The following is a 72,089-nucleotide window of genomic DNA, read 5'->3' as shown; positions in this document are numbered from 1 at the left end:
ACTGAGCCACATACTTCATTATTCCAAGAAAAAATTCAGCCTCATAAGATTGCTTATAAAAAGGGGCTCATTGTAATTTCTTAAGTATCAGCCATCCTTTTCTCCACAGTGCCACTGTGCCCTCCTGTTAAACGGATTAAAATTTAGACGCCGTCCAGTTTAAATATTAATTTGATGCGCGATAGATTTTGTAGGTAAAACGCTTATTGATGTTTGAAGATGGCATTTGGAAATGCATGAAAGCATCAAGAGCTAGAGAATACCAAATGATTTCCGAAATTAGTGAACAAATTAGAGCATGCACATCAATTAATGGGGGGAGAATATTTCAGAGAAAACAAAAAAAAACTCAGCAGGATTCAAATTCAGTTCACTTGCAATAGATTTTCACATGGGGTTGTGGTGAGAGCAGAGCAAATTGTTTTTTAGAAGAAAATTAGAAATCACACTTTGAAATCATCATGCTCTGGGGTGGTATAGCTTCTAGGCTACCTTCCATTATAAAGCTCAATATGGCTATTTTCTGCTGCTTTTGTGTTCATTACGCATGTTCACTTCACTAATCATAAGTCAGATAAGTGAACAGTGTTGAACAGTGAGGGATTTCATAATAAACATATTCTGATACATTTTAGAACATTCTGAAGAGCTGCCCTAAAGATCATTGACTTATCCCTTTTCTCATCTGTAGCTGTTAAAGTACAAATTTTCGTTATCGTTTGTTTAACATTTTATTCCCCTATCCGGATTCCTGGAACACAATATCCAGTTTTCCACACCCCCATGTCATTTCCTCTCATCTTAAAAAGAGTGGGTAACAAAGTCTAGCAAAAACGTGTTTCTTTTAAGGATGAATGTATTGCAAAAGGGGAATTAAACAAAAACCAGGCCAGGCTGTTTTCCCAAACTACACCTGGACATCTGTAACTTATTCTTTTCAAATGTCTGTATACTTTTAGTCATTCTCATGTGTAAAGAACTTGTTTCATTTACTCTAGGATTAGCATTTCATTTCAAGCTGGAGTGTTAAAAACAAAACAGTAACAACAGTATACTTCTCAATAAGAGAAGGGAGTTATCCTGGGCCTAATTCCCCCCCTCGGCCTTTTCCACGGCCTCCAGATTGTCCCCATGTATGATGGGCTTGCACTTGCCCTGCGATGGACTGGCGTCCTGTCCAGGGTGTACCCTGCCTTGTGCTCATTGCTTGCTGGGTAGGCTCCGGCTTCCTGTGACACCGTATGGTATAAAGCGGTTTGGCCAATGACATGACATGGCATTTTCTGCCTTGTTGTAATGCAGACCCATGTATTTGATCAGTGTGTAAGGACTGTGTCCATAATTATTTTAGGACCTGCAGACAACTGAAGACAGCAGTGTCCATCTACAGCGTCTGTGTGCAGCAATAAGTGTCTCCTCCTTTTTGATACATCCTTTCTGGTCCTCAGCGGAAATGTCAAGATGCTAACACGATTCTGTTATCAGGATGGCATTCCTTGCTCCTTAGGGGTCAAGAAATCAAACATTTTTCCTTTTTTTTCCCCTCAAGAGTTGTGTACTTCAGGACATGCCTGACAGGCACAAATTAACAGTCAAGGCTCAACATGGCATTTAAGTTCTCTTCAAGGCCAGCAAATATCTTTCAATTTCGAATCCACAAATCATTATCCTTTGATCTTATCCTTGGTCCGTGGAGGAACTGGGTGTTTTTGGAATAAATTTGTTCATTCACTAACAGGTTTTTTTTAATGACAGTGCTTGGTAATTCCATTTCTCCTTTGGCCTCGGCTTAGCCAGCCTTGTTTTTATAACTCCCACGCGCATAATAGTGACAATTTTGCTTCCTACTTTCTTTGAGGGGTACCTGTCCAAACTGACACCTTTCAGACCAAACACTCCCTTGTCACAGCTTAAAAGATGTGGAGACAGAGGGGACAGCCGTGTGGCTGATGTCGTTTACTTTGCCCAGAGCTTTGCCTGAGACGATCCAAAACCAGCTGTTGTTGGTGAGCTGATTAACAAAACAAAATTTGAAAAAAGGTCCACGAAAACAGTACGGGAAGTAATACTCAGGCACTTGTGTTTAAGACTTTTGTATTTAGGGTTTACAACATAGAGCACAAATCATAGGTGTATAAATACTGGATCATTGATATGGGAAGTCCTCCATCATTGTCCTGCTTATGGACTCTGCTGCTTATATAATTGCTCCCACCTAAGGCCTGCGAAAGCCAGTCTTCACAGAACACTCCACTCTTCACCACTCTGTAGTGCCTAAAATTCTCCTACTGAGCAGCATCCTCCTACTCACTCTTTTTCAGAGTAGAGTTAGTTTTTGTGAAGAAATGTTAAACAGAGCAGTCAGTGGCCTAAAATCATCAGAGTTTCCGGTTGCGTGTTGTGTTTAGATACTAAGTAAACCTGCTGGCCTTCAACAGTTTGCTGTGGAGATGTTTAAAATTAAATCTTGCTGATCGGTCGTGCTGTTGGCCAGTTTTTCTCTTTTTGTTGTTGCCAAGTAGTTTAGTTTTCGCCCCTGCCAAATGTGGATGTGCACGTTAAATTTCCTTTCAGTGGCTGACTCAACTGAACCCTAACTAAATCACCTGAGCAAACACAATTAAGAGGCTTCCTTCTCCTGTGTGCAAAGTTGTGTGTGATTGCTCCAGGAAAACATACAATTAAAAACTTTAATGGCCAATGAATGAGTGATATATCAATAAAATATCTGATTTAGCAGGAGCGTTTGCTTGTTGTCTAGTGGTGAAGCAATTAACAAGAACTAACAGTACCTTCAAGACGTATTTAAAATATTTATCAGCCTTGAGGCAATGTAGAGATGAGTATTTCGAGGAGACATGGCAATCATTGAAAACTCAAAATGCAATGAGAGAAGTACGAGGGTGAGACAAATGTTGATCCTGTTGAAAATGCTAGCACTGCTGACATATCAATAAATCCCAGGAAACGTAACAGACAACAAGAGTCTGTTGAGACACTTGAGTCAAGAGTGTGACAGGAGTCAACATTCTTTTATATTATTGTAGCGTTTGAGTATTCATTAATAAAGTAGTTCAACAGCAATGCAGAGTTTTGGCAAGTGTTCACATTGTGGTACCAGTGCAAGACTATAGATCTGTTAGAAAAATTAGCAGGTGCTCAGTATGGACAGCAGGGCTTAAGTAGATGGACTCTTTGATCTCGCACAGATATCTGAGGGGGCTGCCATCTCCGTGTACATGACTTGTGGACTTGGAGTAGGCTTACAGCCATGTACCCTGGGGTATCTTTTGCGAGGTTCTGTGGGAGTATGGGGTGTTAAACTGCTCCTGCAACCCATTCGAACTCTGGAATTACAGAGTGATAGTTGAGTCTGATTTCTCAACATTAAATCGAGCCCCTTCATAGTGGGCATCTGACTACAACAAGGGTCTCTTCTCCCGTTCCTGAAGTAGTTTTTAATGTGTACTGAGGAAGAATTTAAACCGCTTACCTTTAAAGTGTACAAGAGAATAACTATTTGTTCTCGCTAATATGCTTTTTCTGCCTAGTGAGGGTAAGAAAAATACACTTCGGGCACATCATTTGATCTGCTGATGCTATAACCTGACAATGCTAAACTTCACACTTTCTATTTGTATACATTCTTCAGACCAAATAAGAGGTGAATTTTCATTTCTTAAGAATAAAGTGGTAAATTACAGAGAAGTATTTGCATGAGAAAAACAACTCCTAATATGGGAATTTAGAATGAACTATGCTACCACAAACCTGCTGTATAAACCCATTGCCTTTGACATCATCATCAGAGGCTGCTCTCATACCTGTATGATTCTATCCTCTCCATCCGCATGAAATAAAGAGCTCTACTGAGCTACACCTAGCCTGAGTGATGAGTTTTTTTCGACAGTATAAAATGTTCCATATGATCATGTTTAGAAATGGCTTTGACTAAGCAATTGTTATGTACTTATACTGTGCACTGTAATCCATTTTTATGCAAAGGAGCAAGTAAAGGTTAATTCTATTTTCATAATCCATTTTTGAATTAGTGATAGTATGTGTTCCTAAAGCGTCCTTCTGAATGTGTGTGTATATACTTAATATTCCCAGGCAATACTAATAGAATCCTAATCTTTCTTCCTCTATTCAACACGAATCATTGCTAAAGTGCTTTCATTATATGAATTGCACTCCCTCCTCCCCATATATCTTAAAATGCAGAGAAACACTGGCATGTACAGTAACACATTTGTACAGGAGTGGAAAATGACACTTTATAAATGTGCAACAAAATTATTAGCAATGAAGTATTCTATAATAAAGCATTTATACAGGATCTGCGAACAGTTGACTTTTGTTAATATTATAACCCCACCATTAATCTTTTCTAGGTGCTTGTTGACGAGTGGTTTGCGGATTTTGACCCAAATTTAATAGAAATATACACAAGGGTTTTCAAGGGTTCTATAAAGGGATCATCTTTATATCTTGAAGGATTCACATCAATACAATTTTCACAGAAATACACAGAGACATCTTTTTAAAAATTAGGTTGTAAAAAGCTATCACAAAAAGAGAATAGGATAAGATGACAGAGTGGTCTTTTGCTCCTTACAAATACTTGCAAACACAATTGTAGAATGTAGATACAGTATATGGGATGGAATTGTAAGTATAATTAACAGCTCTATATCAACTTGAGTGTCAAGCTGATACTGAAAATGTGCCGGCAAGTTCGGATAGATTCTATCTATTGATGTAGGTAGGACTCTTTAGAGTTCTAGAATTCAAAAGATCTATTTCAGGTGTTACCTGTTTTTAATTACAGTACTTTTGTTAGTAATGGCTAAAGTGCTCTTTCATTTTAAGAAATAATTTCAGCAAGACCACTCCACTAATATATAGGTGTTTAAAACATAAATTCGACACATATTGGTCCCGCAACACATTCTGTATTAAACACCTGTCCTTTAGATAAAATTGCTTCTTCAGCTGCAGGTGACAGTGATGGCAGCCTGGTCAGTGGAAAAAAAAAAAGCTGCTGTCTACACTGACAAGCATGATCCATTTTAATAACACACTCAGCTGCATAAAAATGGAACATAAATTGCACCCCAGTCAAAGGTTGTCTGATGCACTTGTTTGATGTGGATTTACAGAGACAATAGACATTATCACTTCACACCCGATATTGGCAGAGCGGTGGGGTAATCTGTGGTCACTGTGAGCGCAGTGTGGAGCCCAGATTATTGAAACATTGTCCTAGCGTCTCACTCAGCCTTTTAATGTACATTTTTTTAGCTGTTGCTTTGTTTGTTATCTTTCGCACAGCTGGCTATCTTCAAGAGTAGTTTCATAACCAGCTATTTTTCATGAGTACGTTACCTACCTCAATCCCATAACATAACATCACTTTATTAGCCCTATACAATTTCTTGCATTAGGAATTTGTCTTTTCACAGACACACAGACAGGGAAAGAGAAGCTTGAGGTCAGAGCGCAGGGTCAGCCATTGTACAGCGCCCCTGGAGCAGCTGGGGTTAAGGGCCTTGCTGTCAAGGATGTCGGAAAGGACAAACCCAGGAATGACAGGAGAGCGAAGAGATCCTATTTGTAGCGGCAAGACGGGGGTTAGCCCGGGCTCAGCTGTTCAGGAAATGCCGTATAGAAACCTATGCCCTCAGGCAGCGGACGTGGGGCAACCTGGTGCTAGGCGGGTTTCAGGACATCCGAACGTCATTGCTGAGCGAAGGCAAATGAAAGACCCAGGAATATATAGCCCCAGAGAGAGAGAAACACTGGAAGGACAGCAAAGCACAGGAAACGAGAGACAGGACAGTGTAGGAGTGCCCTCTGGCTGCAGAGGGCGTGACACTTGCTCAGGGGCCCAACGGAGTAGGATTCCTCTGCCAGCCTCAGGATTTGAACCGGCAACCTTCCAGCCTTAGATCCTTAGCCACAGAGCCACTGCTCCGCCCATCCACCCCCTCTCCTGTTTGGCCAGTTATCCGGTTATTACCCAGTGCTTGTAGAATCTAAAGCGAAATCTATAAACGACGTTGCCCTGACTCGAACCAGAAAAGCAAAAGCTCCGATTTGAATACCCCTACCAGTTTGGCAACTGAGGAGTTCTTCTGAGGTTTCATGACACTTGAAACAAATATATTCTTTACAAGTAATACTGGTAGCAGTAATGCTCTGTAAGTTCTGCATTGATCTTGGTGACCATCCATCAGTGTCTTATCTTCTGGGCATCTTCTTAAATCACTGTTATTCAGTCTCTGAGGAAATAAAGCTGCTTCCCACATGATGCAGTAGAAGATGAAGAAAGCCGAAGCAGACGACCAAAGGAAATTTTGCCAACCTACGCTTTGGAATTAGTGTGAACAAGAAATGATGACTTTAATTTATTACTTTCACTCTCTCTCATTGTAAATCTACTGTAATCCCAGATGGATTTCTCCAGAGGACTTGAGAAAACCTAAAGGCTACATACTGTAGCTTCTAAAATGATCCACAACTGCTTGTACAGAGAGTGAAGCAATTAGACATCGGGGCCATTTAAATCATTCAATCCAGCAGCAAGCGATAAAACTCATAAACAACCACTACAATTTAGCAAAGATATTTAAGCTTAAGAAGTGTGTTTCTTAATGGAGGGTTTGAGTATACTGGGTTTGTGGTGTCGGCTTCATTGGATATGAGTTCTGTACATTCAAATGTTGGTAACAAAAAAATACAATTTTTGTTAATGCTTTATTTCAGTAAAGCTAAATAATCTTTAACTGTAAATTAGTCTTAACTGTAAGCAGTGTAAATTCTGTTATGACTAATTGCATGCCTATAAATAATTATGCATGGTGTTAGATTAAATTGTACAGTATATTGTCTACGAAGGAGTTATGTGCACGAGTTATGAAGGTGTTATTTAGCTTCATTCAGCTGTACCAGAAGATGTCCTGTGAACAATGCAGCATGTCGCTGGTGCTCAGTTCCTTCGCCGGTCTTCTGACAGGGTTTTCCATTATCTTCAATGAGCCTGTTTCGAAGCATTTTTGCATCATTAGCTTGTGTCTTATTTAACTGTCAGAGGCTTCAAATGTCCCCGATAGTTGTGTTCCAGCTAGCTTCAGTGCTTAATAAGCTCTTTTTGGTCTCTGTTTCTGAAATGTGCAGTTAGGAGCCTCTTCCCTCATTTGGGAGCTGTCAGCCATCTCTTGTTTATTTCAGCAAAACACGAGCACTTAAATCAATCAGCATATCAAGGGCTGTGGATATTTATATCTTCATGTTGTGTTAGAAGGAAAAAAAATCATTGGATTCTCTATACTTTGAAGCACTGTGGTTAAATTTTTATATTAATCCTTCAGTTTACTTACTGTCACTGAACATCTAGAACATCTCCTATTAATCACTTAAAAGAGCTTTTGGGTTTAGCTTACTTTCTCTTGGATTTTGTCATTATCTCTTGGTGGGTTGCTCCAGACCTCAGGCACATGTGGAAGGTTATAGCTAAAAGCATGTGGAAGAGCTCATCCCACTGCTTCTGAAGGATGTTCAATAGGGACTCTGACCACTCATGTCAGACGAGACAGAATTGGACTCTCTCGGTCTAAATGCATTACATCTGATGCGAACCCAATATGGGGCTTGTGGGTTTTACTGGGACGTTTCAGCTGGCTGCTGCTCTCCTCAGCTCGTCTAAGTGTTTAGGATCAGAAGTGGATGCATAAGCAACCCAATCCTTCTTTCAAGTCTGAGCTTTCAGGTTAACGTATGAATTAGTGTGAAGCCTTTGATCTAGAGGGGTTTGTGTAGGATATGTGAGCTACCACACTTGCTGTACATGCAGACAGAATAAGTGATATTCACTGGAACATTAAGAGTTATTAACAGAGAACAAATAATGAATTGTGATTGTTAGTAGCCATGTAAGCTTTGTAAAATACATATAGGAACAATATCGTTACTGTATATTCACATTTGTATGTTGTTAAATTAAGCATTCTATGCTTAATTAATATTTTCTTTTGTTTGGTGACGTAAATCAAGTGGGATATTTTATGTTTTGTTTTGGAACAGAAGCATCAGCAAAAGATAAATGATACTGTACATCACAGCTGAACAGTATTTTTAGGATGTTGTTTTAAGATGAATGAGTATTCTTCTCACAGACTGTATAAAACAACAGTGATTTACCTTGCTTACAGACTCCTGTGCATGGATATATATGGAAATAGTTTGTGTGTTTTTCATATATTACATTGTCAAAAAACAGGCTTATTCTATTTACACTTATATATCTATATATATCTTATATTCCATATTAATATCCAATATTACCTTAGAAAACCTGCTAGAATGGTTTTCCAAGATAAACCTACATGCAAATTGTCTGTTTGTCTTTAATCTTAAAGATTTACTCATGCCTTAAGAATTGACCTGAGAAATATTTCTTCCCTGTGTAATGTGTAACGATGCCAGAAAGCCCTTGGTATTGAGGTGGTGCAGTTACTTCAGTGTTGTAGCTAAAGTCTGCTGAATTTCTTTAAGAGCTTATTAGGTTCTTGAAAACAGTGTTTGTAAAGAAATGCGTTAAGTCAGCATATTGCAAATGTGCTATCACGGCACATTAAATTGATCTAAACAAGCACTTAATACATTGCTTGCAGAGTACTGCAAAGTCAGTAGCCACACAGCTGAAAACTGATTTGAATAAGATCTGCTGTTATTGAGAAATACATGTTTCAATCAATAGCACCAATTAAATCAGAATTGCAGTAATAGAAATAATTTTGGAAAGAGAGAAATCCTGGGTGTACATGCAGATGCAGTACTGTGAGCTGTACAACATGACAGCATAGCATCTTGTGTAAACAATGAGATGTGCTATGCGTCACAAAGTGACAAGCCCTCATAAGGAATATAAGAATATAGACTACCCAGTGTGATGGATGTGTGACGAATGCTGTGGACCTTGGATAGGAAAGATCTCCAGAGTGTGGAAATCAAAGTGAAAGTTTGCAGGACACTGACAGGAGTCTGCAGGACAGGAACTGTTCACATGGAAAAATATTAAGAAGCCCAGACTCTTCAGAGGTATGGGGGTACAGGGATGCTCTCTGCATGACAGATGACAATACGGGAGAGATCTTCAGCAAGTGCTGGTGTTGATCTGCACATTACACAGGCACAAATTGGACTCAAGTGTCTTAAAAACCTCTGCCAAGGAGAGGTCAATAAAGCAAGAGGCTGGAATGAGGAGCAGAAAAGAAGAAACGTTTGTGCAGATGTGGCATGTACTGTAGCATGTTAGCCATTTATAGTCCACTTTACCATATTTTTTCATGCAAGGTGGTATTTTAAGAAGAATTCCTTAGCGCTTAGTGCTTTTCTGGACACCCCACACAACGTGCTTCCCTTCCACCACCACCAGTGTGCAGCCCCACCTGGATGATACGACGTCAACCATAGTGCGCCAGTACTCTCCCCACACACCAGCTCTCAGTGGGGAGGAGAGCAGAGTGATGGAGCCAGTTCATAGATGGGGATTATAAGGAGGCCATGACTGGTTAGGGCCAATGGGAAATTTGGCCAGGACGGCAGGGTTACACCCCTACTCTTTTCAAGAAACGCCCTGAGATTTTTAATGACCACAGAGAGTGAGGACCTCAGTTTAACATCTCATCTGAAGGATGGTACCTTTTTATAGTATATTGTGTCCATCACGATACTGAGGCATTAGGACCCACACAGGCTGCAGGGTGAAAGCCCCCTACTGGTCCATCTAATACCTTCCAGCAGAAACCTTAATTTTTCCTGGGAGGTCTCCCATCCAGGTACTGACAAGGCCCAAACCTACTTATTATCAGTGGGTTGCCAGTTGTGAGTTACAGGGTGACATGGCTGCTGGCACCAAGTTTAGCACATTGTCTGTGTTAATTGCCTGCCGTATCTTCTGTTTCAGTTTTTATTTCCAGTACTGTACATCATTGCAACTAATTCTAGGAGTTGTTGGTTTCAATAACAGGCTTCCCAGGCAGATGGCTGAGGTGTAGCTCAATATGCTTGCTTGGAAACTAAAACACCAAAGAGCTAGACGTGCAAAATGGTCAAGTTTTATCTGCAACCTTTTATACAGTATGTTCTTTGGTTTTCATATTTAAAACATCTTATAATTTAATTCTCTACAATCCAATTCCAATGTTTCATACCTAAAATTTAGTTTTTGCATTACATTTGAGCAGGAATTCATTGAGAAAATAGGTCTGGCATCCTAGCACACTTTCTGAGCATCTCTTGAGCATAACTTCCTTTTAAATGAATTCCCAGGTGCAATCTGAAGGCATTTGCGATTATCTCATTTTACAAACACCGTAGCTCTACAGAAACATAACTTCAATGTACTGTAGATCAATATCATCACTTTACCGTGTTATTTCTTCATGCCTTTTATAGCTCGAAGGGATCCCACGGTGAAAGAGTAAGGTTTTCTTTATTAAAAAAACAACAAAAAGGAGGACAACCACAATGGGATTTCTGATCCTTTGTTCCTCACTATCCAATTCAAGTTTTACTCCTCATTATTCTCGCTACACTACAGAACAGAGCTCTCCACATACCATTCCCAACACTGCAACATGCATTCCTTTAAAAAATACCATTCTTTTAACATCACTTTATTAACCCTTTACAATTTCTTGCATTAGGAATTAATCTTTTTGCATACCCCAGCTTGCTCTCCATGAGACACACACAGACAGGGAGAGACGCTTGGGGTCAGAGCACAGGGTCAGCCATTGTACAGAACCCAGTAGAGCAGTTGGGGTTAAGGGCCTTGCTCAGGGGCCCAACAGAGTAGGATTCCTCTGCCAGCTGCAGGATTTGAACCAGCAACCAGCCAGCCACAGGTACAGATCCTTAGCCACAGAGCCACCACTCCACCCCCGTTTTTAAAAAAACAACATACTAATGTTCTTTTGATTTCATGTCTTTAGAGGTCTTTATGTATACTGGATATATGGTACGGTATTGTATATACTGCATATAACCATGTTCATGGAAATTGAAAACCCACTTCTTTATTTTTACTTTAATATTGTACTTACTGACACTTTTATTTCATAACAATGGAACTGGCTTGAAAAACTACTTGCAATTCTAAAGGCAAAGTTATTTTTTTTTATAAAGGATGCCTTTTGTCAACATTTTCACATTTTGGCAGCACACCAGAGTATGAGCAAGAACTCCATTTAATGCACAAGCCCCAAAATAAGTTTAAAGCAAAATAACCACAGGAACGTTTTCAACAATATTGCTGCGAAGCTGGGCACCTGTTTCAAATTTGCAGGTCTAAGACTCTCATCCAGCTAAAGAAATTGGGATTATGCTCCTTTCTGCTGGAAGCTGAACACAAAATTGAAATATTTCTACCTCCTGCCTGAGAGCTTTGTTTGTAGGTGCCAGTTGGCATTTTAAGCAGCTATTTTGGTTTTGTTGAGAACAAAGCGGTGTTTGCATAAAAAAAGGCCAATAATTGTGGCACAGGCTTTAAATGGAGTAAATGGTGGAGCGCAGCTCATTCCATTGAAGATTTATTTTACAAAAACATTTAATCTGAAATATCCTCTGCCAAGAGTACACCATTTCAGTTTTTTCCCCTATGTTATTCTTTACTTACTTTACTTGCCATTTTTTTTCTCTTTTTATAACTCCTTAAAATTGTCCACTGTATAAGAGGGACGTCTTACAGCAGTAAAATTAGCTACTGAGCCGAAATTCACACAGTTTATTGTCAAGAGGTCAACAAAGGAAGAAAAGCAGTTTGCACTAAAATTAAAATGATGAACAAAAATAGGACCTAAAAGCAAAACTGACAAAAGAATGAAAGAATTAAAAGGTTAGAATTCTAAGAAAGGATCTTATCACTGATAGCCATGATTCTAATTTGCTTCTTGCTGTACAGTTTCTGCTGTCAGTCGGCTTGGACCATATTTTTAATCACTAGAAGGCAGTAACACGTTAATATCCTATACAGAGTCAATCACAGGCAGCCGTAGAGGTCTTGTGAACATGCAACAAAAGACAAATTAAATTGATGAAAACTGGAAATTCTAAGCCCTACCCCTTTAAATAAAATCAATTTTAATTAGAATTTTAATTAGCAGAAGTCATGTAGTAATTAATTAAACGTTTTTGGAACCTTAACAGATCATGCAATACATAAAGGCTGACCCTTAAGCTTGGAGGAGCATGTACACACTCACATACAGTACATACATGTATATGTGGGTTAAATTGAAATTGATTGTAATCGATACAATTAATGTCATTTAGTTTTTACATTTGAAAGCATTGGTTTTCAAAAGCAGCTCATCCTTGTGAGAAGTTAAGAACAAAGTACAATTCCAGGATGGTAAAAGTCTGCCTTTTCACCCACTTTTTTCAACTCAGGGGAAATTATGCACAAATCTTGCTTTTTTAAATATTTATGGGCAATATGATTTCTGCTAATGAGAAGCAATCAAAAAGCCATATGATCTTTTAACATAGTGTAAATGTTAATACATTGCTTGCAGAGTACTGCAAAGTCAGTAGCCACACAGCTGAAAACTGATTTGAATAAGATCTGCTGTTATTGAGAAATACATGTTTCAATCAATAGCACCAATTAAATCAGAATTGCAGTAATAGAAATAATTTTGGAAAGAGAGAAATCCTGGGTGTACATGCAGATGCAGTACTGTGAGCTGTACAACATGACAGCGTAGCATCTTGTGTAAACAATGAGATGTGCTATGCGTCACAAAGTGACAAGCCCTCATAAGGAATATAAGAATATAGACTACCCAGTGTGATGGATGTGTGACGAATGCTGTGGACCTTGGATAGGAAAGATCTCCAGAGTGTGGAAATCAAAGTGAAAGTTTGCAGGACACTGACAGGAGTCTGCAGGACTGGAACTGTTAACATGGAAAAATATTAAGAAGCCCAGACTCTTCAGAGGTATGGGGGTACAGGGATGCTCTCTGCATGACAGATGACAATACGGGAGAGATCTTCAGCAAGTGCTGGTGTTGATCTGCACATTACACAGGCACAAATTGGACTCAGTGTCTTAAAAACCTCTGCCAAGGAGAGGTCAATAAAGCAAAAGGCTGGAATGAGGAGCAGAAAAGAAGAAATGTTTTTGCAGATGTGGCATGAAGTTGGGGTTAAGGGCCTTGCTCAGGGGCCCAACAGAGTAGGATTCATCTGCCAGCTGCAGGATTTGAACTGGCAACCTTCCAGCCACAGGTACAGATCCTTAGCCACAGAGTCCCCACTCCACCCCTGTTTTTAAAAACACCATATTAATGTTCTTTTGATTTCATGTCTTTAAAGGTCTTTATGTATACTGTATATATGGTACAGTATTGTATATACTGCATATATCCATGTTCATGGAAATTGAAAACCCACTTCTTTATTTTTACTTCAATATTGTACTTACTGACACTTTTATTTCATAACAATGGAACTGGCTTGAAAAACTACTTGCAATTCTAAAGGCAAAGTTTATTTTTTTATAAAGGATGCCTTTTGTCAACATTTTCATATTTTGGCAGCACACCAGAGTATGAGCAAGAACTCCATTTAATGCACAAGCCCCAAAATAAGTTTAAAGCAAAATAACCACAGGAACTTTTTCAACAATATTGCTGCGAGGCTGGGCACCTGTTTCAAATTTGCAGGTCTAAGACTCTCATCCAGGTAAAGAAGTTGGGATTATGCTCCTTTCTGCTGGAAGCTGAACACAAAGTTTAAATATTTCTACCTCCTGCCTGAGAGCTTTGTTTGCAGGTGCCAATTGGCATTATAAGCAGCTATTTTGGTTTTGTTGAGAACAAAGCGGTGTTTGCATAAAAAAAGGCCAATAATTGTGGCACAGGCTTTTAAATGGAGTAAATGGTGGAGCGCAGCTCATTCCAATGAAGGAGGTAAAAAGCATTCCTGTTATAACCAGCAGAATGCAGTGTCACAGTCATGTTACCTACAGTACTATTCTCCTCTTAATTTTGTGTTTTCTAGTGAAAATGAACAGTTGTGTGGTAACTTAAATCTAGATTTATTTTACAAAAACACTTAAATCTGAAATATCCTCTGCCAAGAGTACACCATTTGAGTTTTTCCCCCTATGTTCTTCTTTACTTACTTTACTTGCATGTAGCCACTTTTTTTCTCTTTTTATAACTCCTTAAAATTGTTCACTGCGTAAGAGTGATTCTAATTTGCTTCCTGCTGTACAGTTTCTGCTGTCAGTCGGCTTGGAACATATTTTTAATCACTAGAAGAAGGTACTGTAGTAACACATTAATATCCTATCCAGATCCAATCACAGGCAGCCATAGAGATCTTGTGAACATGCAACAAAAGACAAATTAAATTGATGAAAACTGGAAATTCTAAGCCCTACCCCTTTAAATAAAATCAATTTTAATTAGAATTTTAATTAGCAGAAGTCATGTAGTAATTAATTAAACGTTTTTGGAACCTTAACAGATCATGCAATACATAAAGGCTGACTCTTAAGCTTGGAGGAGCATGTACACACTCACATACAGTACATACATGTATATGTGGGTTAAATTGAAATTGATTGTAATCGATACAATTAATGTCATTTAGTTTTTAAATTTGAAAGCATTGGTTTTCAAAAGCAGCTCATCCTTGTGAGAAGTTAAGAACAAAGTACAATTCCAGGATGGTAAAAGTTTGCCTTTTCACCCACTTTTTTCAACTCAGGGGAAATTATGCGCAAATCTTGCTTTTTTAAATATTTATGGGCAATATGATTTCTGCTAATGAGAAGCAATCAAAAAGCCATATGATCTTTTAACATAGTGTAAATGTTATTATTGCCACAGGATATCTTTTTATGATGAGCTTATATAAGACAGAGAAAGAGAGAGTTACATTCCTTTTTAATTTTAACTTCAGTTTATTGTGGCCCTCAGTACATGGAACCACAAGTTATGAGTCACACCAACATGAATAATGAGAGAACACTGTTTTAGTTTTTTTTTGTGTCACTGATAAAGCTGTTGTGTTTACTGTACTTTGTATTTGATTTGCTTTAGATCACCAGCTAGGAGATACTGTTCGGAATGCAGATAGGATATAGAAGGGACAGGACAAATGGGGAGAGAAAATGTAATAGCCAAATTTTTTCAGCAAAGGTTATGTTCTACATTACTACTGCTTCTTCACTGCTACACTGCTAACTTCACAACAAAAGTGTTATGTGGCTATGGAATTTTTTCTTGGGTGTGAACCCACTTGACAGGCCAGTGACACGAGAAAAATGTGTATCTTCTTGAGCAACCAATCATTGCAGCACTAGATGTGCATCTTGCCAAGATAATATGTTTGTGCTGTTGACGCTGAGAGGTCAAATCCAACTTTTTTGTTCTAAAGAAAGCTCCGTATGAGCATCCAGAGGGTCGCTTCAAAATCTGTTTTCAAAATTTCACAAACATTTAGTTCAGACTTTCTTTAGTCTCTTAGGTTAAATTGTACTATCACCAATGAGATGGCGGGTTTCATATTACAGAGCCATTACCATATAGACTTGAATGTGCCCCATTAAAGTGTGCTCCACAATTTCATTTATTCCATACAGGGGAGTATAGAATATCATCCTTAAGTGATTTAATAGAGTCTCTTCCAAGCAAGTGTATAAAATAGATTTTTACAATCCCGTCTTTTGTTGGATAATTTGAAAGTCCTAGGGATTCATCTCATCTGGGAAAGCAGACTCCCACAGTGCACACAAAGAATAAATTGCTTGAATTGTGATTTAAGGGGAAGCAAATGGGTGAGGCAAGAGGTGTAATACTAGATGAGGTCTGTGCAGTTATGCAAATGGGTGACCTTTGTTTGTTTATGCAATGCACACTTTCCCCCTGCAAAATAATTCCATACAAAATAAATCAGTTTTTCAAAACCTTAATGAATTTCATAAGCTTGGCAGAGAAAAATAAATGTGTTTTCTGTTCTCGCATGAAATTTTATTATAACCGAGGAGCAAAAAAATAAGAAAGAACGAGAGCTGATTGTGAATTGTGAGAACTGATTGTGATTGTGAAAGTTTGTGGATGCATCTCGATCTGTCTCTTCGGGATCTCGACACATCAATTAAATCACATTTACGGTGTTTTGCCTATTGAAAGGGAATCCAACATAGATAATGAAAGATATTATTTACCCCACATTTAGACGTTCCTTCGTGGCTCTGAACAGCTTGCCGTGTTTGCTAGCAAAAGGAAAAGGCAGCAGTCTGGTGATGAAATGATTGAACAGGGAAGTTAAGGCAAAAGGGTTAGGATCCATCTCACCTAAATTGCGATGTAAGTCTCAAACATGGGGGCACAAACATCAAGTCACTCACACCAAATCTCATTTGATTGACTGAATATGGTTATATTAAACAGGATAAAGGCCTTTTGCTGTGATCCTTTGCTTCAGGCATTAATAAAACATGTTTTACTTACTGTAGATAAAGCTTGGTTGGGGGCTCTAAAGCATACATTGTGCAGTTAGACATTATATTGGTACAGTAGCTACAGTGAAGAAAGTTACAGCATTTGCCAAGACTGTAAGGTCTTGTTTGTAATGTTGATATTCAGTGAATCGGTGGGGGGGGTTTAAAGCAAGCCGGATGTGAGTAAACAGATGGGTTTTGAAGCTGGATATACTGTACAGGACCTCACGGCATCTTTGAATCCACAAAGGGCTAGAATGAAGGTCAGAGGTCAGACAGTAGAGGCCTGAAAGAGGTTGCCACAGAGCTGTCAAGTCTGTAGGCTCAAACGGTTCTGCCAGCGATATCACAAGGAAAACAAAGATGTTTTCCCCTGCATTTTTACTGCTGACATGTGCCCTTAAAAGCTTGTTGCGCCTGTGGATAATTGACAGAAGTGTGTTTGCAGAAGGCACAGAAAGCATCGAAGCAGAAGGATTGTCTGTGAGCCTAAATGAAATTGCAGTTCTGCACCTTTTGAGAAAACAAACCTCTTTGTCGACTCAGTCTGCCAAGTGCCATTAATTATACCTGAAGCAGTTTTTAATTCATTCCCTTGCAGGCTGCAGTACCTCCAGTGCTCAGTACTTAGGATTTTTCCGTTATAGAGGGCGACTCTAGACACCTAGAAGGAAGAGAAGAATTGCAGGATGCAGCACATCAATGAAGCGTGCTTCACATATATGACCTCTCTTGAAGGCTTCTGCTCCTTCAGACGGATTTAAAGCAAACAGGTTTAATTATCTTGTTGTAGACATATGGTTCTTTTCTTGCAGACGTGGATTATCACTCTCCAAAAGCTACCCTATGCTTATGACAGATGTAATAAAAAGAGTCATCTTATTTATTCTGTGGGATAACAGATGGCTTTTATTACAACTGCTGTACAAAATACATTATATTGTTCTGGAAAATGATCAAAACATTGTCTCTGTCACTACAAAAAGACCTTATGGGTTTTTTTTTCTGTCTGAAGAATGCAATCAACAGCAATTGCTCTCTGCTTAACCTTACCTTATGGTTATTTTTATTTTGCATAACCTGAATAAGAAATGTTTTTTGACTTAATTTTTGACTTAAAAAAAACTTTAAAAAGTCTGCTGGCACTTATTAAAATTCACTTTAAAAAACGCTGTTTTAACGTTTTGAATGCTAATGATAGAGACGTGGCTTCTCTCGAGATCCTCATGATGATGTTGCTACAGGTGATAGGTTGTGCCACCCATGAGTCAGATTGGGAAGCCATTTCTATGTGTGAGGCACATAGGAGAAAACATTTGGTTGATGGGATTTGGTTCTATTGAACAGGATAAAGGGCTTTTGCTATGATCCTTTGCTTCAGGCATTCATTAACTATGTCTTACTTAGATAAAATAGTTAGGCTCAGTAAAGATACTTTATATAGAGACAGATGAGCTGTTGGCAGATGTCATGAAACTTCTGTTAATGCAGAAATGATTCATTTAATTAAAACATGATGTGCAAAGCATTTCCCAGGCAAAACACATACACTTTTAAAAGGCCCTGCACGAACAAATACGTGCTTAACTTATGTTCAAACTTAATTTTGAGAAAATGAGTGACATTTTTCTACTGCACATCATGCAACACACATTTCATTTCCAAACATTTAAATGAGACAGAAAAATGACCCATGAAGGATTACATAGTGGTGAGGTAAATGCACTTAAAGAGGAAAACCCCCTTTACCTCTGTAGTGGAAACATTGTCACGCCCTCCACAGGTGGAGGGTGCTCCGGCTCTGTCCTCTAGTCTTTCTCCCTAATACAGTGGGTCAAAGGTCACTGTCCATCACCCAGAGGAAGACCCACCAATGAGAGATCTTTAGAGTGAGTACCAGGAGTATGCTTGGTAACATCCTAAACCAATCATCTGTGATGTCATGCCAGCTAATTGGTTCATTGGTTAATCATTGGTTAACCTGGCCTCGGACTTTTCCATCCAAATGACTGTAAGCAGTCTAAATCCAGACTTAAACTTTTCTGCAAGAGGCCATGTTGAGAGAGTGAGTAGGTTAAAAGCAGAACTGTTGTGCTCACAAACCTGCTGTTAATTTTGTCTGATCAACTAAAATAAGAGAATTTACTCTTTCTTTTTGTGGACATCTTGAATATCTGAGCATATTCAGTACCAAGCTATAGCTATAGCTAGTATGGCGTCCGCTGCACGTCGTCGCACGGCAAAGGCAAAGTGCTGCTTCTAGTGCAAAGTGGTGGCTCTGTGGTTAAGGATCTGCACCTGCAGCTGGAAGGTTGCTGGTTCAAATCCCGTGGCTGGCAGAGGAATCCTACTCCCTTGGGCCCCTGAGCAAGGCCCTTAACCCCAACTGCTCCAGGGGCGCTGTACAATGGCTGACTCTGTGCTCTGACCCCAAGCTTCTCTCCCTGTCTGTGTCTCATGGAGTGCAAGCTGGGTTATGCGAAAAGATGAATTCCTAATGCAAGAAATTGTATATGGCTAATAAATATATCTGAGAATATGAATGCAATGAAATTATTTGAGAATGAAAATACCTACGAGGTAAACTATAACATGTTGAAGTCTATGCTGTATATGTTAACTCTGAGGTTAAAACCCTCATTTTTTTTAGTCTTTCAACAATCGATCAGTGTGTCGTATGACCGCTGATCGTTTCACAGATATATTCTGTTATGCGTGTTCTTGGGGATATATCAATAAAAGGTATATTGCATAATATGAATCTGTGTGAGAGTAGAAATTGCATTTTATGTTTGATTGATCATTAACAGTCATCAAGAACTCTCAGACTTTATTGTTCTAATTTCTTGTTACAGTAAATTAAAACCTTCACATCACTACACCACTGATGCCTTGGCCTTCTTGTTGTTGCTGACAGGAAACAGAGTTGGGATGACTTGATAGCCTGACATCTCCTGTTTGTGCAGTCTTGACAGGCATGTATAGTAAGAAGTGATTGACAGTTTTGGTGGTCATTATTCAGAAATGCCTTCAGACTAAGCAAAAGGAACACAAATTACTTTTGACACCATTGACTTGGGTGAGTCTGGGCTAGTTTCAAATGCAGCTTGTGCCTCAGGGTTAGACCACAAGGTCTGATTGCCCCTATGTCCTGAGCTGCATTTACAGTTTAAACTATAATCATTATTTTTTTGTGTTCTGTTGCAAAATTGGAGCAGGTTTTAACATGTTCTCCTGCAGACTCTGTTCTCTTATAATTAGTTTCTGAATGTTGATTAATCTGGGATTGTGGCGTTGAAGATTTTTCTCACAACGGCCTCTTTTCTTTTTAATTAGTTAGGGAATCTTTGGAAGCTAGTGACTGGATTTCGCTTGCAGAGCTAGCACATTGTTGACAGAGAACTGATGACTTTCTGGGTGTGTAAACCATTAACTGCTGTTTTCAGGTTGTTTTAGCCTCACTTGGGATTGAAGATTAAACTTTCTGCATACAAAGATTTCTGTACCCTAGTGTTTCACTGAGTGAAGAATGGTCTCATAATTAAACTGTGGTCCATCTGGAATCTCTCATCATGTCACTAGACCAAAGCCAGTTTAGGTCAATTCTGATCATCCCCAATACTTTATCAACTGATTCTATGATTCAAGTGTATCAAGAATGAAAAACATCAAAGAAATTCGATCCAACCCGTAGATATCTTAGCTGCACCAGTAATTTACATAAAAATCTTCAACTCTTTTTTTTCTTAAGCAAGTAATGATTTGAAAAATATTTTAAGCAAAAACATATTTTTAAACAATAAAAGGTATTTTCTCACTTGGAGTGATCCATCAATGAACCCTGACAATAATGGGTTTCAAATGAAGGTTTGTTGGAGATACATTGTAAATTTGTTAGCAATCTGTAATGCCAGTAAGCTGTCACAATAAATATGTACAGATAGCCATACACTGACATGACAACCCAAACATAAGAAAGTACTGTAATCAAGAGCACTGAGTAAACAACAGGGTTGACCAAAATCTTAAGAATGTGACACTCTGGTTTAAAAGCATTTTGATTATTTTTTGTAAACACTACACCACATGAAGATGATGTGATATTTTACGAATACCTATATTTGGAGAATAAAATGGCAATCCATTAATTTTGGCAGAGGCATTTTGTCCATCTTTTCTGACATGGGCAATGTTGATGTTTAGATGTTTAGGAATATTTTTACTGCTGTAGACTCTGAAAAAGATTTCTGTAGAGTGTCAGCTGTTTGTGAAGAGCCAGAGCTCAAAGCAGTGTATTGAATTTAATTGTGTGCAAATTGTGAAAGATGTCTGGAGTTCACAGGCAAATTGTTTGGCTGGTACAGACTTTACAAGGGCAAATGTTGTAAAATAAAATGCAACACTTACAGTGACTTAGAGTGACATTAAGGACTTTCAAGTAAGTTCTTTTAAAATATGCAAACATTAGAAAAAATGAAACATTCAACCCACCTTAACTGTTTGGAGGTTTATAAGCTAAATGTATCTATTTTCCTGTACTGAAGTTTCAATCACATGGGAAGTAGCCTGTTCCAGACACCCACTGGTCTTTGATGAATTCCTTATTAGTTTCCAGTTTTGAGTTTGTTCTTGTTTTCTTCTGAGTCTAAAGTTGTCTGCTTGGTTATGTATCTATAATGAGCATCAGAAACAATCATTGATATTTTATTGCACAGATGTGCCAGGTGAATTAATTGTTCTCATAACCATTTGATATCAACAGGGTTCATTAACAGGTGGTCTACTGTGAAGGTTGTAGACTAGGAGTGTAGTAATATACAGTAGCCACTGTTGAAATCAATACAAGCTACATCTGTAACGCATGTGATAATGCAATCTTGTATGATTCTGCCCCTTTCCTCTTGTAGAGTCTGGACATGCATTTGCCTTTCCACTTGTCATGTGGCAAAACTTGTGGCACCAGATGAAACAAATTCTCAGCTCATTCCACACACGTGCAGTTGAGGGCATCAGTGGTGTACTAATCACATGCATACTGTATCTTGCTTGAAAGATATGTACTGTCAGGACCCAGATGATCCTGCAACAGATGAAGGGCAACAAGTAAGATACCAGGATACAACTTCCAGGTTGCTGTTAATCACTACAAGTGAGTAGACCTCCCTATCCAGGCCATCACATGTAGACCTACTCATTGATTAGTCTGTTGTACCCCACAGATGTGCATTTAGTTCTGCTTATCCATGCCATTTGTGCTGAAGTCCATCTGGGTAGTCTACACAAAATGTTGATTCATCCCTGAAGAGGACATGGCTCCACTGTTGGTAAATCCACTTGAGGCTTTATTCCAACATACAGATAGCAGGAAGGCACAGCAATAACATTTTAATACTAAAGTGTCCTTGTTAGCCAACTAAATTTAATCTTTCAGGTCAGCCGCAGTTGGAGTTATGTCTGTAACATTCAGTAGTGAAATTTCTATGTTCTAGTCCACCTAAACATAATGTTTTAAACAGACAGTTGTTGAATTAGCAGCAGTAAAGTGAAGAGATTTTAGCATGCTTCATTGATTCTCTTTACCAAGTGCTTGAAGAAGGGATGCAAACTTTACGGGCAGATACAGGGTGCCCAGGCTATACCGTACTTGTGATTTATTTAATATTGACAGATGTCAAAATAATCATTACAAATACATATTTGTGGTGTGAAAATGAAGCAATATTGCAAAGTAAGAATTTAAGAGGTAGCATAGAAGCATTTATCTGTAGCTGTCTGAAACGTAGCTCCCCACGAGCCATTTAATCAATGATCCATTAACAGTCTGGCCTCTGCTGCCTTATCATCTGTGTTTACTGTGTGTTATGAAACAAAGCTAGGCTGTGACCCTGACACATTTCATATGAGACCTGCCAATGAGCCAAAAAAACAACCCATCGCAGTATTAGGGATTTTGTTTTTTAATGAAGCCACCTTGAAACTTTGATGTTGTTGGGAGATTCCCAGGAGTTTTATTATTTTATTCTTGTTTGTTTGGTTAATGTTTTTGTCCCAAGAGATTTACATGGATACCTAGCTTAGCAATCTGAATGCATAACCTTGCTCACAACATTACGTCTCCCAGGATTTGACCTCACAACCTTGCAAGTCCAGAGCCCTACTTCTCCATCAAGCAGTGCAACATTTTTATGAGAAATATAAATGTACTTCACTAGTGATCGGTGATTTATCATTCTTAAGAGTTTATGAAAGAGTTTAGTTATAAATATGAATGACATACAGAATAAAGATACTGCTGTAATAATACTGATAAGCATCTCAATTAGGTGTGCTTTCCCTCTCCTGTTATTAAATGTTTTAAATGCCTAAACTCAATGTGGTGGAGAAGACATATTATGGACGTTGAGCTCACGAAAGGACTGCCACCGGAGAAAACATTTCCAGTGGTCTCTTGATCTCTTCCAGAGTTCTTCAAGGATGATTGTGTTTTGCAGACATGAAACAGGGAGCTCGATCTCTCCAGTTTCCCATTGTCACCAGCGTCTCAGACATATGCTTGTGAGTGAATAGTGGAAATAAATTAAATGTCATCGGGCAACCTATAGTCTGATTTTAAAATTGAGAGAAATCCTAAACTCTTTATTAGATGTCTCTGTTTTCAGCCACTCGGGGTTTGAAAGTGTCATGCTCGTCCCGGCTGCTGGACTGCGGAGCGATCTAGCTAAGGTGGGGCAGCCGGTGACATCATCAACCCGTCTTGCATCTCCAGCAGCTGCAGACAACTAATCCCCTAGGGGCTTGGAGCACATGGATTCGGTTTCCAACCACACCCATTGCAGGTGCTCTTCAGCACAAATAGACCACGGCCTTGGACTGTGCTGGCCTGCTCCAAGCTCGGGCTCCTTGGCTGGTAGCAGCAGCACAATATTTGCCTGCGTGTGTGGTTACTAGGATCACCCCCCGCCCCCTCAGCTGAGCTGTCCCACCCCCTCAGTTTTGGACAAAAGGACGTTTGAACAATTTCACTTACTTAACTTGCGCCCTTAAAAATAGTTGTACTTTGTCGATCGTCAAATAACAAAACTAACCCCCGAATTCACAGTTACTACATCGGACTGTTTGATGTGCAGGAGGGCTATCTGTCCAGGAACGGCACATAGTACATAGTGGCTACTGGGTGTAAACATTATTACAATCTTGTTTGCTCAGCAGGACCAATTCCTTGCAGTAGTTTATCCTTTTACTTACAATCGTCATATACTGTACATTAACTAGGACTGTAGTTATAGAAGTTTGTCCTTTCTGTTGGTTTTACAACTATTTTTTCTTAACGATTCAGAACCATGTTACTGTCGCTGAAGCTGCAAAAATGAACACGTACAAGTATGGTCTTTTGTCGCTCCAGGTAATAATAATCGCGAGAGTGCTGAACGTGAAACTGTACTTCATCGCTAAATACCAGATGGCTCGTCGCTATCTTCTATCATGAAGCTCTAATCAGTGGTATGGTTGCGAGATTTCACTTGGGTAGTCGCAACGGCTCCGTTTCAACCGGAATATCACCGCCCCCCGCAGAATTTCCAGTGCCCCCCTACAGAGTTTTCCCCTGGCTCCCCACCCACTCCGAATCTCAGTTACTTGCAGCTCTGGGCAAATTCCCTGTGTGCTGTTTTCAGGTTCCCTAACTCAGCCACTTCTTGCCTAACACTTGGTTTCTCTAACATTCCTGGATCATGACTCATTGGCAGCTAAACAGTCCAGAAAGAAAGTCAAACAATTCAAGTGATAGTATCCTGTATACATGATAACCATGTCTGGGCCCACTGCTTGCTCATGTCTGCAGGGTTAAGTATCAGGATGTTACAGCAGCTTGATTGAAAACAAGGCCTGAATGGGACATACAGTACACACACACACGTGTGTGCATTCACACACTCTTCCTATATTGACACAGCTGGTAACCACAACGGACAACAAAAAGAGAATGGTGCCAAACTGAGCTGCTTGGGCAACATTGGTCTTCTTCATAGAAAAGTCAAAGTTGCAATAAGTTTGGTGCACAGAACCGCTGTGCTTCATTGAGGCAAACTGATAACTATTGTTTTTTTTATAAGAAAAGTTTTTTACCTAAAAAGAAACTGATAGTGGAATTTTTTCATGTTCATTTTTTTGGAGTGTATAGTACATATGTAAATCCACATTTGTAGTTCCAGATTACATTAAGGAAATATAAAAAATGAAACAGACTCTTGAGCACTATTCTTCATGTAGTGGTCTGATGATTTTTTGATCAAACAGATGGGAAATGTAAGCTTCTTTCGCTGCAGTTACTGTACATGGTAGATGATGTGATGATTTCAAGGTTTTGTTCAAACTTCGAACCCTGTTTTATCAAAGCCATTTAAAACCTGTACATTTTTCACCTTCAAACCCTTTATTTTACTTAAGAACTCCCTGAACCTTTAGAGGTTTATACAGTACTTTTTCAAATTGCTTTATGGCACCTCAATGAAGGAATATATTGATTGTTCCTCTGTAGTTGAAATAAAAATGTTCATAATGTTTTTTGATGTTCATCATTATTGTAAAATCAATAATTCATTCGAGATTATTTCTAAATGTTCCTGTGTCTGTTGATGTAATGCTTTGTGTCAGAGTAAATATAATTGTGAGGCGTGTGAGGAGTTAAGTACAAAAATAAGGCTGACACAGCAGTAATCAATAATGCATCATTATTAGCATATCAATTCTGAAAAAAGGGCTATGTTCAGTGTTTTTCAGGATTGTTCATTCTTTAAATATTCCTTGGTGCATGCAGCAAAAATAGACCAGAACTGAAGCTTCCCCAGTCCTGACAAAAGTAGAGGCTTGAAAGAGGTTGTCAGAAATTGAATACGCCATCCGCACAGGCAGCAGGGGAGAGAGAGGCTTTAAAACAATAGAGCAGTCACTTGGTCAGAGCAGAAATAAAGTGAGGGTTTGTTATCACTTGGCATGGGCTCGTTTTCTGACACTGAGCTCATTTGGCATTCCGAAGCAGGCCTGCTCATTTACTCTGGGCCTCGCATATTCCCGTCAGGTGCCTGAATCTGCTTTGGCGGAGATGTTTTGATAGCTGTCTCAAATTCCCAACGTCAGCGCTGAGGATCACTGGAAAGGCTCAAAATTGGAAAGCTCAGTCCAATTAAAAAGGTTGCCGTTCAGCATATCCCTGGGAGCTGAAAAGGAAATGCAAACAGCTGGGAACTCTTCCTAGGCTGTGTCCTGTGTGCCATTGAGCCAATGACTAAATTAAACTAAATGCAATATGCCTTAAAGCGCGCTTAATATAAAGTGATTGAAAGAGGTTTCTTTCCTGGCTGATGCATTGCTGTTAAGTGGAATAAGGCAGCATGAAAGCAAACACAGGCCTAAATGAAATTGCTGTGGCTAGTTAACATCTCATTGGCCGGTGCTTGTGCTATACCAGGGACCACACACCTGCTGGTTTTCATTTTGGCTGAACTTAATTACCCAACTGAAGCCTTAATTGAACTAACGAGTTGCTTCATTGGAATATTAGCATTTTCCTCTCCAAGGTTCAGGATTTTATTTTAGTTATAAAATGTAAAAGCAACCTTCGACACGTGTAAGAGCTGAAAACTGTCACACAGTTCAAAATAATCTGAAATTCTTTTAAAACGAAACCAAATCTTTGATTTGACTTTTTTCCAGCACAAACCTCTTTTACAATACAATTTGAAAGGTACTCTTTTTATTCAGAACATAAGGGTGGTTACTGACCAGAGCGTAAGTAGCTATTTCAACCAACCTTTTTCTGAAAGAATGAAACTTAAAATCAGCTCCAACAATACAGCAAAGCAGCTTGTTCCAGACCTCATCTACCCTTTGTATAAAGAAACACCTCCTATTCTCAATCCTTAATGCTTAATTGTCATTATTTCCCAAAGGTCATTTTTCATTATTAATCCTAAAGAAATCATTTGGAATATATTTGTTAATAGTCTGGGGTATTTTGAATACCTCTGTCTGAAAAAGAATAGTTCTCAGTATGGTTGAATTTGAGATAGATCTTTTAGATCCAGATGTATTATAGTGAAAGGGTGGCAAAAGTATTTTTTTTTTTTTAGTGAGCCAACCAGAACTGCAATTTTATTGTACCTTCCTTTAATTTAAATTCTACAGTATCCATGGCAAAGCGTAGGTTTTATTTAGCCTTTTTTTAGTCATTTGTCTAAAGAAGGTTCTCATTCCTCGTGTAAGTAAAACAAACGTCACTGTGTTTTTTGCACGATGCTGCATGCTCTAACCTTGGGTTAGCCTGGGTTCAGTCATGGTGTTTATTTCATAAGATGGGCTGATGAACAAGAATGTGTGCATGCACTACAGTACATCTGCTCCCAATGTAATGTACTACAATCATTTGGAACAGGCCTTTGGACATGTGTCCATGAAACCTTAATTTTCAATTACACTAAATAATGAGGTGTCTTCATAGGAGATTAGTTGGGACAAGGCTGCCATTACAAGAAACAGTCAGGCAGTGAAGGAAAAAGAAGCTTAACAAACAATTCTGGGTTAAATGATGTTAATCAAAGTGGAAGCCAGCTGCTACTTGAATTTAACGAAAAACGTAAGAGCTAATTATATTAAACTTTGTCCATTAATGGTGAATTCATTTTGAAATTAGAAATAAAAGCAACAACAACAATGCCGAAAAGGCTAATTGAATTTATGAGAACCCTTTATTAAAGTGATTAGATTTGGAGAACAATGGGGGGAAAACAAACCAGAAAAGAAGGCAATCTTAATAAATTGAATCTAGTCAATTCTTTTGGAAAGCGCTGGAAGCATGTTTAGTACAAAATGTTTAAGTGTAAAGCGACGCACTCACCTTATGCTGTCTTTGCAATATTCTGTATTCATGGCTTTTATGAAAACTGAGCAATGGGCTAGAAAATACAATCCTTTTCTTATTACCCAGATGGGTGCACAGGCTCTCCTCAGAGCTCCAGGTTTAAATACTTTAAATTTTCAATTAGGTTTTCATACCATCCTCCAATGTCCTTTCATACAATTAGGTAGCAAAAGTCAATGCTCTGGATTCTCTGCCAAAACATCAAGATATTTTTTTCCAGTAATTTCTTCTTCTCAGTTGTACTTTATACACATTAAAAAATAAGCCTGAAAGTCCTTTTTCTGGTCTGTACTTGTGCAGAAATATTTATTTAGCAATATAAAAACACACCTTTTAAATTGCACCAACAGTAAATAGAAGTAAAATTTTAAAAGTGAGAGGTGCAGATATGTTTACGGTGCAGTGTTTCTTTCAACTGACAGCAAGAAAAACAATCTATTATATCTATTATGTGCCTTTCTGTATATACTGTATGTCAAGTGAACACAACAGCAGCCTCTTTACAACCAAGATGTAAAATGTTTTCAGCAAAACTCACTCACAAAAAGGACAATATACACCATATTGTACATTATGCACAGTAAATGAAGTCTTGTTTTCTTGATTCTGGATTCAAGCACGTTGTCGAAGCTGTTAGCACATTAGCAGTACACAGTGTACTGTATATACATGTATATTTCAAGCAATGACGGGATGATTTCATTTCCTCTTATTAATTGCTTTTAAGTAAAGTGATGCTCTCGCCCAGTCAGAGACACCAGTTCATTTCAAGGGGCAGGTGAGTGAAGCCCAGTGCTTTACAGGCCTGGTTTGGGTTTTTGCTCCAACTGTTTTTAATCATAAGCTAATTGATTTTCAGTTTTCTATTTAGGGCATACAATAAATCCCCGATTTAGCGGACAAAATTCTACGGTTCATACTGTATGTCGGTACTTTCCCGTTATTTTCCGGTTGATACTGTTCTGTATGTGTGTACTTTTGTACGTGAGCATAATAGTACTGTTGATATGTCGGTATGTGCTTCGTCAGTTGGGCTACGAACGTAACGCGTATCTAGTAGTACATTCTTGTAGCGCAAATTAAATTTGTGCCGGAATGTCTTACAAATATGTTTTTTTATTTATTAATACACCGTGTACAAAAAAAAAGAAAAAATACAAACTTGAGTGTAAAACAAAAGTTAGAATTGATTGACAAATTAGAATCGTCAGTATCCGTCGCACGTGTTTGTGAGGAATATTGTGTGAAGAAACAAACTGTCAGATTTTCGCAAAGCAAAAGATAAGTTAAAAAATGTTTTAATGTGTGATGCGGATGCTACAAATAAGCCAAGAAAACATGAAAATGGCACAAGAACCTTCACTGGAAGATGCTGTGTTGAAATGGTACAGTATGTGCAGCAACGTTCTTGCGGTGTTAATGTACGAGGGATAGAGTTAAAATCTGCAGCAAACACACCATCAAAGCACATGAAAATCGATTTCAAAGCGAGTGATTTTATTATTATTTTCTAATGCATGATATGTAATTTATATATATAGAGAGAGAGAAATTAGTCGTTTTTCAGTCAAATATGGGCAGCGTTGTACTTCAAAGTATATAATTTGTTATTTAACGGACGTTTGGTTTCATATAAACGCGATTTAACGGACATTCGGCACTATCGGACACCCCCTCAATTAATCCGATATACTTGTAAACTTGCTTTTAGCCCTCCAGAGGTCAAATGGGATTTGTAATTGCAATTGGAACAGGTGTTCTGAATGAACTGAAACGAGCTGGACCTCTGTGGAAGGGATCACTGTGTCTAACACAGCGTCATTCACACCTGTTTCAGTTCTTCATCAACTAGTAACTCTGTTAGTAACTAGTAAAAGCTGTTTAGTCACTATTAATGGTACACACGTTTAGACAGGCGGTGCAAAGTTTTGTGCGATGAAGTTGCTAGAATATTTTTGACACTCAGGACTGAGTGCAGAAAGTCATCTAATAGTCTGAACAAACAAGCAGATTTATTAAGTCGTTAGCAGTGGAGATCTGGAGCTCAGCTGGAATTAGAATAAGGGTGTTCAACCAGGCCAAGAGCTGGGGTCTCTGGGTCAGAGAGGTAGCACAGGTAAGCACCACATCCCTGTTTTATTTATTCTCCTCAAGTCTTCAAGTTTAGATCTGGAGTGTAAACATTACTTTCTCGGGTCAGTTTGTCAAATTCTGGATGGGTAACAATTGTGTTGATTTTTTTTAAAAATAGTTTTTCAGGGGGAATCTAGTAACTTGATGTCATTGAGTTTGAATTTATGTTTCTGTTTTATATGAAAGAACATTTCATTTTCTTAAGAACTTATGTAGTCACAAACAAGAGGCAGTCTGACTCTTCCAGGTCAGTAGTATTTTGACAATGCAATTATTGAAGTTTAAAATGAGTATTAGGGAGAAGGACAGACTTCCATTCCTACTAATCCTGGGTATAAATATGGGCCTAACGCAGTGTTTCATGCACTAACACTCCTCCTCTACCACACTCATCAAGAATAATGCAGCAATCCCTCAGTGATGGTATCTTCCACAACCCAGCATCTCCTGTCACTGTAGTCCACCTCGTCTGGCTATCGCCTCTCTGCGTAGGCAAAACCGGTGACTTATCTGAGTTATCTGCTTGCGACCACCGTTGCCATTCATAACGTTTTTCCATCGTGCTTTTGCCTCTGGAAAATGTATTCAGCCCGAGCTCATGCAGGACTCCTCTTGTCCCACATTCCAGGCTTCCCCTTAATCCATACGGATTTGTCTTCCCGTTCGTAGACTTTGACAGGTTCCCATTCTATTTATTTAGATCGGAATCGGTTTTACCTGCTTGATATTAGAATCGGCAGATGTGAGTTTTTCACGGCTTGGCTCAAGGCGGGGACCCTGGCGGTGACCTTGTGGCCGCACACGGGGAGGGGCGAGACCTTGTGGCCGCACACGGGGAGGGGCGAGACCTTGTGGCCGCACAGGGGGAGGGGCGAGGCGGCGCCAGCCATCCCACTCGCCCACCCTCGAGCCGCTTCATCTTTCAACATGTCACGTCCGTCCATAATACCCCCCTCCCCCAGCCTTAGACAGGCATGTCCGTCACCAGCGGGCTACAGAGGGCGCTGTGCTTGACGAACTTCAAGAAACCTCTGGCTGGCTCTTCCCCTTCCCACCCTACCAGGGTTATAACACACCTAAAATGAACTGACAATCATGGGGGATGAGCCTTTAGGACCCCTGGCACAGGCTGGTGCCCAGGAGATCCTGAGGAAGCCCCGTGCTGTTGCTGAGGTCGCCCAGCTCCCGTCCTTCATCAGTCTTTTGAACTTTTGCCTCCAGGAAGGAGTTTCCGCTGCCCACAGTGCAAGACAAACAGAGGAAAATTTAGCTTTGTTGTGGAGGCCATCAGACTTGCAAGCACTGCGTGTAATGAAGTCTTAATTGATCTCTGGTGGATAGAGTCCCCTCCAAAGAATGTACATGTACTTTTATGCTTTCTTAAATATCTAATGATCTGACTATGTATTTTGCAGTACAGGACAGAGTCCTTACAACGTACACTGTTACTTTCATAATCATAACTCTGTCAGGTGTGTAGCGTCACATGGGGAATTCTGGTCACATTTACTTCATGACATGACCCGGTTGAACCTTTCGGCTCTATAGATCCTAGATCCTAGAGGTTAGTTACTTATCTCAGTTCATGTGAGCATGTGGCCTGTTGGATGAAGATAAAGTTTCCAACTTTGGTGTTGAATACAATTCATTTCTACTTGAAGGGTGAGATTTATACACATCCCCCTTTGTCAGGCTGAAAATTTCAAAGTTTACTGGCACAAAGCCTTGTTTGTGATCGAGGATGGCTTTTCTTACCATTGAGGTTGAGTTGCCATGGTAATCGGGGCTGTGAGCATTGCTATGGCAACTAGAGGGAAAGAAGGAGTTAAAAAACTGCAATTTGCATGTAGTTTATATCTGGCAGACAAAAATGTGTTATTGTTATTAATTGGTGTAATTTTGAGATTTTACACCATGGTAGCAAAATTCTCATTTTTTTCTAAATCTTTTTTTTTCTAATCCAGACTGAAACAATACTTCCCTTCCTGACATATTGTGTTGAGAATTATTTTCCTCAGGAAAAGTGTGTGCTTTTTCTTTTTTTTTCCTGAGTTGTCTCTTCCAGTTAGAAAATGTGTTTGGCTCTCAGCTCAGATAGGCTTCTCCCTTTTCTCTTCTTTATCAAGACAAGAAGAAATGAAGATGCAGCCACGATTCCCGTTGGACGAAGTTGTATGAGCTTCATAGAGCCTTTCCTCTGTGAAACCCTGTGAGGGTGTTGGGAGCGAAGCAGTGAGAAGGTGAGATGATCTTTGAAGAAAGTGCCCATTTTTTCACAGAGCTGCTGCAACACACTTTAGATCTCGGATTTCTGCTGCTCCAAGGGAGGGCATGGTGCGGTTTCAAATCACAAGACCCAGATAAACACCAAAGCTGTGAAGGCAGTTTTCAAAGGCTTAGCCCAGTTGTGCCTTTATTTTTCCAGTTTCTAGTTTCCAGTTCCAGGTCCCAGGTGAATTCATTACCTTGAGATGTAAGCTCTGATGAATAAATATATAAAAAAACTAGCTACTTTTAAGATTTTTCTTCCTATGACCTTGCATTCAAAATGTGTTCGGCAGTCATTTGCAAATGATTACCTGCTAATTACCCAAGCAGGCTGGAGGTGCTATATTAATATGAAGAATCTCCTGCTGTTAGTGGAATGGTTAACTGTACTTATTAACAGGCCCCCTGTCCAAAAATATATTACTTACACCTTCCAAACTACTGTATAACTTCTTTAATCTTTCAGATGTGCTGTGATGAGAATTCCCAATTAGTGCATCCTCAGTAACGGTACTAAGCTTGTCCAAGAACTTCTGGAGCCACGTTATGGTATAGTGGTTACCATTATAAAATACGTCGGATCTTATTCTTCCTTTAAGAATTGTTTAAAAACAAATGCCGCACAGAAACACGTTTCCAATAATTTCGGTGGGAATGATTTATCAAACTCCGAATTACTGCTAGTAGTCATCATTCCGCTGCAAAAATAAGAGTTTTTAGTTTTCATAATGATATGGAATACAAGGGCAACCCAATGCACAAAGATGTGTAAAAATAGAAGTGCGTAATACTTTATTTTTGTAAAAGTAGAGGCGATGAACCATGTGCTTTACATCAGATTCCCTTTCTGAATGATCGGAATATGTGGACGTCCTTTAAAATACAAACATTTGTGACTTTGAAGGGTGATTATTCATCCACATACAGTACCTGAAGTTACAGCAGCAGTATTACCATCTTGTATCCTGATGACGTCAGATCTCAGAAGATCAGGCTCTGTCTGGACAGCACGGGGACAAGAAATCTCAGCGAAAAGCCGAGTTTGTTGGTGTTAAGTCATGTTGGTGGGCCAGTAGGCGGCACTGTTCCCTTGGGGCTATAATTTCCAACCCAATACAGTATGGTGCCTGGAGACACTACGCACGGAAGGAGCAGTGCTCCGTAGGAGACATTGGGGTCCTGACTGCTTGGTCATCAAGAAGTCCAAGATACTGTCCATAAGAAGAAGGGAATTAAATCCTTATAACTCCTCCTGCCTAAATTCCACTATGGGTTTGCTTCACACAGTAAAGCCATTTTGTTGGAATATTTGTCTGGACCTGGGCATTGCTGTCATCCACAGAAGATATGGTTCTTTAGAATGACATTAAGACATTTATTAATGACAGGAGGTCATTTGACCTGTCTAGTGGGCAACTATATCAACCTACTGAAGCTCAGCAGGTGTGAGCCTGGCCAGTACCTGGATAGGAGACTCCTGGAAAGCTAAGGTTACTGCTGAAAGAGGTGTTAGTGGGGCCAGCAGGGGGCGCTCACCCTGCGGTCTGTGTGGGTCCTAATGCCCCAGTATAGTATAGGGACACTAGACTGTAAAAAGGCACCGTCCTTCACATGAGACGTAAAACCAAGGTCCTGACTCTCTGTGGTCATTAAAAATCCCATTCTCGAAATGAGTAGTGGTATTACTCTGCCCCAATTTCTACCCTGCCTATACCAATCATGGGTTCCTAATAATCCCCATCTCTGAACTGGCTGCATCACTCTGTTCTCCTCCCCACTGAGAGATGTGGTGAGAGTACAGAAAAGTGCTACACAAGTGTAATTTATTATTATTATTATTATTACTATTATTATTATTACCACTACTATTAGTAGTTATTAGCTAATTGATCCCAGAATCATATTCAGCCATTTCTTGAAAGAGGTCAGCATATCGGCTTCAGCATCATGGCTGTGTGGCTTGTCCTGTAATCCCACAATCCCCTGGACAAATAAACACCTCCTGTTCCCAGTTGTACAGTAAAAGCATTTCCACCTGTGTCCTCTGGTTCATGTTTCACCATTAATGTTGACGAAGCCCTGGGTTCTTCTCCAAAGCTCCAGTCCTTTTGTTCCCTCTGACAATCTGCGTTTATTTGATTGCAAAGCCTGACCCATGTACTGTACAACGCATCTCGTACACATTGTCAACAGAAAAAATGCATAATTCACAAAATATCTAAAAATAAATGCAACAATGTCTTTTGCTAATGATGATTTTAAGTCGCGTTGGGTCTCATCACCAGAAAAAACACTCTTTATACATTCAGAATTCTCTAGCGGGATGATGGTGTGTTTAGTAAAGCATAATTAAGTGTTAGTCTGTGGGGGAAAAAAAAATCAGTTTTCGGTTTTGAATGATTAAAATCTTGAAACAAAGCCTGAAGGCAGTTTTCTGCAAGGCATGCTTAGGGTCTATATTGCAGAATGCAGTGACAGCATGGCAGTGTGACAAACGCAGTCCAAACTCCCCTATGGATAGAAGCACTCTCCTGTACCTGATTATGTAATCTGAGCATAAAATGCACCATTAACTTCATTTGAATTAGTCTGGGACGATGTTTCAGAATGATTACAGACTTCTGAAATAGCTGCTATTATCAGATCAATAGTTTGAACTTGCGTACTACAGTGCTCACCTCTTAACTTTGCTGGATTTCCAGTCCAGCAGCAATGGTGACGATTATTTGTCAGAACTAATTACGGTCTCCCAGTGTTGGTGGTGTGGTATAAAAGAAGAGCAGGGTGTGGAAGACAAGGCAACGGAAAGCTAATTAATGAACTGACTAATGTGCACATCTTTCTATCTGAACACGAAGTGCAGTAGCTATAAATGCCTGCTGCTATCCCGAGCTGCTTCTTCTCTTGTGTCATGTGTTGGAGCTCATTATTGATTTTTTTTAAATATATGTTGGTACCAATTCATATTCTAATTAGCTATTATTTGTTTCTAATTAAGAGCATAGAGAAAATCTCCATCATGTAAACAATAAAACTACCGATCAATTCATTATCTGAATTTTGATGGGGCAATTTCAGCATACAGTACCTAAATTAAAATTGAGATGCACTTCAAAATGATGGCTTTGATCTTCACTGAAGTTGAAACGTGTGGGTGTCACACTAAGATTAAATTAAAATAAATGTATTTTTCTTTTACATTTCCACAAAGGATACAGCCCTTTGTGGAAACCAAATCAATCCAGCAAAGTGTCAGTTTAAAATAATTTCCAAATACCCAAAAAGCTTTTTTTCTTTACCAAGATTTTGAACAGATCATAAAAAATGTGTGTGCAAAATTTAAAGTTGTGACTTTCAAATTCCTTTTAGCCGTAGAATTAGATCAATTTAAGTTTGTGGACCTAAATTTATCTTTCTTAACCTCTGTGAAAGAGAAAAATGGTCAGTATTGTTTTGAACAATGAAACCGCCCGGGTTACTTTGCGTTTCACAGGAAACGCATGAAAAACAGACAACTGGGTGACTGAAGTTGATTTTGTTTTAGCTTTTTGTTCAGTGTGTTTGACCTAAAGCTTCCCAGTCTGCAAATCCAGAGCAGAATTTCTGTTAAATGACGTCCTTATCTGATCAGTGCCATGAAAGCACCAAACAATACTGTTCAGTCTAGCTAAGTTAGGGTAAGGAGGTTAAGACCTTATGTAAACTTCATCTTCTGTGGGGAGGGGAGAGTCAGTTCTTTCTTCAAGCTCTCAGGTTGAAGTTTCACAACAGGAGAAGAGAAATTCAAGGCACAACAACAAATATTTAATTTCTTCATTGTTGTTCAGCAGAAAACGAGGGCAAGTTTCTGTGTTGATGCTTGCCCTTGTTAAAATGGATGAAGGCCTCATGACTTCGGAAATCTAATAAGGTACTTTATCTGTCCTTTCTCACTGTAATTGCTGTGCAAAGGAAACCAGTGTAACAAGGTCAAAGTATCAGTTCTATACTTTATTTTTACCGGTGAAATTTAAACTAAGCAGAACATTTTCCAGTTATGTTCTGCAATTGATTTTTCTTCTTATTTCTGTTTTTTTAAAACGTTAGGGGGAAAATCCTGCCTTGTTCATTGCTTTACAAAACGAATTGAAAGGATAAAGAATCATTTAAAAAACTGAGCTCACTGTATTAAGGGTGATGACAGTCTTTGCAAATTCATCTCTCTTATCACAGCAAGATTTTAGGCAGGTAGAATTACACCTCCATTCCCTAGCAAATTAGAGTGAGGGAAAAATTGTATTAAAGCAAAGAGATAACTCTAACATTGAGGGGGGTGGCTTTAGGTTAGGTTGTTGTCTTAATATCTTACTATTGCTATTATTTATACTAATAATACTGCAATCAGTAATACTGAATGATGATTAATTTACCCCTGTAGTTTAAGAAAAGAAAAACATCAGTCTCTAAGAACATAGGATGTTGCATATCATGAGGGTAATGATATACAGTAACTTTCATAACAGCTTGATAAGATCTTTTAATACCCTTTGCCTATTAAATGACTCGAATCTTTTATTTTTATCTTATGAAAGTACTCCTGTTGCTCCCCTGAGCAAGGAATGTGCTTCTCAGATTGCTTCAATAAAATACTAAACTGAATAGATGGATATATATGAACATCACTCGAGGCAAACCAATCGGTAATAATTAATATGTACCAGCATTGCTATTCTCATTGTCTTGACTTTGCACCAAATGCATACTGTCTGTTAGATTTTTAGTTGATGATAAAATGTCGCTCTTTTTTTTTTAAATGATGAATTATTCTGTTATCCTAAGTCATATGTTAACCTTTGTGATTGTATTTTCAGGCCTGCTGTCTCTAACGAAAAACATACATACTCTAATATTTTCTCGTGCTTCGCCTCTCCTGTTTGTCCCATTAGCTCTTTCTCCACCCCAGAGCTCTTGAATTTAATTCCCATATCGGAGAGTCATGTTCCCTAAGAGAATTCAAATCTCGACTTTTCTTCTTCAGAAAGGCTTTTATTTGATTGGTATCGGTTTCTGCTCCTTGCCTATTCTTTTACAATTCGACTCTATTGTGTTTCTTTCTGCCAATTTTTTTTCCTCTCTCTGTTAAAGATTTTGTTTGTTTTAACTCTGTGTGTTTTGTAATGATACTATACAAATGTGCATTTTTCTCCATGAAATGAATTTGATATGCAGTGCAAAGATTGATATTTCACTGCGGTGGCACTTGGGAATACTAGAAATACCCGCTACTCTGCGTCAGTGCGGTGCTATTTCAATTGATCTCCTGGATCAGCAGTCACTTATACTGTACCCATCAGCTGCGAAATTCACGATTTCAACACTTCTCCAGAAATTCAAAGGTCATAGATACAGGTAATGGCATTCAGTTGTGATCCCTGCTACAGATTCAGGTTCTTTTACCACAAAGAAAAGGAATTTTAAAGGCATATTTCCCAGGCTGACTTTCAGACCTGCGCCATTCACCCCTAAATTGGTCTTCATGGTGCTGTATTGAAAAAAATCTTTCTGTCTGCCGAAGAATTAAATATTTTCCCATATGAAGAAGAAGCCAAGGTGGTCACATAAAAAATGTAAAATATTGAAATATGGGCAAGAGTTTTTAATAAGAACACCTTGACTGTAGCAAGGAGGTGTCATTCTGTATTGTACTGTATTTATCATGATTGCATACTGTATGGATGTTTAGTTCACTTAAGGGAATAAATGTCACGAATGACATCTCTTTTATAAAATTATAATATGCACACCCATATATAAATAAATGTAGACATAAGCTTGGCATGCTTTGCGTCAATTAATACGATTAGCAGACATTGATCAAAATGGATAATTAGAAGCTTTCAAGGACTTCAATCAATCAGAACATCAATTAGTGAGCAAGTGGAAAATGTAGTAAAGAGTATATTTTGCAATAACGAGTAACGCTGCAGTGCAGGAAAATGGGAAAATGATTTTAGTATTGATAAAAGAGGAATAAGAGTCTGGCATATTTAATCCTAATTAGTTCATTTATTTTGGGTGGGGTTTGAAAACACTGTACATTGTGGCACCTCATAATACAAAGCAATACCTCATAATACCTAAGTTCTGGTTTGCATTAAATAAGTTTAACTTAGTCATTTCAATAAACCCAACTGGCATGCAAATTATGTGCAGCTAAAGGCTTAGCAGCCAGTCTCCTTGGATGTAATGCAAAGTCTCGCAATAATAATTGGATTGAGTTTTAATTCAGGTCCTTTCTTTATTATGTTAACCACTCTGCAGAGGGCTCTGAAATCATAATTACTGACTGGGTGGACTGAAACCACTTGAACTAACATTAAATCGCATTTAGGGGAGACAAAGCCGCAGTTAGCACTTGTCGAAAGGGGCTGGTAGCCTAGATACGGACTGTAAAGTGCTCTTCTCCTCATTCGGCTGGCCTCTCCTTTTCTTTTGGAAATGAACTGGTGTGCATCCGCATAAAATAACAGGCAGATTAGCGAGGGCTATGATTATTAATGAAAAAGAAATGCTGGGAAAGGAAAAGGTCTTCGATAAAGAGCTGCCATCACACTATAAGTAACGTTTAGATACCAGTCAAGGTAATAAAAGGGTACCACTTGTCTGACAGCCGCAGAATCGTGTAACAATGTGACAATGCATTGTCTTGCATTGCCTTTCTTAAACTGAGGAGCTCTGTAGCAGAAATGGTTGCAAGTGTGCAAACGAAAGTAGAGATATGAGATTGAGATTGTATTCTGAAGCGAAAAACTGGGATGGTTTTGATAACAGAGAGCAGTAAAAAAAAAAATGAATTGGGAAGATTTACAGTATACTGTATCTTGACAATTTAGAAATGGTTGTCATCATCTTCCGCCAAGCAACAGCATTTTTAATTCCTTCCTTCTTCTACAATGTGGAAGTGCAAAAAGCCAAAGAGCGAATGCTCATTGTTTGTAGTGCTAAATGAAAGCATATTTAACAATTGGTATATCTTCTGTTACAGGTCTGCACTAATGGTACTAACACCACACTGGCAAAGTATTAAGAGAATTGTTCAAATTAGTGGCCGGATTTGAAGGAAAATTCAAATTCTGCTTATCAAAAAATGTTCCTGCATGTGGAAATAACTCGGGTGACCTAAATCAGCTTAAATGTTTACATAAAGAACTCTGGGGACTTAACGTGTGAGTCAGGCGTTTGCTCAATATTGCTTACCAGCTGCACAGAAAGGATGTTTAAAAATAGATCAAAAGAACTAGAAGTGTTTATTTTTGCTGCATAAAGATAATTGTAGCGCCTCAGTCAAAATGATTAAAATATTCTCACTGTGGCCCTTAAAATTAAAAAAAGCCATATGCTTACAAGCATAAAATACTATATCATCTGCCTTATGACAAAAGGAAATATAATAATCATCCTATAGAATCCACAACATGTGCATTCCAAATAAATTCTCTCCATTTCATTCTTCACAATTCTGATTGACTTCTTTAACTACAGAAAGTGTCCTTAGGTTGTGAGCAAGGAATAAGCCAAAATAAAAGATTGAATGACCTGGAATTGATGTGACAAAGTTCCTGTCAGCATATGTGGCCCAAATAATTGCTTTCTGTGTGATTTGTGGACCAAATAAAATGTGCTTCTGTTAAGAATCAGAAGCCTGAGGTGTTGTCTGTTCCGTTAGTTTTAATGAAAATACTTTAACTTTAGACAGGCAGAAGCCTTGAATTGCATTGCATTCATTGACATGGATGACAAAATCAACTGTGGAGCTGCTTGTTTAATTTTTTTTCTGCACCATATCTTAGAAAAAAAAACTACACTGGGTAAATGTTACTTCGCATTGATTAATGAGGGTTTTATGATGCCTTATTTCAAGCCATACTCTTGATCCGAGTTCGTGGGACTATAAAACTGAGATCTTTCTACAAGACAGATATTGGCAGGTCCAGCTGTGCACAAAAAGCACTACACAGATTGGTATGTATCTTCACCCTGAAAGCAAAAGACAAGCCTTCTATCTCTGATGGTGTCATAAATTGGTCACATACTGTATACACACTTGACAGCAAAACTGAAGGGCCAGAATTGGAGCCATGGGGAACACCGGACTGCACAGCACCAGATGTAAATGAACTCCCCTAAAACAACAAAAGTGATGGGATTGAGACAGATGGGATGAAAATTAGTTGAACCGTTCTCGATGGAGGTCAAGATGCTTGGATGTCATGATCAGCAGGGCTGGATAGCTACAGTCCTCCAGGACCTCATTATGCTCTAGTTATTATTGATTTTATACGGTACAGTGCTGATCTTATTTTCTCCATTCAACTGATTATTTCCATAAGAAACCATATCTTATGAGGTTACACAGATGTACCTGTGAAACCTACAGGACTTGGGCCCTTGAGCATTGGAGATTTCCATTCCCTTTCTCATCACATGGTGCAGAGATCTGTCGATCTGCCTGAACAAGAGCGAGCAGCATGACATCTGTCCCTGCATGGCCTTGTATGTACTGCATGTGTGAGGACTGCCTGTCAGCAAGGAATTGGTGCACCAGATCTGCTGAATTAACCCATTGGTTTTAGGTTCTCCCCCTCTCAGTATTATGTAATTGCAAGAACTAAAATAATATTCATTCCCATAATGGATAGCATATTACATCAGCTTATTCACTTCCTAAAATCAGACTGTGATGGGAGATAAAGAACTTATTATATCTGACTTATTTTAAAATTGGACTGAATAGCTCCATCTACTTCAGAGGCTCTCAAGGCAAAGAACTCAATGTGTGTGTGTGCGCTTGTGCCAGTGTGTCCTTTATTTCATTGGAAGCAATAACTTAGAGAAGATAATGAACTTTTTCAGTTATTAAGAAATATAGCTCTGTCACTCTGTTTTAAACAAAGGGAATAGATCTTCTCTGGTTCACTGTCTTAAAAAGGACAAGTACTTCTTCTCTCCCCCCCCCCCCCCCCCCCCACTATTCTCAGATGATCATTTATGGAACCTGCAGCACATACATCAAATTGAAATGACTTATGGTCCATGTAAAGAGACTAGCTGGATCATTCCAACCATCAGGGCCAACCCTTGGTCTGTGGAGAGTTTGCAGGTTGTTTGTACACTTAAAGCCACACATTTATAAAGTTACAGCTATTTGCTGATCCATAAGATGTCCAGTTTACCAAAATAACATCCTGGGATTTTGAGTGAGCTACAGGAGGATCCTACATGAAAGGAAGGGCGAGCAAGAATTCACCTGAACTTATTTCCTCGTTAAAGAAAACAAAAGCAAAATGAAAGCTCTTTAATATAGCATTTTCTAATGGAATGACTGCAACATCACAAATAAAGCACAGTGAAGCTACTGCTGATCCCCATAATTGAGTTGGCTTCATCACTCTGTTCTTCTCCTCACTGATAGCATTCACCCAGGTGGGGGTGCACACTGGTGATGGTGGTGGAAATGTGTCCCCATTACCTCTAAAGAGCTTTAAGTGGAGTGTCCAGGAAAGCGTTACAGAAGTGTTTGAAATTATTATCAGCGTAATCTATAGTAGGAGTATTAAAACCAAGTACAGAAGGCACGTCTCCAATGCAAAGACTAACCCTGGTTCCTTTCAGGGACCGTCTAGATGTGTTCCATGTGCTATGAGCAGCCAAATGAGCTAGATTGGCCTCTTGCTGTTTGTAACTTATGTTCTTAAAGATTTTGTTCTAGCATTTATCAATACACACCACCCAGCTCTATCCAGACTTCATAAATGTCTTTGTAACATCATGCCGTACATACAGTAACTGGCTCAGTTGTGGCCTAAAACATAGTATTTTTCTGGATTCGCCGTTTTGATGTTGAGATCAGACCCTTTCACTCCCTTCCTGCATTGAAATTCCAAGGTAAATGTATTCTGGGGTGTCTTTCGGCCAAAGCAGAAAACAACTGCATACAGGTCGCAAGCCGAATGTCATATACTGTAGGCTGATTGCACCTCGGGTAAGTGCACTGAGAAAGGAAGAAAGGCAATTTATCCTGGCTAGAAATGTGAGCATCATGATTGCTGATATGGTTATGGATAATTGTATGATATTGTAATTCTGTCACTGAAATATTTTTCCCACAAAAGCTTACATAGATATTTATCGAGATATTTAAATGTGCATCGTACTGGAAAATGTGAGTGAAACACCTTACTCAAGGGTACATCAGCAGCTCCCACCAGAGAGTCAAACAAGGCCAGCTTTCTTCCCAGAAGCCAAACAAGACTGAGTCTTGGTCAGTACTAGATTGGGGGAACCTAAGGGAAAGCCAAACTGCGGCTCTAAGTGGTTTTGGTGAACCAGAAAGAAATGTCCTTTTTCGAATCTCCACCCTAGTAAGGGGACAGCTGTAGCTGTAGAAGATGCCATATTTTTGGAAGAGATGATATTGACTATTTGAAATAGTAGGGGTTTTTAAACCTGATCTTCTGGTTAAATTCCATTCTCCCTTCAGTCAATTGGTGAAGACATATCTCACCCCTTCACCTGATTATCTGTGATCGATGGTGATAAATGTTTTGGGAATCTGTGGAATGAGGGTCTCAATATAAATGCAGTTAGTCAAGTCCTCAACTGCCTTAAAATGTATTTTGTAAAGTTTCTTTATCTTCCAAGTGTGGAAGTAATCCATGTTTTGCTGGTGACACACCTTAAAGCTGCGTTCCATTCACCCTTTCTCTTTCTGACTTGTGAGCTATAACATTTTGAGCACGTGTTGGTCAAAACTAATTATTAAAACATTTCGAACAGTGGTCATGTGGGCTGTCTGTATCCTCTTGCAGTAAAAAAAAAATCACTGCAGTTTTAGTCAGCACCAGAATCCAGGAAGCCATTGTTTATACAGTATATAAGTATGTGTTTTATTTAACTCACCATGCAGTCTAAAGCCAGACTTTTTCCGCTCCTGCTTTTGAAGGATGTTTATTTCCAGAATTAAATCTGCTAGATTTGTTTTTTGCTCATGATATTTGTTTTGTTTCAGTTGACAATTTGCATTATGATTTACAGTATGTTGCCGAGACACTACACGTGGTTGTGCAAAATGTGCCCCCTTAAGGCACGCTTGCTTCTTTCAAGATAAAAAAATATTAGTGATGTGCGCATGAAACAAGAGGATAATATATACCTTTTTTTTTCTTATGGAGCATTGTCTCCCAAAGAAGCTGTCACTATATTGATCAAACCTTTTGTATAGATGGCCACACTTTGTCTGAAAACACTTTGCTTCAGGGTTTCTGGTTTCAGCCCAGATGGGCCTAGAGAGCCGTCTGTTTTTAAACATGTTTTTAATAGGTTTAGAAAGTTATAGATGATAAAAGGAATACTCTGATCTCTACATTGAGCCTCAAACAAGTCAATTCAACTGCTATTTGTCCAGCTTCAGCGTTGAAGTTCTTCAGAAGAGTTCAACTTTCTTCTGGAAACTAAAATCACTCTCAGTTAAATTAATTCCTGCTTGTTCTATCTTCTTCCTTATCCCATTAAATATTTATAGAATTGACTAAAAACAGTGCGAAAGCCTTTGTCTATTGATTAGTCCTACAGAACTGCACAGCAAGTGTTTTTTTTTAATTTCAGCGATTCATCGTCAACGCTCTTTTTCGTCTTCAAAACGGCACATCTTTGCTTGTTTCGGACGAATGAAGAGCTGCAGCTTTGTTATTTTTGAAGACGGTGAGCATGGAACATGTTGGCTTACCTGTTTATTCAGAGCAGACAGCGTCGCCTTTTAACGAAAGACCAAATCTGAGGTGCTTACCTTTGAGATATCATCATCTCATCCCCTTCAGCAGCTTAGATCTGGCCACCAAACTGAAAAAAGCTTATTGAACAGTAGATGCCAGAGGAGTGTTTTTTTTCCCCACTTACAGTAGCTTTCTCTTTTCTGTAAGAGGGTCAAGCAGACCCTACTGTTTAAGAAGCCTCCACAAAAAGCACAAATGAGCAACAGTTCCACAGCTCTGTGTCTTCAGCTCCTCTGGGCCACACTCATTTAATTCGTTCTTTTTTTGTATTTGTCATATTTGAGCCTCTGCATGTAGCCAGTGTGACTCACAGCACAAACAAACGTTAATAAATCCCTTTTCACTGCCAAGAGGGACAGGCTGGAGCTAAAGCCTGCCACCGATATAAATTATTGTGATTTCCACATATCCGTCTTACGTCTGGGATATTAACTTGAAGGAATTATTTGTGGATATGGAGTACAATCAGACTTCCTTGTTGTGTCTGTGTGGTCGGAGGTAGAGCAATTTTAACAGGAAAATATTTTGTTTCCTGAGGCTTGTTCATGCCCTGCTGGATAAGGAGAATTTTTTTCATTTAAAAAATGCAGTGCTGCAGAATTAAAAAGTTATTGTAAAAAATGTAATTCCTTGACATTGTAGTAGGACTATTTGGGTTAATCTCTTATATTTTATCAAAACATAATTATTACACATAAATCACTTTAAAATAATATCTAACCTTTCATTAGTTTTCATGTGAATTTAATTTTTTTCATATTATTATAATAGTAATAATAATAATAATTGCTTACACTTTTATAGCACTTTTCTGGACACTCCACTCAAAGCGCTTTACAGGTAATGGGGATCCCCTCCTCCACCACCAATGTGCAGCCCCACCTGGATGATGCGACGACAGCCATAGTGCGCCAGAACGCTCCCCACACATCAGCTCTCAGTGGGGAGAACAGAGTGATGAAGGCAGTTCAGAGATGGGGATTATTAGGAGGCCATGATTGGCAAGGGCCAATGGGAAATTTGGCCAGGACGCCGGGGTTACACCCCTCCTCTTTTCGAGAAACACTCTGGGATTTTTAAAGACCACAGAGAATCAGGACCTCAGTTTTACATCTCATCTGAACAATGTACAGTATATACAGTACTAGTATAGTCTGACCCACACAGACTGCAGGGTGAGCGCTCTGTACTGGTTCTACTAAGACCTCTTTTCCAGGTCTCCCATCCAGGTACTGACCAGGTTCCCCCCTGCTGAGCTTCAGTGGGCTGCTAATTGTGAGTCGCAGGGTGATGTGTTTCAGATTTAAAAATATGCTCAGCAGCGTGGACTGTGGAGTGCGCTCAGAGACAATGTCCAGCGAACAGAAATGACTTGAAATCTAATACTTTTCATTCCTTGAAAGTGATAGTACTGTCACGGCTGCCCCATACTGTAGCTCAACGCACCTAAATGGGAGCTGGATTGAAAAAGATAGGATATACTGTACTGTATATTGATAAGATCATGGAGCACCATTTTTACCTGATCCTTCAACTTGTTGAGCCTGTCCCAAAGGAAATAATAAGCTCGATCGCTGCTGTTGGGGCACTCAAACTTCTCAGACACATTTTGCAAATCCCACCTAATCATAAATTGTCTCCTAAGACAACCAATAAGTCTACAAAAAAAAAACTATACGAACAAATCATCAGTATTATTATACGGCTGCTTGACTTCCAAAAGGAGTTCACATAGTCTGCGTTGCTTTCTCAATTCTTCTGCCTTTAATATTCAGTTATTCAAGGTGGCATGGAGCTTACGTCTGAGATGATAAGGAGTATTCCATTTCCCTTAGGTGTGTTCACTGTGAAACACCTTACTTACTGTGTCCACATTGTGCGCAGTTAGAAACTGCCCAAGTTGTACAGTATATGCCTGCTTGCAAGGGAGAAAAGATTTCTGCACACTCATAGTGCACTGATTGCAAACGTGTGATGCCAAACTGATCATTAGAGTGATCTGCTCAGTTAATTTTGACCTGAATGTGTGTAAGAAACAGATACTTTCTGAAACATTGCAGGCACAGATCTCCTCTTGAGCTAAACCGGAATCAAGGAAGTTGATTCAACTTTAGGTTGTAGCAGTAAAACCTCAACATTTGGGTTCTCAAGTAGCAAACTCAGGCATAGTTTTTTTTTAAAGCCTTGCATTCTATATTTGCAACGTTATTATGATATTCAAAGTACATTTGATCTAGTTGAGACTAAAAAAGTATACAGTATGCTTTGGGCTCTCGGTCTTAATATGGACTATTTTTCATTGTATATAAGTTTAGTTGAAGTAAAACAGGAGACAGCATAACAGAAAATATTTGTCTGAAAGACCTAGCAGGCTGTCTGACATCCATTACTGATGTGTTATTGACTGCAATATTCGCTTCTTGCTGTCGGTATAAACACATGCACTTCATTTAGGAGCCCAGGCTATAATTAAACCTGGCTTTGTCCTTTGGTGGGTAGTTTTGGAATGATTAAATTATATTGCAGTGGCATTATGCCTCCTTTTTGTCTGTCATTTATTGAACATCGAGCATTGATTTTGGGGAAACTTGAGGCTGCAACTATTTCTGCATCAATACTTGGTATTAGGAGAGTTGGCGTGTATAGGCAGATGTCAAGTCAATCACTTTTGTTTTCTGTTTTAATGGGGGGAGCATCCCGGAAGGTATTGTTAATTAAAAGCAACACCCTTTCTCAGGATAAATAGTGACGCCTGAACCAGCGGACACAAGTGGAAACTAAGATAATGATAGAAAACAGGAGGCACGTCTTTTCTGTCTTTACATGTAGAGTGTTGGGAGTCTGGCAGCTTTTGCAGGCAGGTTTGTGGCTCAAAGGTCAAACCCTGAGACACCTCAGTACTCATGTGTGAACCAGCTAGAGATCATCCTCAAGTCTAGGGATCAGTGAAGAGGATTATCTACACCAGGGGGCTCACACCCTGTAAGCAAATCCCTAGGACACTTCAGGAAACAGCTACTGCAAATGAGATCCTTCAATCAGAAGCTTCAGGATGGGCTGAATAAGCCTCCTCTTATTAATAACCCAACATCCTTTTCCTTGCACATTCAAGTTATGTACTTTTTTGTAATGTCTTGACTTTCCCCAAGCAAATTTGTCCAGAAGTACAGAAAGCACTTTATCTAGTTATCTGTGATTTAAGATAGCACCAAGCTTCCTCAAAATTAGGGAGTTCAGGAACAGAAACAGAAAATATGCGAATTGTTAACTTTATTGCAAAAACGCAGCCTCAGTGATTTTGAATTTAAAACCATGTGCAGGCGGTTACTATTACTGCCTCTTGACTCAATTAGATCAAATAAGCACGGTTTATGCTTTCACAGGTTTAGAGGTCACAAAATATATTGACAAAATGGTGAAGCAGCTGCCTGTTTGTATATAAATGAAGCAGGCAGAGTAATGCACCATACAATAATCATTTTACACATTTTACACGCCATATGGTAAAAATGCCAGCTGTCTAGATGGTTGTGACATCTTACTGGCCAGTTCTTTTAAAGGAAGATGGCTTTGTTAAACCAAATTAGGTCTTCCTTGGTCATTTACTATATGCATATTTTTACCTCTTTCTCATAATTCTTTTATGCATGCAATACACCCTAAACCCACCCATTTTCGAACTGCTTAATCCAACACAGAGTCACAGGGGAGCCAGAATTTATCCCAGCATGCAATACAGACACACACACCTAGGGTCACTTTTCCCAGAAGCCAGTTATCCTGCCAGTATGTTTTTGGACTGCGGGAGGAGACCGGAGCACCTGGAGTAAACGGAAGCGAGCATGGTGAGAACATACTGTTGCGCTCTTGGGTTCACGTGGGTATGCACCCTCGCCGCTGCCGCCTCAGGCTGGCCCCTCACCGCGGGGGACTCAATCCCGGGCCTCCGGCGTCACTCAACGGGGACCCAGCCAGTTGAACTAAGGGGAAATCTCCCGTCAGCCCAGCGGCTGCGGTCCCTGCTATTCACAGGGAAGGGCGGTGATGTCACCGCGCTGGCAAGCCGGCTCGCACAACCTCTGATGTCGGCTGTATGCGTTACAATACAAACTCCACATAGATAGCACCCCAGGTCTGGAAGTGAACCTAGGGCCCCAGCGCTGCAAGACCGCAGTGGTATCCATCGCACCAGCCAAGCACCAGTAAATAATAACTTGCAATCATCACTTGAGAAAGTGAAAGTTGTGTTTGGGAATTTGACAACACTAAGGTCTAAGCTTTCCCCAGGAAAATTCATTTAAAGGAATGGACTCGTGTATTGGATTTGTAGGGTTTTTTTTGCCAGTAACATTTAGATGAACCTGTGCATTTTAGCAAAATTAAAAAGACACACATTTCTCTGCAGGTTGCCGGTTCACATTGTCATAGTTTTGTTCTCCAGCTGTCATCACTAATCTGAGGGCAAATCCTCAGAAGTATGTTAAAGGTTTGTCGCAAGCTGGTAGATGTTGAACATATACGGTAGCTAGCCTGAAGTCGTGGCAAAAGAGAAACATCAGGACTTTCTTTACAAGGTAAAACAAATTAAATCTATTTTGTGAGAGCATCTACAATCTACAATGTAAAAGCAGCATTGTTTATTACACCGTAGCTTGTAAGTAAGTATTTTTTTAAGCTTGAGCCCTCATCTTATCAAATGATACTTAAGATGTTTTAACTAATTAAGTCATTTAAAAAGCAACCACAGTTCTATTTATACCCACAGAGAGAACGTGTATGAGCTGTCTGTGTGCTGAAACTACTTAGTCTGACTCAATTCCTTAACTACCACTTGCAAAAACACAATAAGTGTCTAGTAAAGCATGAAATTATAAAAGCAGTACTTATTGCACTTAATAATGTAGTTGTTTCTGGGTGCCAATACTATTGCATAGGCTATGACAATGCATTTAATACTTTTACATCTGCATTTCACTGTATTACATATGAATTGTGCAGTCAAACATTGAAGAAACCCTTCTTATAGTATTTTCTTTAATCTTTTGTGTGTGCGCGTGTTTGTGTTGCCCCTAAAAAGCTGAAAAATGTTTTCTGTAGTGGCACGTTGTGCACTTGCTCAAGGATCCAGAAGGTGTTATTAGGGAGTATTTCCCAGATGGGTCTGCTGTGTCAAGAGATGTTTTCTGAGAAAGGTGTTGTGCCTCAGGACCTGAGACAGATGTCTCATCACAACAGAGGTTCAGTCTGTCAGCCCCGTTCCTTGATTGTAAACCAGATATAGTTCAGATGAAGGGGAACTTATTTCCATTCCAGTGCTTATAGTCATACGGGAAACAAACCAAGATCAACGGGAGTTTTTCCTCAGAAATGGTGGGCAAACCACAAAAAAGTACATTTTGCGAATGTTGTTTCATTACAACCCGTGGGCAGCGTCGTTTTTCGAAGGGTCTGGAGCACACGTGGACAAAAACAATGCCCCCCTCAGTCGTGAAGGGAAAACTGGGATGAAAAGTAATATGCTTTCTACTTGTGACAAATGAGAACTTGCCAAAAGGAAAGGTGACAGAGGACAATGTCATAGCTGCTATCCAGTTGGTTATTATTGCTGTTGGTACTGCTATCTCCCCTTTGTCCCTGACTTGAAATTGTCTGGTGCCTCCATCTGTTTTTCTGTTTAAATGCGTTTGCAACATTAGTGAGTAGTGAATAATAACCAGGCTTTGTCCTCTGGGATACTGCCTTACATAATGCCCCGGGAGTGGACGATGGGTTAAGACAATTCTGACAGCGTGAAGCTAATCTTAGGAGATAAACAGTGACAAAATTATTTCTAATGGCAAACCAGCTCTGGGGGCCCCTCTGTGGTTACGCTATCCCAAGGCTAGTGTGTGTGTTTTATTTATGCAGTTCTTGTCTTAACACCAGTATAGGGAAAAACTAAGGTTGCTGCTAGAAGAGGTTTTAGTGGGGCCAGTAGGGGGCGCTCACCCTGCAGTCTGTGTGGTTCCTAATGTCCCAGTATAGTGAGGGGGACACTATACTGTAAACAGGTGCCGTCGTTCGGATGAGGCATAAAATCGAGGTCCTGACTCTCTGTGGTCATTAAAAATCCCAGGGCATTTCTTGAAAAGAGTAGGGGTGTAACCCCGATGTTCTGACCAAATTACCCATTGGTTCTTGCCAATCATGGCCTCCTAATAATCCCCATCTCTGAACTGGCCTCATCACTCTGTTCTCCTCCCCACTGAGAGCTGGTGTGTGGGGAGCGTTCTGGCACACTATGGCTGCCGTCGCATCATCCAGGTGGGGCTGCACACTGGTGGTGGTGGAGGGGATCACCATTACCTGTAAAGTACTTTGAGTGGAGTGTCCAGAAAAAGCGCTATATACAGTAACTGTAAGCAATTATTATTATTATTTATAGGACACAGCATGATAGCAATGACAATGGAAAAGAAAAGAACCTTTGGTTGTCTAAAATCAATGGGTTCAATAAATCTGAATCAGAGCAATATAACAGGTTATTCACATATGCAAAGCCAGCAGGACAAATATGCCATTTCCCTAAAATTAGGGATTAGAAAGTACATACTATTACATATTCTTCTCCCTCTTCATTCCTCCAGAATATAATACAATATTATGAGGAAAGCGAAAAAGAGCCCTTTGTAATTTTTTTAATTACAGTAACCTAATTTTCGTAGTGCTTTTCATGGTATGATACTGTACATCACCTCAAGGCCCTCTGGGATGCAATAATCACGCTAAAAATACAAATATACACAACTAAAACAGCAACTTCAACAGAAATTAATGCTGGAGTGCTGTATCGCAGTACAGGACTTTAAGGATGGATCGGAAAAGTACAAATGTACATGATCTGAAATGGACTAAAGAAAGAGGATTTGTTGCACATAAGACGAAGCTAGAGTATGAAAGAAATAAAATAATATGAAGACTCGGTGATATTAACAGTGACGTGTGTCAGGAAGAAAAGAAAATCCACTCAACTGATAATAATCTCAGACAGAAAGATGGGTAGTTTCAGTTCACTCCAATCATTCCAGCCTTTGGCAGGCAGTAAATTAAAATGGTGTTTGCCCAAAGTCGCTAGTTGAAATGAAACCACTGAGTGTGAGAAACAAATCACAAATGAGGCAAAGACACAGATACACTAATTGCTGCAGATTTAATCACATTATCTAAAGCCAATTTAGTGACAATTTCAGCTATTGTTCTCGGGAGCTAAAACAATTTTTTTGTTTTAAATTAAATTGTACAATTTCAAATGTGAACACACAACAGTTCATACCAGACGGCAATCTGAGTTTAAAAAAATAGCAGCACGTCACCCTTTACAACTGAAATGTCTTGGCTAAACAACAACCTAAAGCATTTTCCGAACAGTCAGGAACAAGAGCTCAAGTATGGTCGTTCACCCTGTGGTCTGAGTGGGTCCTAATGCCCCAGTATAGTAATGGGGACACTACACTGTAAAAAGGCAGCGTCCTTATGGTGAGACGTAAAAAAAAAATGAGATCCCATAATAAATCTCTAAAAGAGTAGGGGTGTTACCCTGGTGTTCTGGCCAAATTTCCCATTAGCCTTAATATTGACCTCCTAATCATCCCCAGTTATGAACTGGCTTCATGACTCTGTTCTCCTCCCGAATGAGAGCTGGTGTGTGGCGAGTGTACTGGTGCATCACCCAGGTGGGGCTGCACACTGGTGGTGGTGGAGGGGAGTCCCCATTACCTGTAAAGCCGATGGTTTACTGGAGTGCCCAGAAAATGCTATGTAAGTGGAAGGAGTTATTCATTATCATTATTAACTTGGAAAAATTTCAAGGATTGAATGCCAGTGCTCAGGGACCATGCAAGACAAATTTACAGAGGTCAACGTAAATCCTAGGAAGAAGGACTCTTTCCTTGGGAAATCCAGGAGGTACAGTAACTCTTCCTCCTTTCTTTTCATGGCGCATGTACAGTACAGTATTTGCTTCTTGAAAAAATGGAACAGTCAACCGTAATGTGTCAGGTACCAAAATAAATAATTTCATACTGTATTATTCATGCACATCAGCTCAACGCCGGGTTATTTGGTTTTCTGATGAGCAAGCTGCATTCTGGTAATGCATGCCTTATTTTGTTAAAAAATTAAAAAGCTTTAGCCACGTGCATCTTGTTGTATATATGTATTTTTTATTTATACTTAGCATGAATGTACTTAATCTACCAACTAATCTATCCATTTACCTCAGAGCCTCAAACACCTGCAAATTAGTAATTTAAGAGCATGGTACAGAATGCTTAATACTATTAAGCCTTGTCCTTTAACCTCAAATTAAATGTTAATTGGTGTTAATTAATTCATATCTTTTACCTTCTAATTTAGCCCTGCATAAAGGGCAAGCTTCTATAAATATCACAAATAATACAGTTAGTTTAAATTTTAATGACATAGTAGTTTGCAGATATAAATGATTCATTTTCTATAGCAGTTATACACATGGCACAAGAATCTGAAAGATCAGAGGAGCACTAAGCAAATATATTTTTTAAATGCTTCTACTGTATAAATACAGTATAGTGCAAACTGTACTGTATGTGAAGCTGCTGATGAAGAATGGGAAAATTAATACAAACATACGGTAACTGTCATAAATATTTATCACGTATGACACTACAGAAATATGTAGATATATATAATGAATGTACAGTATGAACAGTTCTGAATTATGTGAACTATGAAAATTAAATTGCTCTATCCAATCTCACAACATTGGAAAAATATTTAATTCAGCTTTACAGCTGAGATAAGGACATTTAGACAAGGCAAGCATGAAATATATGTGAAACAGAATTAAAAATCACTTTTGAGGCGGTTCTTTTCCGAATGTTGTAAAACGGAAGCATCAGTAATTTGGAGTAGTTTTAAACTTTCTTGCACACACTTCATTTGGCAATGGTGTTTCTCAGAATGATGAAATTAAGTAGTCATTGTATGTGAGTTCTCTTTATTGGCTCATTCGATGGACTCTATGAAGCTGCAAGAACACAATATGTAGCTGTTTGTTTATGCGTGTCCTGGGAATAGTTTATGGAGATTAAAAAATAATAGCTCATACTCAGTTTTCTATCTTGTGAGTCACAGATGGGAAGGTTTTGTCCCAGATCTGTCCCTGTCTTTTGGAAACACTGAAAAAGCATTTGCAAACATTTCCTGCGATAACTCAAGGCATCCTCCTGTGCCTGGATATCTATCAGAAAGTGGGAAAAGAACAGGGGGTGTTACAGTACGGGAGAGGGTGAGGATAGACGGTAGGAATTAGAGTCTGAGGCTTCATTTGAATTTGTGTCTCTAGATTTTGGAAACTCAGTCCAGGTGGGGTTCTTTCCTCAGACAGCTTGCAGGTCAGGGTGTTGGCTCCCTTCACTTGTATGACAGCCCAGCAGCTGCTAGAATGTGGAACAGCTCAGACTGCTATGCATTAAAAACACATTCAGTACGGGCGGAGCGGTGGCTCTGTGGCTCAGGATCTGCGCCTGTAGCTGGAAGATTGCTGGTTCGTATCCCACGGCCGGCAGAGGAATCCTACTCCGTTGGGCCCCTGAGCAAGGCTCTTAACCCCAACTGCTCCAGGGTGCCGTATAAATGGCTGACCCTGCGCTCTGACCCCAAGCTTCTCTCTCCCTGTCTGTGTGTCTCATGGAGAGCAAGCAGCGGTATGCAAAAAGACAAATTCCTAATGCAAGAAATTGTATATGGCCAATAGAGTGATCTTATCTTCTCTCTTATAGGTCAGTGCATCGTCTCTTTTCTGAGCAGTTTAGATAGAGCTAGTCCAGCAAAACCAGGTCATGGTCATAGATTACTGCAGAGAAACAGGCAATTAGAATTGGGGAGACATTCCAGGATCAATCAGGCTTAACGTAAAACTTTAACAGACTTTTTTATAAAGAAGAGATCTTTGACATTTATGAGGCTACAGATATCCCCCAAGAAGTATTGAATTGAAAAATAGGAAGTGGGAGTGGTGCAATTCTTTCTTAAAAAATCTATAAAGAAACTTTGTTCTAAGAAACTGATTAAGGCAGACAGCTTGTGGACATCAAAATGTTCACATTGTGAGAATAGCCTTTTTATCTAATTCTGTGCTGTTGGTCACTTCTCCAGGTTTAGTAATTAACTACTGTAATACTGCTGTGCATTCTCGCCTGCCCCTGCAGAGAAAGTTTGGATCAGGAACGTGACACTAATATGTTCCAATTCTTTGTTTCCAGTTCTGATTACATTTTTGTTCCTCAAAATGCTGTTTACATGTAGGCATGTTTTCTTCCACTGTGGATGGCTATTGGGCAAATTGTACTAATCTTGTTAAGCCTCAATTAATGCACAAATATAGTCATTAATTCAATGCATTTAGTTCCTGGCTTTGGGGAGAGTAGGTTTGACATACAGCAGTGCTAGAGGGCTGCAGGCTCAGCCTGTCATTTCAGCTTTTCGATTTCCCTTTTTTTAGGTTTTAATTCATTGCAGTCTTCTTTTATTATTGCTTGACTTAACCCAGTGCTAAAAGTGCCCAGCAGTTTTTCATTATGTTTGACTCCGTCATGTTTGATGCACTGCAGTTCAGGACTTCACCACACAAGGACCACAAGTCTTTCAAGAGTCCCTGACTCATCAACACTACTTTCTTCGTCCTCTGCTTGAGGCTCTTCTCCAGCTTTACAGTTAAAATCTGTGGGGACCCAAAACACTCATCGCTTTGACCACATGAGTTGACTGTGTGGACAACTGAGGTGATTTAACTGATGCAGTAGCTAATATTTAGCAACAGTTCAGGACCCTGTAGTTTGTAAAACTTGTTACAAATTGTTACAATTGAATGTGAAACATAGAGTGGTGGAATATGCTGTTTCTAGGGCACACGCTTGTAGGGAATTTGTGTAATTAATGAACCACACCTTAAGGTATAGTTATTTAAAAAAACAATCATTAATGAGAAGTTTTGAAATTTTGGTGCCAGTCCTGAATGTTATTCAGTGCTGAAATTATGAGAGTTTTTTTTTTATTCTGATTGATCTGTGCTGTCCAGTCGAGTTTCCTTTGCTGCCACCCATCAGAGTCGTTGGAGAGGGCAAAAGAAAGCTTGGTAGAAGAGTATCCTTGGGTGTGTCTGGGGAGGTTATTGGGTTTCTTAGAGGCACTGTGTTCAGCAACTTTCATGCTGGAGTACAGCTGGAATTTATTGCCTTGTCCCGAGTAAACATAATTGCTCCTGAAAAAGTCCACTGTAATCTTGTCTAATTTTGAACTCCTTGTCACTATACAGACAAAATCCTGCAGTTCTCATAATCCCTGTCATAATGTTTCACAACAATTCTATTTCCTGATTAATGGTGCATTAATCACTCCATGATAAAGATGTCATGGATTTGTAATTGACTTTATTCTGTAATTTTACTTACAAATCAGGGAAGCAAATGCACACTGATGTGAGGTATTATGTTCATTTTTTGTGTTTATGATAAGATGTTCAGTGACAGCAAATATGATTGTGTGTGAGGTTAAGCATAGATGGTTTCATGCTGAAATGAATTGCTGACAGAAGAAATGTGGAATTGCACAAGGTGAGGGTTACTTCACTCGGTATGCTTTTCAAGTTTCAAGAATCTGTTCTGGGTATTGTAGGGTTTTAATATGAATTTCTGTGTAAGATTTTTCTCTCTTCTGACAATATACAGGTCTCTCTTCATGTATCTACAGAGTTACAGTAGGTAAGTTAGCAGAAGTTGTTTCACTGTTTAGTAACCCATCTTCAGGTATCTCATTTCTGTTGTCAAGATTTATTTCAAAACGAATTCCTTTCAGTTCTTTTTCACAGGTAACATCTAAGATAAAAACCATTCTGATACCCAGAGCAGGTAGTCTCCTTATAATAGATCTCACTAAGAAGAATTCTGTAATAACAGTTTCAGTGACACTGAGATGTTTAAATTCACTGTGATGTAGGCTTCTTTTCTTTCTTTCAGTGGCTAAAACCATACCATTTAGAATCAAATGGATAAAGAGGATAACAATTGGATTTTTTTTCCCATTTGCATAGATGCAGTAAAGATAGCATTCAGCATCAGAATTCATTAAGCCAAGTGTCTTTCTTCATGGTCTGACAATAGCAGCTCTGACAATGACAAAAGCTGTCTGGAACTAATAAGTGGATAATAATTAGCAGCTTTTTCACCCTGCAACTCACAACTGGCAGCCTGCTGGAGTTCAGCAAGTGTGAGCCTGGCCAGTACCTGGATGGGAGACCTCCTGGGAAAGCCAAGGTTGCTGCAGGAAGAGGTGTTAGTGGAGCCAGTAGGGGGCGCTCACCCTGCGGTCTGTGTGGGTCCTAATGCCCCAGTACAGTGACGGGGACACTATACTGTAAAAAGGTGCCGTCCTTTGGATGAGACATAAAACCAAGGTCCTGACTCTCTGTGGTCATTAAAAATCCCAAGGTGTTTCTTGAAAAAAGTAGGGGTCTTACCCTGGCGTCCTCCCAAATTTTCCCCTGGCCTTTACCAATCATGGTCTCCAAATAATCCCCTCTATGAACTGGTTTCATCACTCTGCTCTCCTCCAGTTTATAGCTGGTGTGTAGTGAGTGTACTGGCTCACTATGGCTGCCGTCGCATCATCCAGGTGGGGCTGAACACTGGTAGTGTTGGAGGAGAGTCATTATTACCTGTAAAGCGCTTCGAGTGGAGTGTCCAGAACAGCATAAGCAATTATTAATTATAATTAAGTGCTTTGAAAGAGCAATGAAATGTACTGTACTCTTATATGCAAGATGGCCCTAAAAGGCTTCTTTAGGTTGATAAGCTTTTCTCTAAAACAAAATTAAATCTGTTCAAATACTGATGTAATCTGAGACACAGGTTTTTATAGATAACCTACGTACATATGTTGGCTTATTTTATAAGAACAAGCATCAAGACATGCTATGGGTGTAATGAAGTTAGAGTTTTAAGAAGTTGCTGAAATTGTGAAATCTTTTCTCTCACTCTTATCTTCTGCTTGAAAAATCAGGGCTCCTGTTCAGTACGGCAGCTCATGTAGTTTATTAATTCCTTTTAAGCCGAACATTAAAATATACGTAAGTTTACTATGGAGAGCAGGCCATCTGGTCCATATAACCTCAATGAACATTTATATGTACAATAATAAGGAAAATAAAACTGTAAAATAAATATGCTGCCATTTAATTAGTTCTGGTTTGAAGTTTCTCACTAAAATACAGTACCTTAATTCATCGGAAAACCCATAATTGAGAAGGAGCTCAAGAGCATTACATTAGATTTTTTTTGGAAATGCCAAAGGAGTTTGGAATGAAAAACAAAAAAACTGGAGCAAATCATTATGTGGACTGAATTATTTGTGTTCTGCCCTCCACCTCTACAGAGGGTTTCTCAGAACAATTATATGGCAATTGATTACCTTTAAAATGGAAAGAAATTCACACTGCTGCCCACCATTCATGAATAATTAAACGGCTTTCTATTGACCCAGACGGCCTACAGTTTTTAATGTGGATTCTATGGCTTCCTATAGAGGGGGCTTAAGTCTGGGTTCTGAATTGAACACTGGATTTTCTGTTATGAGCTAGACTCTAGAACTGTGAGATTTAAAGGCATAAATGCACCTTCACTTACTATTACTATTGTAACCACTGTTTCTAGTTGCAGGAGATGGCAAACCTACTGAATCAGAAAGGCTACGCAATGGAAGATTTGATCTCTGCTGTGTTTTTAGTAATGAACACTGCTGTATTGCATACACCTGTTTATTCATGGTTTCATGTAGCATGATTGCAGTTTTGTTTTTAATTGGTGTATTGCAACAAACAGAAATAAAATACTAGTATAGATTTCTTCACTGGCCTTTGGGCAAACTAACATTTAAGGACTCAGGGACACACAGGGTTTCTACAGGCCCAGATGTGCTTTTCCAGCATTCCAAAAAACATGCAGTCTAGATGAATTGGTGTCTGTAAATCATTCCTGTGTTCTTGTGCACGTGTGTGCACATGTGTGTCATGCAATGGACTGCCATCTCATCCATGATGAATTTCAATTCTGCACCCTGTGCTGCTGGGAAGAGCTCCATGCTGTCACAACCATCATCAGAAGTACTTTGTGATGATATATGTTCTCTTATTTCCCATCATAGATAATCCCACATTTGAAATTTGGGATCAGGGGGCTCCCAAGTAGCTATCCCAAATGGCCACAGACCTCATGGAACTAGGAATGCTTGGGCTGGTTCAGGTATCCTTGACTAGCTGAGAAACAGTGATTCCTGGGATGTGTGTGGTGCCTGTGAGATAGGAGCACCATGGCTTATATTGATACAAGGGTTGGTGTGACATGCTCACTTGATTGGTACAGTTGAATTTCAGAGCAAGGGAGCAAAAAATCAAGGAACGTTATCTTAAAATTGTACATTGCTTTAATGAACCCTCATTTTGGGTACTATATACAGTTCTGGCCAGTGTGTTAGAAAAAACATACTACTTCTCTGGACTCCTGGGCATAAAATGATGTTGTACACTGACGGGTTTAAAAGCTCTGTGACTTTTTAGTTTTGAACAGAAAAGGCATTCAGGGAACGTGATTCAAGTGCTCACAAACACAAAAGTCAAACCAGTGGATTAACAGTGAAACTCAAGCATTCAAATTCTGGACTAACAAAGGGTTTGTATTTCAAATAGTTTCAGCGCAGACTATTTTGAGACACTGCTTGCATTTAACTTTGGGGCCGCCACCTTGAGATCATCTTTTTTGGGGGACTCAACTCCAGGGGAGTGGTGCACAATCAACATCATTTGGGGATAAACAATTGCAACTTTTGAAACAAGCCTAAATTCTCTCTGCATGGTGCTGAAGTGTCTCCTGGAGCAGATTAATTGGCAAACGGGTTCTTCCCCAGTGTCACCTTGCGTGACACCTCTCTGGTGCACCATGAGGCTTCAGTATTGCTCTCTTGTGGTGTTGCATCAGTGTGCCATACACATGCACATTTACTGCTTGCTCAGCAGAATCACCCTCAGAATACTTCACATCACGAGCAGCACAGTGTCTCCCATTTATACACCAACACGTTTGCTGAAGGGCACATTAGCATACATTTGGCCGAGCGATTATGATGCATGTGAACTCATGCACCATGGTGGCGTGAGCTCGTGTATGTGCGTATTTGTACAATATCTGTTTGTGTCTTGATGTGCATGCATGTTTTGCAAGCGGTATTGCAGTGGCTGAGCACGTTTAGATGCAATTTGTGTGTTTGAATTGGAATTGCGTACAATTGCGCCGCCCAACTCCACACTATCGCATACCATTAGGACTGCACAGGGCTGCACTGCTGCTCTTTGGCCGCCTGTTTTTGTTTTATTTCATTATTTCTCTGTTTGCACCTTTTGTAAGAAGACAAATGTGATGGAAAGGATTGAAGGAAATGTCGTACTGCACATTTGTGTCTCATTTATTGGCATTTTTGTCTCTGCCTCCCCCTGATTTAACAATTGCTTGTCTGTCAGGCCAGCTGTAAATTGTTTACTTTCTTATTGCTTCAGTGCCGTGCGCACAAGTCTGTACAGAACAATGAAAATGAAAAGGAACTGACTGAGAGCTGCATCTACAGGAGTGTTAGAGCTTCCCAAAATCTGTCATTTCCACAGTTCTGCACACAAAACAAATGAGAATTAATTTTCTACTGAAATGAGTTTTTGCAACAAAAAGGACAGTTATTTCTGTACAGATGGAATGGCGTGACAGAGTGAATTACTGCAGTACTCCAGATGGAGCGTGATTCTTTCTTTTGAAAGACCATGACCAGCAGCAACCTTCTGAAATGTGCCGTTTATTTTACCATTTGTGGCTAAATATGATTTTTCTCTTCCTTCAACGAACTCCATGTTATGTATGTTAAAGTCATCAGCAAGCATTCGGAAGTCAAAACAACAATATCCCCAAGAGCAGCTACAGTATGTTAACTCATTCTACAAAACCATGTCGAAAATACTCTTAACCCTGCTCAATTCATGTGAGATTTCACAAAGGTTGAGTGATGATATCACACATATTCCTTTAAATGTGAAATTTAAATGTGAATGGAATTGCATTCTCCTTTAGGACAAGTCTATTTCCTTCTGGGGAAATATAATAATTAAAACCAACAGCTTCTGAAAGTTGGTATTGACTGTATGTGTGAGTTATGTGTGTTAAATGTGTGTGAGATCAGGTGTGCACTCATAGGTGCTATTGATTGGTGTTGTAACAAAGGTATTAAGCCATCTTATGCCATTTACAATACAAAATTAATTCAACTATATCCTCCTTATTCCTTCCTTCCTTATGCCTACCATGCCCTACCATCAGTATTATACAATAGTATTATTTTATCTCTGTCCTTTGTCATGAGATTAGTCCCTCCCCCTTAAGGGCGCTCCAGCTCTTTCACTTCTGACTTGATTTTGTGCACCTGCCCCCTGTTCCAGCCCCCTATTCAGCCCACCTTAAAAGCCAGACACTCACTCTGTTCCAGGCTCTGCATTGGTTCCTGTACCAGGCAAGTGTGGGGATTAATCTCGTTTGTCTCTGTCACTGATGGACCAACAGGCTCTGGACATTTGCCACGTATTGGATTTCCCTTTGGACCCCCTTTGGACAGTTTACCCCCCAGAACACCTGCGCACCTTGGACACGCACCCTGTTTTCATTCCCGACTCCTGCATGCTTTCCCTCTGTGTTTTCACTCTTCCCTGGATTGTGTCGTCTGCATAGGGTCCGGAAAGAACGCTTTCGTTACATCCTTCACCAAATTTAACTCTCACTCCAACTCTGGCAGTACGTATTTACCTACATGTACTATATACTTGAATGCTAGAAACATTACCATGAGTTTTAATTATATTGTTTTACAAAATGGGACAAAGCACAGAAGTTCTCAGATCACAATTCAGCTAATGTAATGTTAAAGGAATGCCTTACTGTAAAGCCTCGTAAGGTAACTAAAGTGCTTACTGTTTTTCTCAGTCTGCTGCGTCGTTTCTTTAGAGCTTGTCTGTAATGTGACAGTATGTGCTAGCATGTAGCCCAATCTTGTCAGATCTCAAGGATAAGTGCTTCACAAAGCAATTATAATATTTATTTCCCTTTGAAATACATTTTTCATTCATTGGATAATGAACATCATATCATGCAGGAATCTTGCTCTGTGGATCACTATCAGCTGATTCTGTTTCAGTAAAACCTCAGCTGTCCACCCAATATCAAAAAGTGGTGTGATCATTGAAGTTCAAGCACATTTGTCATTACAGCCATATAAAGTATACAGAGGAGATATATATATTTCTCCAGGTCTACGGTGTGAATACAGACAAGGCACTGATAAGACAATGCTATAGACAATGTAGACATAGCCATTTCTGACAGGGTACAAGGTACATTAGGTTCAGGTGGGTAGCTGCGTCAAGTAATAGGTTTATTCCATGACGAAAAAAAGAAGAAAGAAAACACAACGTTTTGGCTGTGGAGCCTTCTTCACACCTGAGCCCTGGGGGGTTCCAGTGTTCAGTATCGTGGTACTAGAGATGTTGTTTACAATCCAGACTGTCTGAGGTCTCTCGGTCAGAAAGTCCAGGGTCCAGTTACAGAGGGAGGTGTTAAGGTTCATTGTGATTGTGTTGAATGCTGAACTGAAGTCAATGAGGAGCATTCTTACATAAGTGTCCCTCTTATCCAGATGGGACAGAGCAAGGTGAAGGGTGAGGGATATGGCATCATTGGTAGGCCGGTTGGAACTATATGCAAACTGGAGGGGGTCCAGAGAGTTGAGGAGTCTGGACTTAATGTGGCCCATGACTTGCCTTTTGAAGCACTTCATGACAATTTGTGTTCAGGCCATTATGGATATGTTTAGTTGGGCAGATAAAATAAAAGAGAACCAACAACATGGCAACGTAAGAGTTTGTCCAATACTTTATTCATACCTCCATTCTCTACTTCACATGAACTGGATAGCCATTGTATCGTAGTCTCTAGTAGGCAAAGTTATCAGTATATATCTAACCCTGCGCACAGCGCAAAGTTTTTCAGCTATGAATATACTGTATACTGTAAATATAGATTCTGTCGATATGCAACACCAAAGTCACCCTGACAAAGAAAAAAGAGGTGTCTTTGTTGAAATATTCTTTTCAAGCATGAGTCAGTTATGTGCTTGATTCACAGTTCAAGAGCATCAGGCCTCATTAGCCCCTGAGCTATAAATGTATTTCATAGGCACTCACTACCTGCCCTTCCTGCAATTTCAGCATGCCTGACTTCAGAGATGGTACAGTCCTACCTGATGGAGTGCCACTGGCTATATGTCAGTACATGTTCCTGATATGTTGTGTTTTTCATATCAAAATGATGCTATACTGTATGTGTGCCATTAAAATAGTATTACAGTTTGATAAATGATTCAGTTTAATAATAATAATCATCGTCATCAGAAGCTTATTTTAAAGAAATGATTTCAGTGCAGTTTAGGAAATGTATGTTTCCGAGAAGCATATCTCAGTTATTTGCTTTGCTATGAAGCTGTAGTTTTCAATTTTTTCATTTGATTTTAAAAATACACAACATGAAGGTGTTGTGTGTCTACCTTCAATGGAGGTTTGGCAATTATTGAAAAGCCACTGTTCATTCGAAAAGAACACCCAAGACTGATTTTTGTGGAAATTGACTATTTTTTAAGTTGGTAAAATATGGTGGAAAAATTCCTCTACCAGCTAATGAAATGAACACAGCTCCTTGTGAAGCTCAATGAAAGTCATAGATCACTTCTGCTTCCAGCACTGGTGAAGTAATAGTTTAGGGAAAATGGGATTAAGTTGTCAAATAGGTAATCCAGTGCCAGTTTATTTGCACATTTATACTTCAAGACTGAGCAATGGGTTACAGGCTGCTTTTAAAAGACCTTTGCTGGCTACCAAATCATTCTCCCACGATTGGCTCAGAGTAAATAAGTAGAAAATAAATTGTCTCTATTATGCCCCCACTTTTAATACTGACCTCCTGCCTCAACAAAGGGAGATGTGCATAGTTAGCTGTCACCTTGACATGTTTTTAAATTTTCTTGCCATTGATCACCTCATTGAAATATTTGTTATCCTCAAAGGCAATGACAAAGTCAAAATAAACAGTAAAATTTTTGTACAAGTGGAAAATATGCGGAAATGCATTGAACTGAGAACAGGAGACGCTTCTTTATGCTAAGGGGTGTGGGAGTGTGGAACAAGCTACAGAGCCGTGTTGTTAAAGACTCAGCTGAATGACTTCCTCTGATCAATTAGTAACTGTGAAATGAGCTACAGTATGTTGTCCAAAAAGCTTCCTCTCATTTCTAACCCTGTAATGCCCTTACTTGAGCTTCCTAGCCAAATCCAGACTAACACAGATTTGGAGAGTTCCAAAGTTGGCAAGGCAGAATTATTTCAATTATTTTTCATAGTGTTCAGACATCTATGGAAACTTGACAGAAAAATGAACATCGTTCTAGATAGAGTCTGTAATTTCCCTATTGCTCATCTTCAAAAAGACGTACAGACAGAATAATCTCCTAACGTAAGAAAAGCTGCATGACGACTTATTGAAAAATCTCTTGTATTGCAGATACTGAGCTAAATATACTGATGGAAAAAAGAAACGCAACACCTCCTCCTCCACACTCTGGCCCTTCCGTCTGCATGGGACAGGCTGAAGAGTGACTCATCCGTGAAGAGGACCTGATGCCACTGCTGACGGGTCTATCGCAGCCTGTCTGGCCCCAGCCAGTGGGGTGTGACGTCTAGGAGGTGTGAGCAGTGGGCCTCTGACAGGTCGCCTTGCTCTGAGGCCAGCAGCATGGAGCCTCACTGTCCTGTCACTGATGTGGGCATTGTGTCTGCCAGCAGTTTCAGCAGCAGTACGGGTGGCAGATCTGAAACGATCTCTCAGATGGACCAGTCCATCTCTGTCGGTCCATCTCTGGTCTGGTCACTTGAGGGCGACCGGATCATGGACGGTCATCTGTCCTGCCAGTCTGCTGAAACCTTCTCTGCAGTCGGGACACAGTGGAGCGGCTTACTCAAAGCTGGCACATGACATGCCTGCCTGCAGTATGCCAATGGCCCTCTGCCTTGCTTCTGGCGACATTCAAGGCATTATGGAATGCACAGAAAAGTGACTAAGTGTGGCCTTTTTCTTGCAGTGACCTAAGCTTTGAATTAAGGCCTTTTTAAAGGTGACTTGATCAGGCATTTTTCCACCTGGACCTCGTTGGGTAAAAGTGCACCTAACGAGCTTTCATGTGATTGGCAAGTTGCAATGCCTCACTGCACAAGCTGTATTGCTGATCAGAGGGTTTAAAACAAATTGACAACTTTTTGTGAAAATACATAAACTAAAATATTCTCATATTCATATTCTAATGTTCCATAATATTCTCATTCCAGAAAATGTTGCGTTTCTTTTTTCCATCAGTATAAATAGTGTCTCTATAGGAACAGGTAGAGGGTCTTCCTACACTGTTTGTAAATATGTTTAAAGATATGAATTTGAAGCATGAAAGGCCAGTGTCAAATCAGAGCTATTTTCATTTCCACTATCTTTCAACTCTGCCAAAATGCATCCAATATTATAAGGTATTTGAGCGCAATCATCATACACTGTCTATATTAATAAGACAGTCAGTTCTCAGTTATCAATCTTAGAAGTGCAGGAAGTCACTGATTGCAGATGCTGTGAAGATTGTCTGTCAAATTGTATTCTTTGAATAAAACAGGAATTGGGAATTAGCACTGCAATGAGCTTCATCTCCTGGAATGTGGCTCATGTAATATTTTAACATTAAAGAACAGTTTTGTTTACTGTGGCGTATATGGAGTAGAAGTGTGTTATATTGTATTCTTTTCAAAATAAAATTCCAGACATCCATCCTTCCTTAGTCTAGGGGTATTTAGGCTGCAAATACCCCTTATTTGTGACAGTGAAGTAGTTGTAAAAATGTAGAAAAGCACAAAAAGCTATGAATTTACAGATGACTCATGCAGACATTTTGACATTTTCTTGAATATTACTTCTCTTCCTTAATTCAATTATCCAATTATTTTAAGTGCCTGTTCCTTTCTCTTCTGAGGACTGGTTATGCTCCTGACAGTTGATAATCATTGAGTTCCAAACATCCAGGGATCACCTCAGTCACCTCCTGTGGTTTCCTGAGTAGCTGAGTCGTATGAACTCCCTTCTCACATATTTTCATTTGCGGCTTCTCTTCTGTAGTTTACTATTCGACAATGTAATTCATTTAGTGGTTCTTCGCTTTCTCTTCCATCCATCGTCTTTTGCACTTATCTAAATTGATTAGTGAGATGTTCGGGAAGAAACAAACGGTTAAACCTGCTAATGATAAATGTCAGAAAGGAGCCCTTCAAACACATCGGCATATATCTTTCCCCTTTGGAACACTATTCTTTTTTCACTCTTCTTCACTGTTGCCATAGTAACTAAGGTTGCCCACACACAGGCCTCGATTTTCTCTTCTCCTGGCTCCTTTACTACCTTAACATTTTTGGAAGGATAATTTTCAAGAAGAAATTGAAATCAGTTTTTCCTTGGAGATTTACCTAACTGAAAGTAAGCGAGAGCCCAGAGATTTGCTTTTCAGTTTCATGGTCAATATTTGAAAGGGAATTCACTGGCTGAAAGTATTTCATACAACAGCAGTAACCTCCCCAGACTTAGCAACGAATACATCTGTAGTGATCTTACACAGTACAGAAATGTCTGAAGAGAAGCTTGAATACGTGAATACGTGAATGTAGCCTTGTTCTGTAGGAGCTCTCCTGTATTCTTCCTTCAGTTTATTGTAGTTCAGGAATTAACAGCAGATTGCAGAGATCAACAGCTTTTTCCAAACTTACTGTCACTTGTCTACAGAACACATGTCACCTGTCTACAGAGGTGCACCATACAACATACATACAAAAAAGATATTTAGAAATTGGTGTTTGTAGGTAGCTTATGCATCAAAAACTTTAAAAAGCTATTTTCAGAGCCCTGTAATTTTAATTTTTGGGAATACATGACTTCCTTTGGCAGTCACGTAGCCACGCATGGTATGGGCAGATGGTATTAAAGAATGTGTGTACTTGGTCAGCTCAGTCTCTGTACCACTAGGAAAGGAAGGGTGATTCCAAAAATACGATATAAAAGAGATGCATACATAGTCCAAACAAATGTGAAGGTTTAAGTGCTCAGATGTACCTTATAAAAGTTTGCAACTGCAATTTTGTCTCATCCTTTTTTTAGTTTACATACATTCTGATATTTGGATTGCTGTAATAAGTCCACGATTTACATACCCCTATGCTTAAAGATGTTTCTCTACACAATAGTAAGCTAAGATAAGAAGTCTTAAAAACTAAACAGTCAAACTCTATAGTTACAAATACCATTTTTTTCCCTTAGGTCTTGAAGCAATGTGTTCAAATAACATGAATGTCAAAAGCTATATACTGTCTTAGTAGAAAAAGTCAAATAGATTTGTATCCCAAAGAAGTCCATTCATAGATTTAATAAATTATAATTGCATACAATGGACATTTTTTCAAATGCTCCCAATGTAACTCAGCATAGCAGACCTATTTCAAATCCTGTTTGGCTTGCTCAAATTGCTGAATACTGCCCTATGGTTTCAACCTGGTTGTTGGCGGTAAATAATTCTGCTTGTGTGGCACTGCACATCCAGGCCGGTAATTTTCCCAATCAAGGGCTGTTTGCCTGACTCAGAACATATTTAGTGCCGTTATTGAACTTCCCCGACTTCAGCCAGCACTGCTTCCCTGGGACTCAATTAATTCTCTGCCTCTGCCTCAATCAATACTGGCAAATCTCATAAGTCAATATTGCAGTGCTACTGCTTCTCGGTCCATTTTATTTCATATTCCACTTGGGTTTCCTGTTAAATTGTCACATCAGGGTGTAGGGGGAAATATTTTAGCACCCAGCGGTCAAGCCTGATGCATTTTTGCTTTTGCTCCCTTAACTGTTCACTCTATTGGTGTAGGGGAACTGTGGTGTACATATTGTACATATTTTAACAGATCTACTGTAACAGCCTCAAACATACTGCTTAAATATTTAAAACATTTGCTCAGCAAGTTTATTTCTTGCTGTAGGTGTATGGCATGTTGTTCAACTAACAGAAAAACAGATTTTGGTCCAATGTCTACCTTCAACACATTTTTTATGGATTGCTTGTTTGTGTGGAAGTCTACAGTTTTCCTTGCGATAGGACATACTGTGCATATTGACTTGAAATTGCAAAAACAAATGCTTTATGCAAAGGGTGCAAAAGCAATGCATACTAAACTCTTCTAAGAGATTAATTATTGTTCTTGCTACCTTCTTTTTAATTAAGTAAAATGATTCTAGAAGAGGAAATGTGGTTTGGTTATAGAACTTACATCTGTAATCGACAAATGTGATTGAGCAGAGAAAGCAAGGGATTGTGATTGTACCTTAAATGTCAGATCTTAGGTATTCAGGAACACACATGCACCAAAATATAATTCTAATGAATTATGTCTGATCTACACAGCAAACAACTTACAGTTTAAATTTTCGGGGGAAAAGGATGTAAATGAGCTGCACCGTAGTATTAGGAAGTAGTAAATGAAAATGTTTTGTTGTCTCACAAGCTATTGGTGTGATAAAACCTTTTTCTCTGAGGATCTGTCAGAGGAAAACTAAATTTACAACAGCTTCACTAAAGATAGAAGGAAAAAATCCTCCCATTTGAGGTAATTGCTATTGTTTCAGTTGGTTTAACGGACGTTGTGTGGAATGTATGAATTCAAATAAAACGTCATCTGCTCTTTTCAACACTACCTCAATTTAACATTAAAGCTATGGCTTGTAATGTAAGTACAGTAATTAGTAACAATCCCGTTGGATTTAATGTCACATAGTATTTTGAACTAAGCATTTTGTACTGAACAAGTTTTGATTGCTATGCCTGTAGCAATATACAGTATGTGTAATCAAAAAAGAAAATCAACAATAAAACTTTCTTTAAAGCTTACAGATGTAATGTGTTAAGACTCGTAATGCATAAGACAATAAAATGGTGGGAGTGAATTAATCTTGCTACTGTAAAAACACTGAAAATACTGTAATTAAGTGTGTAGGACAGTACAAGCTATTCATATTCATTCATTGATTTATAAGAACGGATAAAACCTCTTTATGTAGATAGAATAAACCTCTTTATTTATAACTGTAGGTGAACAATAATAGCTGTTGGCATTAATAGCCCAATACTTTCACATCTCAAATTCTTTCTCATAAAGAATTATGAATACTCTAGGAAAATTGTAAGGACCTGCATAAAAAAAAGTAATAAAAAAAAACTACAAGTATGAGGGTGAGGACGTACGTGATGTATAAAGTCCGATATTCTTCTATTTTGCCTAGTAATAAAACCTGTAATTTTCTAAATCTATCTGAAAAATTTCATTTCATTCAGGATTTTCGGGGCAGTCCACATTGATTCTTTCTAGACTGTGTGTGGATCTCGTTTCCAGTCTCCTTCCCGACACGGACAGAAGGAGATCAACTTTCACGCCTCCAGTGTGACAGATAGATCCACAAGAAATGGCCAGCGAATTCCTGATCACGATCCGATTTGGTCCCATTAAATCCCCCCCCCCCCCCCCACAGGGTTAGCTGGAAAAAAGCCATCTCTCCATTATCGGTCTACCACAGGACCCAGAGAGTCATTAAGGCCTGCCACCGAGGAACAGTTCGACCCTACATTGTTGTTACAGACATGAATGACGTAGTATAGAGAAGTCAATGGTCTCCCTTGCTATCTGAGTGCACATTTGAGCCTCAGGGCTTATCTTGGTTTCTGTTGTCTAGGCTATTTTAGGTATTTACATACTGTTTGTACAGCTGTTTGGCGCAAATCGGGGGTGAAGAATCTTAGGGAAAGGTACTAGAGATCAACAACATTTCAGTGATCAGTCTGGAGCCTCCCATTACTAACCTGTCTCTTCCAAATATGTGAGAAGCTTAAAAACAATTTGACATTCAGGATCACCTTGGCACTCTCTCTTCTTTAAGACTGATCCTGTGATATGACGGATCATCCTAAACCTTATTATTTTTTATGCACTCGCAGAAAATCGCTGTGTGTTCATAAGATCATAAAATTAACATAACATATATACTAATGCAAACACGTGCCGTTTAAAAATTCTTCATAAAATGATATACTGTAGATGAAGAGAGGATGTTATCCTGGTAGAAACAGTCCTCTAATAAGGTTCATTTTCATTATTGCGAAGAAATTACCGATTGTTCTAACATATACTGTAAATGCTTTTCTTTGAAGCTTCAGTGTGAATAAATTTGTTTGGTGTCATTTAAAAACCCTTTAAGCAAACATCTTACCAAAATTAATAACAAAAATCAACAAAACTGTAGTATCCAGCCAATCCTATTTTTTTCCATGTGCAATACAATGAGGATTACTTTGCTACAGCTATTGCTCATAAGGGAACCTGTGCCTATGAAGCATCTCTTTACTTAGTGTATTTCAGGTGGGTAGCTGCGTCAGCATGCGTAGTCTGCAAAGGAACAAGTAATAGGTTTATTCCATGCTGAAAAGAGAAAACACAATGTTTCGGCTATGAAGCCTTCTTCAGGTGTGGACCTAACATGCAATAAAAATGGGGGTGATTGTCCATTATCAATACATGCAAGTGGATTATGGGGCTGGATTTGCGCAATTAAAGAGTCCATCCAACTCCTACCTTTCTCCATTAGTCCCTGTACAGGGCCCTCACACCTGAAGAAGGCTTCACAGTCGAAACATTGTGTTTTCTCTCTTCTCTTTCAGCATGGAATAAACCTATTACTTCTTTCTTCACTTAGTGTATTGCGTACTGTACTGTATCTTTAAGAACTGAGACTGATGTGTTTCGAATCCTCAATCACACTCTTCTGTGTCTATCCCTGCAGGGAGTTCTCCAGATGAGTGAGATCTGTGAGAGTCAGTTCTCTGGATTTATTGTAATAGAGCAGAGTGAAGGCAAACGATGTTTTAACTGATGGAAAAGAAGGTTTTGTAGAGCAGAACTTTTAAAATTAAATAAGAGGAGTAAATTGAGGTCAAGGAGATACCATACTGTAGCAGTCATCAATCAGTGAGCCAGGAACTGTGTATACTGAAAGTAAGTCATGTCAGTAATGAGGACTTCCTTTAGAAAGGCCCCTGGGGTTTATCTTAGTGGGTTTGTACTTACAATTGTGGCATATTTAAATCAAATACCTTCTCAGACTGATACATTTAAATATTTATCTCCAGTCAGGGTACAACTCTGTGTGATTCTTAGGTATTTTCAGCAGTTTTAAAAAAAACATCATACATTGAACAGTGTTCCCAAGGATTAAAATCAAATAAAATGCATTTTCAATTTAAGTTTGCTTGTCTGGAAAAAAAAGGAGATATGTGCTTAGCCCTGGCGTGGGCTGTGAAATTGAAATAGAAAAGCAGAAAGCGCAGAAGTCACATTTTTGGTGGGTTTTGCAGGACTCATGATTTCGGCCTTTGAACTCCCGAGAGAATTCTCTGCTCTTCCACCAGGTCGCAGTTAAACAGAAATATTTTTATTGCAAAATCGAGTTTCTGAGCACAAAGGCTGTGATGCGAATAGTTGGCATTAAAAAAATAGATGTTATTACATCTGCAGCCACTCTTTTCATTTTTCACTGTTAATTAAAACTCAGAAACTCAGGAACACCTGCTAAAAAGCTTTAAAATTGTCTAGAAAAGAGGGGAATTGCTGCTTTGAAGAGTGTTTGGGTATTCCTCACTAGGCAGTACAGTATGGTTTATAACATCAGGAATGCCAAAATTGAGATAAGGCCATTTCATTTAACTCAGGTTCATTTGATTCTTTTTTTCTGTAGTTCTATCAGCAACACGGACTGTTCTGGAAAACCTCCAAGTATGAAATCCCCTTGGATATCCTTCCTCCCATTGAATAGTCAATCAGACCTAACCTGCATCCACATCTGTGCATGTCAGGGGAACCTAGAGCACTTGGCAAAAACCATTGTATAAATGGGGAAAATATGGGAACTACACACTGACAGGCCCCCACAAACAGGGACTGAATCCAGGATCTTGGAGGTCCTAGGAAATTGCACTCGGTATTCTCAGCGGTGATATTTATATTAACATCAGTGTTGTTGCCATCAATAGTTCTGTAAGAAGACAAGTTTAAAAGTCAATAGCAGTGGCTTCTGTTGATCAATACCCTCTGAAAGTCAATAGGTGGCTATATGAAAGTTACATTTGATGAACAAAGCCAGCTTCAGGAGAGGTATGACTATAAAACTGAGTTATGGGAAGCAGTGGTGGAAGTACTGTATACATGCAACTTCTGAATTTTTGCTGTTCTTGGTCAGACAGTATGGATGAATTATTCAGATTAAACACATTGGCAAGCAGTCCTGCAAATTAGCTGTAATCTTACAAATGTACAGTTTCTAGGAGTTAGACATCCAAAGAGATTACATTTAAGAAAATGTTCAGCTCCTCCAAAATTCACTGAGAGACTCAAAAAGATGATGGAAGGTTTTTGATCTTTTACTAAAATCACTTGCACACACCCAGACAAAATGCAGATGTGATTGTTTTTGTGTTTGCAAGCAAAAATGGAAAGTCTTTAAAGAAATCTCAGCCTGCTGTTTAACATAAGAAAATAGAGTGCAGAAGCAAACAGCGAGACAATGCAATTAAAAAATAAAGCCACGTGTACTGGATAATAGAATGAGTGGAAGAAAAGGTTATTGGAGGCAGAGTTATAACTCTGCACTCATGGTGTGGAAATCCTCACAGGACCCAGTGTTCTGTATTGTTCGCTTAGTTTAAGGTCAGTAGTTCAGATTAAAGATACAGAGCAGTGAGGCTAAAGTTATATGCCTAAGAAAGATGGTTTTGTACTTTTTGTATTTTTTACAATGATGATTTCTCTCCTTAATGTCACGTTTAAGCCAGTGGATAGACACCCCCGTGATCTGTCATGGAAAAACATACCAAGATGTGGGTAGAACGTCTCCAAACGTCTCCAAAATTTGTGGCCCACGCAGAAAGACTACACCAGCAACAACTAAATGCCCCGTGTACCTAGTGTGAAAAGGTATCGCAGATACCCCTCTACACCATCGAATAAAGGTCATTGTAAACTAAAGCCATGTTTAAGAGAAAATTTGGAATGTGCTTTTAACATTTGAATTCATCCATTCCATTGCTGTACAACACCCTACTTCTGTACTCTCTGTATATGCTC

At 39.2% G+C, this 72,089-nt stretch overlaps 1 long non-coding RNA gene across 1 annotated transcript; it reads left to right on the top strand.

Moving 5' to 3' along the window:
* Positions 1 to 29,351: 29,351 nt before the first annotated feature.
* Positions 29,352 to 64,100, top strand: LOC138224880 (uncharacterized). The gene is made up of 3 exons (XR_011183339.1): positions 29,352 to 29,556; positions 31,700 to 31,813; positions 63,361 to 64,100. It is a non-coding gene; the product is annotated as an uncharacterized lncRNA (long non-coding RNA).
* Positions 64,101 to 72,089: the final 7,989 nt, after the last annotated feature.

The sequence above is a fragment of the Lepisosteus oculatus genome, chromosome 23 (assembly GCF_040954835.1).
Source record: "Lepisosteus oculatus isolate fLepOcu1 chromosome 23, fLepOcu1.hap2, whole genome shotgun sequence".
Taxonomy (NCBI): domain Eukaryota; kingdom Metazoa; phylum Chordata; class Actinopteri; order Semionotiformes; family Lepisosteidae; genus Lepisosteus; species Lepisosteus oculatus.
This window is presented reverse-complemented; position numbering and strand designations above follow the sequence as displayed.